At 37.4% G+C, this 71919-nt stretch overlaps 5 protein-coding genes across 9 annotated transcripts in view; 3 read left to right on the top strand and 2 right to left on the bottom strand.

Moving 5' to 3' along the window:
• Positions 1 to 10696: 10696 nt before the first annotated feature.
• On the top strand, positions 10697 to 14443 carry LOC135650419 (uncharacterized). The gene is made up of 9 exons (XM_065169738.1): positions 10697 to 10810; positions 10910 to 11029; positions 11140 to 11207; positions 11650 to 11758; positions 11873 to 11941; positions 12056 to 12113; positions 13607 to 13842; positions 14012 to 14063; positions 14151 to 14443. The coding sequence occupies exons 1-9, from the start codon at positions 10808 to 10810 to the stop codon at positions 14216 to 14218; spliced, it is 783 nt and encodes a 260-aa protein (XP_065025810.1). The 5' UTR covers positions 10697 to 10807; the 3' UTR covers positions 14219 to 14443.
• Positions 14444 to 17327: 2884 nt separating this feature from the next.
• LOC103974337 (uncharacterized) lies at positions 17328 to 19988 on the bottom strand. Of its 2 annotated transcripts, none has more exons than XM_018821802.2 (3): positions 19798 to 19988; positions 19617 to 19705; positions 17328 to 17615 (listed from the first exon to the last, which is right to left on the bottom strand). In XM_018821802.2, exons 1-3 carry the CDS (start codon positions 19945 to 19947, stop codon positions 17429 to 17431), a joined length of 426 nt encoding a protein of 141 aa, XP_018677347.2. In that variant the 5' UTR covers positions 19948 to 19988; the 3' UTR covers positions 17328 to 17428. The 2 variants fall into 2 exon arrangements, with proteins under 2 accessions (XP_018677347.2, XP_009387417.2); XM_009389142.3 differs by having other exon boundaries at positions 17328 to 17560; positions 19782 to 19978.
• Positions 19989 to 20476: 488 nt separating this feature from the next.
• On the top strand, positions 20477 to 25634 carry LOC135650406 (large ribosomal subunit protein uL3-like). 2 transcript variants are annotated; one of them, XM_065169706.1, is made up of 6 exons: positions 20477 to 20580; positions 20987 to 21091; positions 21450 to 21560; positions 23233 to 23537; positions 24559 to 24968; positions 25141 to 25634. In XM_065169706.1, the coding sequence occupies exons 2-6, from the start codon at positions 21007 to 21009 to the stop codon at positions 25397 to 25399; spliced, it is 1170 nt and encodes a 389-aa protein (XP_065025778.1). In that variant the 5' UTR covers positions 20477 to 20580; positions 20987 to 21006; the 3' UTR covers positions 25400 to 25634. The 2 variants fall into 2 exon arrangements, with proteins under 2 accessions (XP_065025778.1, XP_065025785.1); XM_065169713.1 differs by having other exon boundaries at positions 20569 to 20633.
• A 971-nt stretch (positions 25635 to 26605) lies between these two features.
• On the bottom strand, positions 26606 to 48916 carry LOC103974335 (phosphatidylinositol-3-phosphatase SAC1). Of its 2 annotated transcripts, none has more exons than XM_009389139.3 (16): positions 48657 to 48915; positions 48358 to 48562; positions 48101 to 48266; positions 47404 to 47626; positions 37553 to 37629; positions 36238 to 36425; positions 35863 to 35960; positions 34822 to 34955; positions 34612 to 34746; positions 32899 to 33268; positions 32627 to 32748; positions 32347 to 32463; positions 31982 to 32194; positions 29445 to 29636; positions 27793 to 27904; positions 26606 to 27126 (listed from the first exon to the last, which is right to left on the bottom strand). In XM_009389139.3, the coding sequence occupies exons 1-16, from the start codon at positions 48780 to 48782 to the stop codon at positions 26878 to 26880; spliced, it is 2727 nt and encodes a 908-aa protein (XP_009387414.2). In that variant the 5' UTR covers positions 48783 to 48915; the 3' UTR covers positions 26606 to 26877. The 2 variants fall into 2 exon arrangements, with proteins under 2 accessions (XP_009387414.2, XP_065025764.1); XM_065169692.1 differs by having other exon boundaries at positions 26955 to 27136; positions 48657 to 48916.
• Positions 48917 to 71789: 22873 nt separating this feature from the next.
• The window catches only part of LOC135581074 (F-box protein SKP2A-like), a 4677-nt gene continuing 4547 nt past the window's right edge, over positions 71790 to 71919 (top strand). Inside the window, exon 1 of one of the 2 annotated variants that reach the window (XM_065169674.1) lies at positions 71790 to 71919. This exon is cut by the window's right edge and continues 30 nt beyond it. The gene's annotated coding sequence lies outside the window, so the exon portion shown is untranslated. The other variant, XM_065169679.1, reaches the window with a different exon arrangement.

The following is a 71919-nucleotide window of genomic DNA, read 5'->3' as shown; positions in this document are numbered from 1 at the left end:
CACTCCCTCGATGTTGGTTGTTATGTCTCCAATGAAGGTCCATGGTGGGTCCGTCCAATCTATGCTTTTTGCAATCCCGATCCTACTGCTTCCCCTTCACACTCTATGACATCCTCGTCCTCTAGCTCTTGCCTCTTCACCTTCGAGTCCACAACAATGTCTCAAGCGATGAAGCCCACATATCCTCGACAAACGACCACAAAGTAGTGAAATGGGATGGTTGAGGAGAGGGTAGAGGTCGTCTTGGATGCAGAGCGAACAATGGTGTGTGAAAGTGACAGACCGCGTGGTTGGCCCACACCAGGAAACAACCATGGCCCTATCACTATGGGTGGCCCTCACGGTCGCATTGTTGTTCGCCATCAAGCTTTGAAAGCAAGATACAACAACGGAAAGGGGCAATTCAGTAGCACTCCAATGTTTGCAGGTGTGCTCCGAAGTGCTCGCAAAGCTAATCGTAGATCACTTAGCACGAAACTTGAGTCACCAATACAATTGTCGAGTGACGTCGATGCACATACAAAGTGTCAGCATCTATGTCATCCTCTTTTTTCTTTCTTTTTGTCTCAACTCTTGTCGTCGCTCTCTCTCCTTATCCATAACAGTCACTCATGACTCTCAACAATACCGTCATCCGTCATCACCGAAAATATAATTATGACATTGAAATTATATTTTTATCTATTATTTTCATGCTTTCATTTATAAAAACCGACGATACTACCCAAATAAAATCAAATATTTTATTTTTATAATATAAAAATTTTAATATAAATATTTTAAATCTGAAAATCAAAATGTTAAAGAATGTGTAAGTACATGACAAGATGCTGAAAGTTGCTTGTTGTATGACTCTAAGTTTACCCGATAAAAGCTATAGAATGTGATCATCACAACACCACTATTCGATGCTGCATCTCTCTGCCATAAAGACTCGGCCAGAGCTCGAGATTGACTTCACTTCTTCTTGGTCCTACGAAGAGAAGCCAAATGGGTAAGAGACTATATGCTTGAAATCTTTGGATGGCAGCAATAATGACTGTTAGAGCTGCCCTAAGAAATTTATCAAAAGGTAATTTGACGATAATAAAATAGAAAAATAAAAAAGATAAGAACATCATATTTACGTGGTTCGATCAATTGACCTATATCCACGGACGAAGGAAGAGCAAATCACTACTATAAAAGGGATAATTACAAATACCTCAGGAAAATATTCCTAGACCATAAAACACCTAAAACTACTAAACAAGAAAAGTCCAAAGCAAGCCCAAGCCCTTATTTATAGTTGTAATAGGAGATAACAAGCTTGATTTTCCCGATGTGGGACTATGTGGGACTTGCCAAACTAACAAATCTCCACCTTGGTATGTCCCAACATTGACAAGTAACAAAACTTACTCCACCTTCTTCACAAAAGTCCCAACGGACAATCACCAATAATGAACACCAACCAAGTCCAAGAATTGCTTGAACTTGTAAACTGGAAGAGGCTTCATAAGCATATCAGTTGGATTGTCCTTCGTATGAATTTTCTGAACAAAGACCTTTCCCTTAGTAATGATATCCCGAATAAAATGAAACTTCACATCGATATGTTTCGCCCTCTCATGATACATCTGGTCTTTAGTCAAATAAATAGCACTTTGACTATTATAGTTAAATGTAGTAACACCTTGATGTAGACATAATTTGTCGAATAAACTTCTTAACCATAAAACTTCTTTGAACGCCTCTATCACTACCATATATTCTGCCTTTGTAGTAGATAAAGCCACAACAAGTTATAAGGAAGCTTTCCAACTAACTGCACAACCGCCAATGCAAAAAACATAGCCTATCAAAGATCTTTGTTTATTAAGATCCGCAGCATGATCAGAGTCGACGAAACCAACCAAAGTGTCACGATTTTTTCCAAACTCCAAACAAGCATCTGAAGTCCCTTGCAAGTATATGAGAATCCACTTCACAGCCTGCCAAAGTGTTTTACCCGGGAGAGACATATATCTGTTAACCACATTGATTGCTTGTGAAATATCTGGACGAGTACAAACCATTGCATACATAATACTGTCGATGGCACTGGAATATGAAACTTGCACCATATATTCTTCCTCTTCAACTGACTGTGGTGACTAAGCAATAGATAGCCGAAAATGGCTAGCAAGAGGAGCACTCACTAGCTTAGCATTTTTCATGCCAAACCTCTCCAAGACTTTCTCGATGTAATTTTTCTAGGTCAGAAATAATTTTCCAACTCCTCGTTCTCTTTTGATCTCCATGCCAATAATTTTCTTAGCTGCTCCCAAATCTTTCATTTCAAATTCACTACTCAGATGCATTTTTAAAATGTGAATTTCTGACAAATTCTTAGCTGTAATAAACATGTCATCAACATAAAAGCAATAAATATACAAAAAAGCCATCAGTTAACTTTCAGAAGTAGACACAACTATCATACATGCTCCTCGTGTAACCATGACCCAACATAAAAGAATCAAACCTCTTATACCACTATCTTGGAGACTGCTTCAATCTGTACAAGGATTTCTTTAACAAGCAAACATGGTCTTCCTTATTATCAACTTCAAATCCATGAGGTTGCTCCATGCAAATTTGTTCTTCAAGTTCACCATGTAAGAAAGCTATCTTGACATCAAGTTGCTCCAATTCCAAATCATACATAGCAACTGACTATAGCCTTATGCAACCAATTGTGCTTTATACCTTGCATCTTCAACCCCTGGAATACCTTCCTTCCTTTTGAAGGCCCATTTGTATCCAACAATTTTCTTACTCAAATGTGGCTTCACAAGATCACAAGTTCTATTATGATGGAGAGATTCAATTTCTTAATTCATCGCAATCAACCACTTAGCGAAATTATCACACGAAACTACATCTTAGTAGATAGTAGGCTCACCAACTTCACTTGTTTCTTGTGCAACAAACAAAGCATATGCAATCAAATTTGCATATATTTGTGGTGCTCAAATATCTCTCCGTGGTCTATCCTTGGCTATGGAATATTAGTCTTCCTCTGGATCATCTTCGTCAGTAGATTCGGGACCATCTACTGGTATTCTTTGAGTAGAAGAGTTCGACTGAAAATAATCAGAACTACCAATCTCAAGCTCCACCTGCTTTTGCACACTATCATTTGTACAACTAGTAGATTCCTCTTTGGAAGATAACATAGACAATTCATCAAAAGTAACATCTCTACTAATTATAAATTTTGAGGATTTGGGATCATAATACCATAATTTGTATCCTTTCACCCCAGAAGCATACCCAAGGAAAATGTACTTTTTAGCTCGAGGCTCTAATTTTCCTTCATTTATATGCATGTATGTTGGACATGTTAGGATCAAGAGCACTAAGAGGGGGGGGTGAATTAGTGCAGCGGAAATCTTTCACTATTAAAATCAAAAGCTGCGTTCGTTTGATAAAAACGAATTCGATGTAAAAACCGATTCTAAGATTACTTTAACTTAAGATTAAGCGAGATGACGTTAAAGTAAATCTATGAAGGCAGTTTGCAGTTTATGATAAAAATCAGAATGTAAGTGCAAACTGAAATGCGACGTTCGTACGATAAAACTGATTTACGTCTAAATGCCAATTTTGAGGATACTGAACTTTGAGATACGTTTTATAAATGCGCAGAAGGCAGTTTGCAGTTATGATTAAAATCAAAACGTAAACGTAAACTGAAGTGTAATGATCGTACGAAAAAGTCAATTTACGTCTAAACGCAGATTCGGAAAGTTCTGAACTTAGAAACTCGTTCGTAAAAGCGCAGAAGGCAGTAGCTATTTAGGAGGTTTGCAGTAAAGATAAAATACTCAAAGTAAATGCAAACTGAGATTTAGAGTGGTTCGGTCAATCTTGACCTACTCCACTTTTGGCTTCCTCCACCGACGAGGTCACCGACGTCAACTGGAGGCTTCATTCAATAGGCGAAGGCCAACCACCCTTTTACAGTTTCACTCCTTTTGACGGGCTTAGGAGACAACCCTTACAGAAATTTTCTCTCCTCTCTTTACAACTCAAAACTTTGAAGAACAGATGGAGGAGAACTTTTGGCCTTTACAACAATTTTGAGCTCTAAGAATCACAGAAAAAGATCAAGATTTCGAGTGTAAGTTGTTCTGTTTCAGTGCTAAATGGGTGGGGTATTTATAGGCCCCAACCCAGTTCAAATTTGGAGCTCAAAACTATCAATTCCCGGAATTTCGGGATCAGGCGGTTGCACCTCCTGACTGGGGCGGTTGTACCGCCTGCTAGAGCTCGAAGACTGACCTCAGGCGGTGCTACCTCCTGTCAGGAGAGGTTGCACCGCCCAGTCTCGCTCGGAGACTAAGCCTAGGCGGTGCTGCGTCCTGGCTGGGGCGGTTGCACCACCCAGTCTCCCTGGGAGACTTAGCCCAGGCAGTGCTGCCTCCTGGCTTGGGCGGTTGCACCTCCCATAGCAATCAGGGTCCGAATGGGTAGATCCATTCGACCCAATTTAGGTTTTTCAGGGGCCCAATTGCCCCAAGATTAAGCTAATGGGATCACCTCCCATTTTTAACTTAATCATTGTGCTAACTACGATAAATCCTAAGACAATTTCTGCAGCTTGCTCCGGTGCGTCAATCGCTTCTTCCGGCGAGTTTCCGACGAACTTCCGTCGATTATCCGATGAACCCTCGGTGATGCTCCTGCGGACTTCCGGCAAACTCCTGGACTTGCGACGATCCACTTGGCGAGTTCCGACGAGCTTCTTTTGGCAAGCTTATGGACTTCTCGGATTTGTTCCCGCAGAACCTCCGACGACTGTCCGAACTTCCGTCGAACTCTCGAACTCCCAATGTGATCATTGTCTTGACTCCGGCGCAACTCCTGCTGCATGTCTAACTTTCATCGTAGTTAATCCTGCACACTTATCTCAACACATAGATTAGATAATAAATGACAATTGACTTCATCATCAAAATCCGAGATTCAACAGGACACCCAAAAATTTTTAAATCAGAGTAATCAGTAGGAGTACCTGACTAAACTTCCTCCGGAGTTTCAAAATTAAGTGTTGCAGAAGGAGCGCGGTTGACAACGTAACAGGTCATATTAATCGCCTCTGCCCAAAAGTCATTTGTCAACCCTACATTTGAGATCCTCTCTCCAAGAGTGTTTTGTTCATACGTTTGGCCACACCATTTTGCTAAGGCATCATCCTAATAGTGCAAAGTCGAACAATTCCTTTGTTTTTGCAGAATTCATCAAAGTCACTTTCACAAAATTTCATGCCATTATCTATTCGAAGTCACTTAATCTGTTTATCTGTTTGCTTTTCAATCAAAGCCTTTTATTATTTAAAGATTAGAAAAATATCATTTTTATGCTTCAGAAAATAAACCTAATTTTTTCTGAAATAATTGTCAATGAAAGTCAACATATACTTGGCACCACCCTTAAACTGAACATGAGCTAGACCCCAAAGGTCTGAATGAATATATTCAAGAGTACCTTTCGTTTTGTGAACTGCTAGAGAATTGAAGCTGTCTCTTTTCTGCTTTCCAAAAATATAGTGTTTATAGAAATCCATGCCCCAGTACTTTATTCGCAAAGAAAACCCCTTTTGCTCAATATGCTCAAACCTTTTTTGCTCATATAACCCAAACACATATGTCATAATTTGGTGATGTCAGAATCAAACAATGATGATGACGAGACTGCAACTGAGCTTGTGACAGTAGTTCTTTACAAAATATATAAGCTACCAGACTTACAAGCTTTCATAACAACAAGGGCACTTCTAGAAACTTTCATAACTCTACCTTCAGTTGTATATTTACTGTTGAATCTCGGATTTTGATGATGAAGTCAATTGTCATTTGTTATCTAATCTATATGTTGAGATAAGTGTGCAGGATTAACTACGATGAAAATAAGATATGCAGCAGGAGTTGCACCGGAGTCAAGACAATGATCACGTTGGGAGTTCGAGAGTTCGACGGAAGTTCGGACAGTCGTCGGAGGTTCTGCGGGACCAAATCCGAGAAGTCCATGAGCTTGCCAAAGAAGCTCGTCGGAACTCGCTAAGTGGATCGTCGCAAGTCCAGGAGTTTGTTGGAAGTCCGCAGGAGCATCACCGAGGGTTCATCGGATGATCGACGGAAGTTCGCCGGAAGAAGCGATTGACGCACCGGAGCAAGTTGTAGTAAATGTCTTAGGAAATATCGTAGTTAGCACAATGATTAAGTTGGAAATGGGAGGTGATCCCATTAACTTAATCTTGGGGCAATTGGGCCCCTGAAAAACCCAAATTGGGTCGAATGGATCAACCCATTCAGACCCTGATTTCTGCCAGGCGGTTGAACCGCCCAAGCCAAGCGGTGGCACCACCTGGGCTCAGTCTCCGAGTGAGACTGGGCAGTGCAACCGACCATGACAGGAGGTGGCACCGCTTGGGCTCGGTCTCCGAACTTTGGCTGAGCGGTGCAACCGCCTCAATCAGGCGGTAGCACCGCTTGAGCTCAATCTTCGAGCTCTGGCAGGAGGTGCAACCGCCCCTGATAGGAGGTGGCACTGCCCAGAGGCTCAGTCTTCGAGCTCTGCCAGGCGATGCAACCGCCAGATCCCGGAATTCCGGGAATTGACAATTTATGAGCTCCAAATTCAAACTGAGTTGGGGCCTATAAATACCCCACCCTTTCAGCACTGAAAGGGCAACCAAGAAATCACTGAAATTCTGATTTGACTTTGTGATTTTTAGAGCTCAAAAGTGTTGTATGAGTTGAAAGTTCTTCTTTCTCTTTTCTTCCAAGTTCTAATCTATTAAGAGAGGAAAGGAAATTCTGTAAGGGTTGTCTCCTAAGCCCGTCAAAAGGAGTGAAACTGTAAAAGGGTGGTTGACCTTCGCCTATTGAAGGAAGGCCTCTAGTTGACGTCGGTGACCTCGTCGGTAGAGGAAGCCAAAAGTGGAGTAGGTCAAGATTGACCGAACCACTCTAAATCTTGGTTTGCATTTACTTTGAGCATATTATCTTTACTGCAAACCTCCTCAAAAGCTTACTGCTTTCTGCGCATATACGATTGGGTTTCAAGCTTTGCACTTTCCAAATCGGCGTTTAGACGTAAATCAGTTTTATCGTACGATCATCATATTTCAGTTTGCGCTTACGTTTTGATTTATATCATAACTGCAAACTACCTTTATATCCTTGCTTTAACTGCATCTTGCTTAATCAAGTGATTTATGAATCAGCATTTAGACGTAAATCAGTTTTTTCGTACGAATATCATATTTCAGTTTGTGCCTACTATCTGATTTGAACCATAACTACAAACTGCATTTATATCTTTGCTGCATCTTGCTTAATCAAAAGTTAAAGTGATTTACGAATCGTCTTTCTTACTGAAATCACTTTTATCGAACGAACGTTTTTTTTTAATCGTAGAAGGTTTTCTGCTGCACTAATTCACCCCCCCCCCTCCCCTCTTAGTGCTCTTGATCCTAACATTTACACCCAAGAGCCTTTAGGGTGCCTAAAGAGATGAGATTCTTTTTTAAATCAGGAACATGTCTAACATTAGTGAGCGTCCTCACAATACCATCATGCATTTTAATTCGGATTGTGTCTCTACCAACAACATCATACGCGGCATTATTGCCTATCAAAACAATTCCACTGTTACAAGATTCATATATGGAAAACAAATCTCTATTGGGACACACGTGATAAGAATAACCCGAATCTAAAATCCATTCATTTTTAGACCTCGTCCTGTCATTAGTAGTAAAGAAAATATTTCCAACATTCTCATTAGCTGCTACACTAGCTTTAACGGACTCAGTAGTTTTCTCAACAATTTTTTCCTTTTGCTTTAATTTATTTTTCAATTTAAAGTAATCAACCTTAATGTGCCCCATTTTATGACAATATCTGCACTCCAAATTTCTATGTCTAGATTTAGATCTAGATTTAGATCTACTATTGTCAAATTTCCTTTTATCTGTTCTACCTCTAACAACCAGACCCTCAGCCTGATTCTCTCTACTTTCCCTAGTGATATCCCTGTCTATCTGCTCCTTAGATTTTAGTGTAGATTTAATTTCCTAATACGAAATTATTTCTTTTCCATAAATTATAGTATCACATAAATACTTAAAGGATTGGGGAAGAGAACACAAAAGTAACAGGGCTTTATCCTCGTCATCAACTTTCGCATCTATATTCTCCAAATCCATAACTAAGGAATCAAATTTATCAAGATATAAGAGTATAGATGTACCTTCAGTCATCCGAAGCATATACAAACTCTACTTCAAGTAGAGACGATTCTCCACTATCCTTTTCATATACAAGGCTTTAAGCTTATCCCACATGCTTTTGGCCTATCCATACTCGCAAGATCTTCCTTTGACGTATCATCTGGAATGTTCTCAGCTCCCTGTAATGCCAAATCAACTCCGTTTTGAACCATAATGGCCTCTATCTTAAGCTGCCATATGCCGAAGTTGACATTTCTATCGAATTTCTCGATAATGATCTTTGTTATTGTCATCGTTGCCAAAAGATTCCGAAACTAAGCTCTGATACTAGTTTGTTAGAGCTTGCTCCAAGAAATTTACCAAAGGATAATTTGGCAACCCAATATAAAAGAGACAAGAACACCAGATTTACATAGTTCGATTAATTGACCTACATCCACGGATGAAGGTGGAGTAAATCACTACTATAAAAGGGATAATTACAAATGCCTTAGGAAAATATTCTTAGGCCATAAAACACTTAAAACTACTAAACAAGAAAAGTCCAAAGCAAACAATTAGGTTTTCTTGTGGTGCATCTGGTTTCAAAGCCTAGACCCTTATTTATAGTTACAATAGGAGATAACAAGCTTGATTTTCCTAATATGGGACTATGTGGGACTTGCCAAACTAAGGACGTGGCCCTCTTGCAAGCGTTCGAGGACCAAGTCCTTCAGGAAGGAAGGCTGCAAAGGTGATGGCAGTGAAGTCCACAAGGTCACGACCTTGTCCTACTTCGACTTCAGCGAATCGATATGCTTTACGAGCTCGCCGGTTGCAGCGTCCGACAGCTTGGACGCTCCGGAGGCAGTGATTCACGGACTGAGTTCCGATCGGTTGTTCTTCGAGCCTGCGGGTAGCACAAGCTCGATAGTGGAGGAGACTGACGAGGCTGGGAGTGCTTTGTTCCAGGGCAGTACTGCCATGGCGGTAGATTCTGTGGACCCTTTTATGGACTTCAGGGAATCGATGGAGGAGATGATAAGGGCGCACGGGGTGGAGGACTGGGAATGGCTAGAGGAGATGTTGGTTTGGTACTTAGGATGAACGTAAGGAGGATTCAGGGGGTTATATTGGGAGCTTTCTTAGATTTGCTTCTAAGTCTTACTGTTGTTGCTGCTCCTCGATCTTATTCTTCTTGTGCTTTTGAGATCGAGGATGGGGATGAGTCATGCTAAGCAGTACTGCACCAAATGCCAAGTCTTAATAGCATCCTACGAGCATTCACCTATCAATCAGCTTTAGCACTCAAAAGTATGGCTTTGGTTGTTATCCTCGATGCGATGCTGGGGACGACCCAACTCGATTCGGACATGAGATGAAAGCCGGTCGAGTCGATGACTCGAGACGTCAAGAAGTTGCTGGGGGTGTTTGACCCGTGTTGATATGAGTAGTTGCTTCGTAGAATCATCTCTCCTGAGCTGCCAAATGAATACTCGTAGAAGATCGACCAAAGGATTCCCAACTCGATCCGTCTGATTCCGATGCTCAATTTAGTAACGTGTGGGGATGTGGAACAGAGAGAAAGGTTATTTATCCTAAGAGATCTCTAATTGCTCGTGGTTAGGATGATTGAAGCGATTATCGAGGGACCTGATAATGTGGCCTAACTTTCCTATGAGATAGTACTACTTTCAATTGTCGAGGTGGCATAATTACCAATGAAATAATAGGTGACGAGGCCTAATCACCTCATGGATGGCAGTTCGATTGCAAATGTGATGGGTGATGTGGCATAATCATCTAAGAGGTGGCGGTTGTCACTATTATTGAGATGGCCGATGATACAATAGATACAACTACTTGTATCGATATCCATGATATCAAGGAGGTCAATTTTGTCCTTCAATCGTTTCTCATTTCTAACAAGAAGAATATCACTCAAAATCATTATCAATTCCTCGGGTATTCATATCTAATTATTATGTTAATGATCAATAAAAAAATAATTACTATTAGATTGAGGTAAATTGAGAGTGATAAATTAAAAAAATAGAGAAAAAATAAGCTTCATCCACATATTTATATCTAAAACACTGATCTAATGGTGGTGTGCCAAATCTATTTACCAAAAATTAAGGTTTCGAAATCTTATATAATATATTCTATAAAATATCGATTATTTTATTTTATAAAATTTTTGAAAGTTTTTCGTAACATCGCATATTCGAATCATGCCTTTCCACTTACTTTAAACCGCCCGCGCCACCCACCCCAAAACAAAAAAAAAAAAAAAAGGAAAAAGGTGCCTCAAGTCCAACCTTATACGGTCCAAAACCTAAAGCCCGACATTTTATTGTGTTGGCCTGGCTCGTTCTCACCCAGTTTGTGATCCGAACCGTTAGATATAAATCAGACGATCAGAATTGAATAGAAAACTTTTAAGTTTAGACTGATCCGGAGGATTACCAGATCGGACCTGGTCTTTAACTCATCCCTTCGCCCGCCGATCAAAGCCCTTCTTCCTAGTTAGGGTTTTTGCCGGCTGTTCAATCTACCGCCGCCGCCATGGTGAGTTCTCCTAATACCTCCCATTTAGCCTCACTTGTTCGTTCTCTCCTGTTTCCTTTTTGTGATTCGTCTGTTTGATTTGTGGAATTCTGGGAACAGCCGCAAGGGGATCACATCGAGCTTCACCGGAAGCGTCATGGCTACCGGCTGGACCACTTTGAGCGGAAGCGGAAGAAGGAGGCTCGCGAGGTTCACAAGCGTTCGGCCTATGCCCAAAAGGTTGGACTTCGCTACTGATTGTGAGTTTTAGGGGTTGTTTTTCCCCACTGCATGCCGTGCGATTTGCGAAGGATACCTATTTCTCTGATGTTTTCACAAATTCTGAACAGGCTTTGGGTATCAAAGGAAAAATGTTTGCCAAGAAGCGTTATGCGGAGAAGGCACTGATGAAGAAAACGTAAGCCTCCTTTGCATCCCTTACATATTGTGGACTTCTTTAGCAACATAGGCTCCCTTAGTGGGGTTTTCGTGTACCATCTAAATAGCTTATATTACTTGATATGTGTACCATTCGAGGATGTGACACTCAATCTGGTGCAACTTATTATGTTGGAATTAGGATCCTTATCATACATCGAGCCACTGAAAGAAAATATTATGGGAACGATTTTTTGGCACTGGGATCCTGAACATATTATTCTAACATGATTTTGTAGTTGAGTCCATGTTTGGCAATGCTGATAAGTTTCTTTGTCTGTATAAACATGGAATTTTATCTGGTAACATTTCAGAATTAATAGATTGACAAGAAATTTGCTCTCACGGAGTTTCTAATTTAATTGAGGACTACATCAAGTGAAGTAAAATTTAACAGATTACCTTCTTTTGCTCCTTCCCAGGCTTGCTATGCATGATGAATCATCAAGTAGACGTAAGGTGGATGATAAGGTTCATGATGGAGCTATTCCTGCATATCTTTTGGATCGTGATACCACAACACGGGCAAAGGTTACAATCGTTTAATTTGTCATACCATGCATTATAGTTTTAGTGAAATATATGGTTTTTTGTTTTAAAAATTACATTTTCTTCTTTTCCCTCTGGTGGCATTGGTTTCTTTAGGTACTGAGCAACACTATTAAGCAAAAAAGGAAGGAAAAGGCTGGTAAATGGGAGGTCCCCTTACCAAAGGTGAGCTTGTGTTCATAATATACTTTAACACAAACATTTTGATGACCATGATCTACTATTGGAGATTTTGGTCAATTGACAAAGTTATGAAATGAGTGTTCTTTTCTTATTTAGGTCAGACCTGTGGCTGAAGATGAGATGTTCCGAGTCATCCGATCTGGGAAGCGTAAAAGTAAGTATCTTATTTTAGTTATTGCATTTACTATTGTCAGTAACAAATTTTATATGGAGTTTCAGCTTACTTTAGAATCTAGTCTCTAGACCAATCTGAGTTCGCTCTAGATCAATTAAATGATTTCTTGATATCCTCCTTTCCAAAATTTTGTGTTCCTGCAACTGTGAATGAATCCAATAGGCTTGAGTTAGAGCCCCACTTTCCCTTTATATGTCCAATTGATCATTCGTTTCTGTAGTCTTTATTTTTTTAGTCAAACTTATATCTTCAGAGGGAGGGGGGAGGAGTCAAAGACAGTCTGTGTGTACGTGCATCTAATAGAGGATAGAACAGGGGGCCTGCAACTGCAGATGCATCTAATAGATGGAAGACCTAGAACCCGACTTTGGTTTGCCTTTTTATATTAGTTGGTTCTTGGATTCCTGTGGTAGTTCTCCTGATTAAGTCTAAATACTGTTATTACCTTCTATATTCAATTTGTCATATTGATGGTTGATAGCAATTCTTTGCTTGTATTGTTTGCCTTCATCATGGCATGAAAATATACTCTAATTGCTATTTGATGATCAACTTTTGTTGTGGATCTTGATAGATTTAGAGCTTTATGCCGTTGCTCCTTTGATGCATAAGAGTCCTGCCTTACAGTGTCAAGCAAACTATTTGTTGCAACAACTAAATAATCAGACCACATGCATGAAGATGATGATATACATTTTTCTTTGGAGAGACCATGAAACATATACTGTAGTTTTGTACCTCTTTAAGTCACCAATTTTTCTATAGTATTTATCAAATTTATGAAATTATTATTGATTTTGAATGTCATCTTGCTTAACATCTTAGCAGTCAAAATAATCTAAGCAATTCTGACTGGTCATGGAATTTTTATGTAATGGATTATATTTGAGGAAGGTGTACTGGAAATTGACATGTAAGAATTTGCTTGATGCTTTACTCTGTCAGTTGAGAGAACATAGATTACTGTTTGTCCAAGGATGCTGGAGATGTTCTACACAGGGGTGGCAAACTGAAAAAGGGACCAATTTGGAGTATATAGGTGCTACACAGTGGACAAGGACTTGGAGACCCTAGTTAGACCTGGGAAATGCTCTACATAGCTGATTCCTAATAATTTGGACCAAAGGTTTGTTTGTGTGTTATGTTCCATTTACTTGTAAAGACACATGTTCACAAATCTATAATATATACAGATGTATGCGTACACTTGTGTATATGCATCCAAATATACTTTACATTGTAGCTCTTGAATGGGTCAGAGGTTTCATGTATTTTGTTGTTTGTATCTCTTGAATGAGCATGTACTATAATCCTTTATGTTGCCACTTAAAAATTGTGGTTTTCCAGTTCAATATAACATTCAAATACTGAACTAGATAGTAGATACATTTTTTCGGCTATGTATTCTAACATTTAATACGTGCCTTACCCTATGAGGAAAATGTTTTGACACTTTCTGCTTACCCCAACAGCCAAGCAGTGGAAGAGAATGGTCACAAAAGTCACATTCGTTGGGCAAGGGTTTACAAGAAAACCTCCAAAGTATGAGCGATTCATCCGACCTACAGGCTTGAGATTTACTAAAGCCCATGTGACACACCCAGAACTGAAATGTACTTTTAACCTTGAGATAATCGGGATAAAGAAGAATCCAAATGGTCCTATGTACACTTCTCTTGGTGTTGTGACCAAAGGAACCATTATTGAGGTAAGTGATACTATTGGTGATGATATATTACACATGCTTAGAACTGCATTGTATTTGCTAAGGATTATTACAAATTGAGTTCTGGTTCTTGTCAGAGTGTTTCATTTTAGGCATAGCTTTATAAACTTTCCTCCTGTATACATCGGTTATCTTGATTTTGAAATGGCAGGTTAATGTGAGTGAACTTGGTCTGGTGACACCAGCAGGAAAAGTAGTGTGGGGTAAGAATCTTCTGCACGTGAAGACTTAATATATTTATTTTGGCTTGCCTCACCGCTGAAACTCTTCTCCTTTCCAACTATTTGTAGGAAAATATGCACAAGTCACAAATAACCCGGAGAATGACGGTTGCATAAATGCAGTTCTTCTTGTCTAGTGCCTTTGAGTGACATCTTCCTTCTCTCGCTGGAATACCAATATCGACAAGGTTCCTTAAGATGAATGCTGGGGAGTTACCTTTTGAACTAGTGTAGCTTGCATTTGAATAGATTTAACATATCTTTTGTGCTTAATCTCAATTTTCACCATCTGGTAAAAATAGATGATGTAATAATGAACACAAGTACCACATGATATGCCCATTTTGGTTGTCCCTTTTGAATTCTATATTTGCAATGACATGGACTTGGTAACAGAGTTGATCTGCATAATTTATGTCAAATTGAAGGAAATGCTTGTTCATGCGATGTAATGTCTGGAGCCCACACAACTGTTTGAAGTTGATGAAAGGAATCAACTGATTTGTTTCTTTTTGCTGATTAATAAAAGAATCATCAATCTATGGTTTGGTGGTGATCTTGAATCCTATACAATCTTGGAGCTACGTTTTCATTTTTCTCTGTGCAGTTTACTGTCATGAAGTAGTAGGGTATGAAAGCTGGAACTGGAGGAGAGAGACAAGGGGAGCTCCTCCACACCCTCGAGTGCGGCCTCAGTTTCTCCCTTGCCTTCTCCTTGGTCTTTACTCCGCACTCAACCCGGAGCACCAGGCACAGCTTGCACGCTACTCCCGTCTGCAGCATCTCCTGCAGCAATCCGGGAGTGGCCGAGTGCTTCGCCACCGAGTGCAGTATCCTGACTGCTCTCTCGCTCGCCACCTGCAGTATCTTCTTCGCCACTATGGGGATGCCGGCCGCATGCCCCACCAGCGCAGCTCCCCCCTCGGCACACCTGCAGAGCTGCTCCATCACCACGAGCACCACTTTCGCAGATCCTACGGTCAGGTTCTTCGAGTAGGAGCTCGATGAGGACGTGCACCGCCCTGGCGTTCACCTCCTTGATTCGGTTTCCTCCCCATGGATACGTTCGGTTGAGGAGATGCAATGCTGCGTTGTCGCCTGGTGCGAGATCTTGTCACATTAAAATCTAAATTTTGGTTAACAGTTCTCTCTCTCTCTCTCTCTCTCTCTATGTATTAACTATATGTGTTGTGTGTCGGGGGTACGATAGAAAGATCAAGTAGGGTTGTGTGTGTATATGATAGAAAGATGGGTTTTTTGTTGTCTCCATCATCAATCAAAGAGACACGTGACTGCGTGAGCTGCTAATGCCTTCCAAACACTAAAACTTCCGCACACGATCCGTCCATGCATAAAAGAGGACCGATTCATCACCTCAAACTCAGCTGTGTGTTGCAGGTGGAAGCAAAAAAGGACACACTTATTATCCTTTTTCCCACTTCGGGGCTGCACACGCATGGCTTCCCAGAAGAAGGGTACTCTGCCCACCGCTCACGGGCATCGCCGGTGACTCCCACGCCCCTGCACACGTACGTACCCACTCGGATCAAAACAATGGTCTCTGTCAAACCTCTCCTTGCATTTTTTGTGCTCCAGCAAAGAACAAGGTAGGAGGAGTTCGAAATCACCATATATATGAGACCGAGATAACACAGTAGAACACACACTTGATCTCCATGATACGAGACAAGACCTCGACCTTTGCATGGCTTCCATTAATGCAGCAAGAAAGAGATGGAAGGAGAGGGAGTGAAAGAGAAAACCTTGGAGATGGGAGACGCCTCTCATCCCACCTTTCTTCAAGGCATTGTTCTTCGAGAATGCAAGCCGAGCGAGTTGTGCCGCTTCGAAGGTAATGATGGCGGGATCGGCGTCGCTCTCGGCAAGAACCAGAAGACAACACCTGACCTCTTCGTTGCCGCCGGTCTCCGGTGCAAGGCGTGCATGCTTCTTGAGCCATCGCAACATGACACCAAGAGATGGAAGAGGGGGAGGAGGAGGATTACCGGAACAGATCCTTTAGAAAGCAGTCCCATTTGAGAAAGAGAGAGAGAGAGAGAGAGAGAGAAGAGAGCAGATATATGTTTAAGAGTTGGAGAGACTGCAAAGGGTTGATGGGATATAACAACAGATTACATAGCATTATTAGGAGGAGAGATTTGATAAGGCTAAGAGTATGGGTGATGTACAAGGAATGGAGGATTCTGTCGTGATGTACAAGGTTGAGGGGACACAACTACTAAGATATGGGAAAAGTGTGATGTGATGTGATCTTTCCTTCCCGCTTTCCTCTCCTCCATTTTTGGACCATATTAATGCCTGCTTTTGGATGTAGCAGGAGATGGTATACATGGGTGGTAACTAAGTGTCAGCCACTGTAGTGGTTGTGGAATGATCAAAGCTAGCTGAGCATGGTCAAGCCTAGTGCAGAGTTTTGGAAACTTGTTTTGGATGCCAAGAATCATGATCAAAAAATTCACCTTGTGTATCAATTTCTTCTTCTCTAAATACTTGAGTATGCAAGAACGTATGAGACAATTTAAGGTGAAGCCATTTTGTATGTTCTTCAAGCATATCTCAATTGTATGTAAAAGTCTACGTAGCTTGATGATTGAAGAGCCAAGACTTGTTTCACCAATAGTGAATCATTGAAATAAGACTTTTGATGGAAGTGATGCAAGTAATTAACTGAACGTAAAATTATTTAATTTCGAAATAAATTAAATAAAATAAAAGGAGTTCCAACTCTAGAATCATTTATGAGAAAGCGAGATTACTTTGAGAAACTTTACGCAGGAAATTCTAATAATCAGATGCTCATGCAGAAATCAAAGTCCAAAACTTCACTTTGATGTTGATTTTTACTTACTATAAAACAAACAGGCGGATAAGACTGCAGGCGATTAGAGAGAGTGTTTTTTTTTTTACAAGCTTGTTGGATCTTTTTTTCTTGTTCTTCTTTAGAATGTTGGCTGCAAAAACAGACTTTTGGATGAATGGTTACTGAACAAGGTGGGCAGCAACTAGTTTCACAAAACTAGCAGTGATGGCTTCTTTCCAGGATCATGCAGTGATTTAAAGATCATCAATCGCTTGTGGTATCCAATGCCATCATGCAATAAACAGATACTCGCCCCCAAGAAACTTTGTTAGAACTTGTAAACGAAAAAAGTTGTGGAACAGTATCTGTTTATCGCCCCCAAGCAATAAACTACTCATAAAACTAGATCAAAGGGAACAATGTAGTAAACAAACTTTAATTTATATTAAGTCTCATGAAACTCGAGAAAACAAACAACTCGTGGACAACTTCCAAGTTTTCCACAGTGAGCTCTGGTGCTCCTTACCTACTCACATTTGCATGCCTTGTTAAGGGCTTCAAAAACACTTTGCAGAGTTGCATCTTGCACGAGAACGACCTTGTCTCTGGATTTTGAACCAGATCCAATAGATACTTGCCGTTTTTTCACTCCTAAAAGCTGCATGGTAGATAGTTTTCCCAGCCTTTCAGAAGAGTATATATGTTTCTTCAATCTGCTTTGATCGACTTTTTAAAATTAAGCAGTCATAACAGAGCAATTACAAAGATTAGGTCAGGAAGGGATTCCTTATTTAGATGTTCAACTGAAACAAACTTAAGACAATGGGAAACAGGGTCTGTTAACAATTCTTGGATTTTTGAAGAAAATAACTACAGACCTTGGATGTCATATGTGTTGTCAAATTGGGATCAAAGAATCATTTCCGAACAAATTTTGCTGATATCCAATGAACATTTGAATCTTCAATTTTATATGGCATCAAGAACTGACCAACACAATCCAAAATTTTTCAAAATCCTGCACTTTGGATTTAAGGTTATAGTGGACCTGGAGTTATGCACAAATCCCACCTACTTGGACATCTGTGAGCAGGCAGGTATAGGAGGCAAAAGATGTATGAGCTGAATGAGAAGTGTCAATACAAAAAAAGGTAGAAAGGTGGGAGCCGTTGTGTCCATAATCAATCTGAGAAATATAATCAAGGTAACCAACTTCACATTATGGTGGAACGAGGTTGACGGCATAATGCAACTTTAAGACTTGGCCATCTATAATTTGGAATGATATCAGAAACATCTGAAATTTATAATCAAGTTCCCAAGTGACTGATGGACTGAACACTACTACAACAATTTCAGAGTACCGTTTGATCTGGACAATGCTCATTTTACCAATCAAATTTACGTACTTGATGCCTGAGAAGACAATTAAGAAACAATTTGCTTTTCATGGTGCTAATATAGCCACTGGTATATGTGTTCTTTAGGAGTCAGCAAGGATAGCTCCCATCAAGACATGATAATCTAATTTAGCATATCTTTTTTTCTAATACATTATGAAAACTGTCTGGACTACGGATTAGGTCCATTTCAAGGTCAGAGTTGCATTATACGTTTGGATCTTCAGATCTTATGAAAAATTGATATCGGTATTATAAAAAAAAAAATCAAAAGTTTTGAACCACTTGAAGGCAGTGTTCCTGGCATGAACACATATATTCTGCTCCTCACTGGATACTTAGTTCTCTTCAATTGTTGGTCATCAAGCTAATTAACTTTCATTTAGAGGTGAAGAAGATGAAGATACACAAAATACTCAAGAATTGTGGTAAATAACTGGTTTATTTGGAAAAAAATACCTACAAATTTTATTTGCATTCATTTTGATGGAGCTCTTATGCTCCATGAGGTCTTCCAAAATCAAACTCATGAACAAATTTATATGTATGACTCAATAATTCTATCTCTTTTTTCCTTTTTCAATTAACTAGAAGCCCAAGAACATTCTTAGTTTAACCAATTCTACAATATTATAATCAATATGATCATAATTAATTGTCATCTTGTGTTTTTTTTATTAAGTCTGAAAACATAGTCGGATAATAGACTAGGGTTAAGTGAATTAAGTAAAATATCCAGTGCTTTGAATTGTTATTACTACCTTCTCACCAACATTTGCATTGTTCCATCCCATAACTTCACATATGTGAGGATTATGTTGCACAAGCTTTACCTCTGGCAATTTCCTCTAAATTCCTCAAGCAATGATTCATATCCTTAGGTAATTTTAGCACAAACTTCCTCCTAGCGTAGTTCTTAGAACAGGAAATCAAGCACCAAATTAGACTAGGGTTAAGTGAATTAAGTAAAATATCCAGTGCTTTGAATTGTTATTACTACCTTCTCACCAACATTTGCATTGTTCCATCCCATAACTTCACATATGTGAGGATTATGTTGCACAAGCTTTACCTCTGGCAATTTCCTCTAAATTCCTCAAGCAATGATTCATATCCTTAGGTAATTTTAGCACAAACTTCCTCCTAGCGTAGTTCTTAGAACAGGAAATCAAGCACCAAATTAGCCACCAAAAATCTATTTTTTTAACACACTAGAAACTAATTTTGTAGAACCCAACACGATCTGTTGGTCGAGAAGATTACAGTAAGAAACTACGAGTAGAAAGTGAATAGACGAGACGATCGAGGACTCACCGAGCCGATGTACTCAAGCAGCGCGGCGTTGGCCTCGCCGTCCCTCGCCGGGGCATCGATTTGAACGCCGACAGCCTCGTCGCCCACATCTAAAACCAGAAATATGACTCTTTGCAGGAAAACAAAGCAGATGGAAGGAAAGGGGATCGAAGGGAAGGGGCGGACCGGTGACAGTGGCGACCTTGGAGCCCGGCTTGGCGTGGATGGTAATGGCAACAGTTGACGGAGGAAGGAGGCGGAGGCAGCCTGGGACCTTGGACTCCGCCGATGCGGCGGTGGGAGGGGCGGCGGCGGAGCCCCCCTTCGCTTTCCCACGCTTGGGCGGCGACATCCCGACGTCGGAGCCGGACTTTCTCCTTCTTTCTCTCTTCGGACTTAAAAGAGGCTCACGACTTTTGGTGGGTTAGCGGGTCTAATTTTTTCGGATCCAAATTTATCCAAACCGCTTTATCAAATTCAAATATCGGATCTAATCAAGTTTGGATAGTCTTTGATTGGATTCGAAATTACTAAGAGTTTGGTCAGCGAGTCGAAACTTCTCGGATCCAAATTTGTTAAATTCACTTAAATTAAATTTAGATATTGTTGAATCGGATTTAAGAAATATTGTTCTTCGAGCAGGACTATATATATATATATATATATATATATATATATATATATATATATATATATATATATATATATATATATATATGTGTGTGTGTGTGTGTGTGTGTGTGTGAATCTGGACCGTCCATTGAAGTCATCGTAATCAGTCATCGGTCTACGAGATTTTAGTACGCCAAGATTCGCAACTGGAGATGATGAATTATAGGTGCCGGTCATATTATTTCAGTGAGAGGATAATTTATTCATTCTACGATTAGGCAGCGCCGCACATGCACTTGTCGCATCTTCGGCGGCTATATAAACCCTCGTTAGGGTTTCCGACGCGAATGCGGGGAGGCAATCGCCGTTGGAGGTAACAAGATGCCCATTCTACCTCTCACTCTCTCTGTCTCCCCCTCTTCGATGGTTAGATTATGGCTTCGATTATTTTTTTTCTTGATTCGATTGTTGTTGCACCTCTTAATTCGAGGTCTGGGAACAAACCCTTTCATTAGGGATTGATATTGTAGTTGGATTCTGGTGTTTGCCCTTCAGAAATCTGTTTGTTAGACGCTTCTCTTGGTGATTTCGTTCTTCCCGAGTTGAATGCAATCAGCATCATTTGTTTCTATCAGATGTATGCTTCTACCGTTATGTATTTTTTGGTTCGATCCGTCGATCTTTTGTTACGGGATCCTCTGGTGTGTTCGTGATTTGCTGTATGACTGTTTCGGCTTTCATAGGCAGTGCATAAGCATAAGCCCTGGTCATGTTTTCAGGGGGGAGAGACGTAAGAAGGATGTCTCATCGTAAGTTTGAACACCCAAGGCATGGGTCCCTCGGGTTCCTCCCCAGGAAGAGAGCCTCCCGCCACCGTGGCAAAGGTAAGCTGGATCTTGGTTACATGAATTAAGAATGTTCTGTTTAATCAGTGCCTAATCTAGTTTTCAGATTGCCATGATCGTCATACATTAAGAACTTTTGTAGTATGTTGTTGTTATCTGGAGCTTGGTTGTCGAATGGGAAAATTTGTGCTTCCCTGATCCACTGATTTATGTAAAGAGCACATGCTAGCTTGCAGATTTGGTTATATAGAGTTTGCCCTCCAATATATAATGTTTAAGTTCCTTGTTGAAATTCTTTCCCTTTAGTTCTCTTTCTAATTAAAGATGGTGGAACAATTCTGTTTGCTAACGTACCAGTAATATAGTGATGAGAAATATGTGTGCTTTCTTGGTGCAGTAAAGTCCTTTCCCAAGGATGATCCGACAAAGCATTGCAGGTTAACAGCTTTCCTTGGATACAAGTCTGGAATGACACACATTGTTCGTGAGGTTGACAAACCAGGCTCAAGTAAGTATATATTACCCAAAGTTGGCTATATTGTTTGAAACAATATTCTGTAACACAGATTTGGATGCATCATTATGTTTGTATGCTATTCTGTGCTATTCTGAGATGGTTCTTTTTAGATAATAAGTCTTTTATTTACCACAACTAAATTCATCCAGTCGTTCCAACATAAACATTTCAAACCTAATGTCTCTTGCTTAGTTGCTGAACCTAAGAAAAATAAAATCTTCATATCACTTTTCATAGGGCAGTTTTGGCATCCTGTATTTGTACTTTCATAATTATGAAAAAGATCTGTTTTATTTGTCATTTTGTTTTCTATAAGCATATTTGTGGTCATTTCATAACTATCACTTACAGAACTGAAAATTATAAGTGTTTGGCGAGAACAAAACCAGAAAACAACTATGAGGAAGAGGTTCCTTAACAGTGGGAACAGGCATCTCAGATGTGGCAGGTGGGATTGAGCGGCAGGCTTAGTAAATATCTGAGATCTTTGGACGATCTACTGTGGTTACTTGAACAATTATCTGTTCTTGAGATTGAGTGAAAATTATCTGATTTCTAGAGTTGGGTGATTTTCAAACCTCATGAGTGACCTGGTGAACAATCACCTGACAGGGACGATTTATGTATTTTTTTTAAATATTAGTTGAAAAATTATACTTTCTACTAATAAAAGTTAACGTGGGAAATTGTCTCATTCATATCGTGATGATTATCATGGGAAAAGATCTATGTAGATGACCTCAATACTTGGGACGTTATGTAGTTGCCTCCAATAGATGACTCCAATAGTTGCCCTATGCAAAACATGATGACTCCAACTATTATGATTCGAAAGTTTGTTTTGTGTTCTAAAAGTTCAAAATTTTCATCAGAAACAAGGAACACTAACATGATTACATATTTGTTTTCTTCAATGATGTTTCATTTTTTTACTGAAATACAAAAGACAATGTGCCTCTAGAATTAAGTTTTTCTTATGCACATTGTGACATATGATTTATTATATTGTTCAGTTTTTGATATTACTACAAGTAATTTATGTACTAAACTTTCGACTTTCCAAAACTGATGTTTTGGTTATATTGTCAAACTAGAGAAATGAAATCTATAATCAAACTTAAGGGAAGTGAAATTTAGAGTACACTGCAATTTATTCTTGTACAGGTTAAGTGAAATTTATAATTACACTTGGGAGAAATGAAATTTAGAATAGACTGCAGTTTATTCATACAGAGCTTGGTTCATTGTTTTTGTTTGTCTGCTAGTTCATATATTGCAAATGTAGTGTTCTCACTTTGTGATGAATGTTTGATGTCTTTTTTTGTTTGCTTTGCTATACCTCTTTATCTGTCAACAATGCGGACAAACAAAATCGGCAATGCATTAGCTTTGTTTTAACTAAGAGTTGCATTTGCTTCCTTTACGTTCTCTAATTTATTACATATTTTGCATGTTTTTTCCTTATGATATAAATTAGATTGGAGGGTTTCTTGTTCGTTGTGTCATACTATTCAGTGCTTTAATGTTTTCTGCAATTGGATTTTTTTTACCAATGCCTGCATCTTGCTTTTGTCATAAGTCTTATTGGACTTGTTCATTATATCCTACACTTCTATGCCTTTTCTTAAGCTTTGAGGTTCTTATACTCGATTGTTTCTTGCAGAGCTTCACAAGAAGGAGACATGTGAGGCTGTGACTATCATAGAAACTCCGCCAATGATTGTTGTGGGAGTTGTTGCTTACGTGAAGACTCCACGTGGACTTCGTTCTCTTAACACTGTGTGGGCTCAACATCTGAGTGAGGAAGTGAGGAGGAGATTTTACAAGAGCTGGTACAAGAGCAAGAAGAAGGCTTTTACAAAGTACTCCAAGAAATATGAAAGTGAAGAAGGAAAGAAGGAAATTCAGGTGCAGCTGGAGAAGATGAAGAAATATGCATCTGTTATCCGTGTGCTGGCTCATACACAGGTGCACTTTGATGAGATTGCTCATTTATGACATTATTAGTGCAGTCTTAATATGGCATGTTCATGAGTTGGATCTTCATCATCTGCTGCTGACAAACTTATTCTCAGTATACTGTCACTTGATGTTAACCCTCTTCTCATACCTGAATGTTTTTAGGAATCTACTAGTTTATTTTGTCAGGTTTTTGTGTTTGTTGTATATCTCACTGAGTGTTTGTTATTTTTATTTTTTTTCTTATGTAATAGGCAAATTTGAGCATTGCATCCTTTCTCTTAAAATGTATCTCCATTCAAACAACATGAGATAAGCCTTGAGGATATTGTTGACCCATTTTTAGTTGTGATCTTTGATAAAATCTCAGTTCAGACTAATATTTGGCAGTTTTTAGATCAAGCTATTTTACCTGAAACTCCAGGGTGATCTCAGTACAAGGTATCGCTGCTTTCCTGTGTGATACAACCTAGTATTTTCTACAGTATCATAATTATTTTGCTTTTGATAATTTTGGAGTTTGATTCTGTTGCTAGTATTCTTCAGATTTGTTTACTATCATATTAAGTACGCTAGTTTTCTACTTTTCTTTGATATCGATTTTTCTTAGACATCCCATTGGGTGCATGGTGCCAACCACTCTTTTAAATCTTAATGCACACGTCGTGACCAAAATGAACAAGATACTGAAGAAGATGACTAGCAATGTCTATTCTGTTAACGAGGACAATTTCTTATCATCAACTTGTTAGTAGTATAACAATCTAATTTACTTAGAAAACATATTTAGATGGACCTCTTTATTCTACATAAACAAATGACCAACTAATTTTTGTATGAAAATTATTTAGATTTAATATAGGATTAGCTGAATTTGTTATGAATATTTCTTGCATTATATTTCTTAGCAGGTAAAGGATGCGTTTTGTAGCTCACTGTAACTCTATCTATTTACAAAGCATGTATTCTATGTTGGTTCCATTTATGGAAGTGATCTTACGGTCTTTTGTCACTTGCTGTTTATGCTCAGATAAGGAAGATGAAAGGTCTGAAACAGAAAAAGGCTCACTTGATGGAGATCCAGGTCAATGGAGGGACAGTTGCTCAGAAGGTTGACTATGCTTACAGCTTCTTTGAGAAGCAAATCCCTATTGATGCTGTCTTCCAGAAAGATGAGATGATCGATGTCATTGGTGTGACCAAAGGTAAAGGTTATGAAGGTGTGGTGACTCGTTGGGGTGTCACTCGCCTCCCACGCAAGACACACAGAGGACTCCGCAAGGTTGCCTGTATTGGTGCATGGCACCCAGCCAGAGTCTCCTACACTGTTGCTCGTGCTGGTCAGAATGGATACCACCACCGTACTGAAATGAACAAAAAGATCTATAAAATTGGTAAATCTGGGGATGAGTCACACACTGCTATTACTGAGTTTGACAGGTAATTAATTGCCCACTCTACAGTTGGCTTTCTAACAAAGTTGTCCAAAATAACTTCCTTTAGAATCTTGGTCAAGCATACGGAGAAACTATTAGGGCAGTATCAAACTTGAGATCTGAGTTATTGTCAGGTATCCTGACTGAGTATTTTGGCTTGTTTTTATTTTAAACAGAACCGAGAAGGATATCACGCCAATGGGTGGTTTCCCGCACTATGGTATTGTGAAAGATGACTACCTTATGATCAAGGGTTGCTGTGTTGGGCCAAAGAAGAGGGTTGTTACGCTTAGACAGTCCCTACTGAAGCAGACTTCTCGCGTCGCCCTCGAGGAGATCAAGCTTAAGTTCATTGATACTTCTTCTAAGTTCGGGCATGGACGCTTCCAGACAACCGAGGAGAAGAGCAAGTTCTATGGTAGGATGAAGGCTTAATTGGTGCCTGGTTTTGAGGTTTTTCCGAGTCTTTGTTTGGTTATCTTTTTTTCATCAGATTGGCTACCTGCTAAGTTATTTGTCATATGAGTGAACAGAAGAGGGAAGTTGATGGTAGGTCAAGCTACATTTCATCTTTGATTTTGTTTTGTGGATTAAACTTGGTTGATTTGAATTTTGGACATGAAATAATTTGAGAAATCTGAGCTAATGGGTTGTTGCATTAGGTTGCTAATATCTTTGTGCCTCTTGATCTTAAAGGTGCCTTCCTAGTGATAAAGGTTTGTGTATAGTGATAAGTTTTTGGATTGAATTAGTGTCTGACCTAATGCATGTATGTATGTATGTATGTATGTATGTTTGAGTTGCTAACAAGTTTAGTTGGTTAAGATTTTGATAGTTTATTATTAATTAGTGACCATAAATAATAAGCTTGTTCTAATTCTGCGAAATATAGGACAGGCTTTTGGAACTATTATGGTTATACATCTGTTAAAATATAGAATCAATCCTGGCTGGTTCTAATTCTGTGAAATATAGAATCAGATTGATTTTGTGAAATATAGAATTAAAATTGGATCGGTTCCAAATGATCGCAGATCGAATCGGAGGTTTCTGTTTTGAATCGGAATTTTGTTTTCTTTTAATTTTTTAATTTTTAAATAATATTTAATTTTGTAATTTCCATCAAAGCTTACTACTGTTGATGTCAAAGTTGCTAAAATTTATTTTAATAATACATCCATCGATAAAAGAATTAAAAATTCTAAAAATGTGTAACACTATAATCAAAGATCAATCATGTTTGATCCTCTATTTTTTTTTCTTTTCTTTTTTCTCTCTCTTCCTTTTTTACAAGAATAATCGAAAGCATGTTGAGAACGAAAAATAAATTTAAAATTATCTTTACCAATAATTATTATTATTACGATTAAAAAGCACTAGGTAGATTTATGATTGCAATTAGAGAGCACCGAAGAGTTGCTATATATATATCAATTAGAGAATATTGTTGCAATTTGAGAACCATCTTCTTTTTGTTTTTTTTTTTTCAGAATTTATATTTAATATTTTCAAAATGCCCCTCCGACAAGGAACAAGGATTTATCAAATGACGATTGAATCCACAATCTTTATATCAATGTTGTAGGTATATTGATGTTGTAGTTATTAAGATGAATTCTCTAGATGGAGAAATCTAAAAGATAAAAAAAGACCAACTCATTTTACCACCAACTCATGTATAGCTGCTAGCTATCTCTTAGAGAAGCCCAAGTTTTTATCCCAAGGAAACGGACCGATGCTATACAAAATTTGTCAGAATGCATCGGATCAATACACGAAGCAATCAATCGGTGGTAAGCATCGGAGATACACAAAGCAATCGATTTGTCAGAAGAATGCATCCGATCGATACACAAAGCAATCACTGCAAGGACTTCAAACATAGAACGAATGTGTCTGCCGTGGTAACCATTTCATTTCCTCCATCCCTGCACCTTCTCTTCCCCTATGATCCATCTGGTCAGCTGGCTCGGATCTTCCGCAACGCCCTTGCATGAAGAGACTATTCCGAGGTCCGCCCCGATCTGATCATATTCCTTGAGAGCAGCCACCATTTCGGCTTCGACAAGAGCATCATCGGTGCTGTCCAGCTCCATGCACAAAGCATCCGCATAGTGTTTCTCTTTTTCGGGGTCGTGCTCAAAGGGATCCATAACTGGGCCCTGCAAGAGACTGGGTTCAAGCAAAATTTTGGTGGGGGAGGGGGGCGAGATGGGATTTTATGGAATACTATCTGGAATGAGAAGAAACCAAACAGGTACAAGTATCCTAAGAAATGGTATGGCCCAACATAAGTCAACAGTGCTTATAACCGGTCATCACGTTCTCTGCATTTATATAAATAAGGATTTCACTGGTATTTTGGTGCTGATATCAATCACACCGAATGCCACGTGAAATTAAAAAGGAAGCCAGAAGAGGCTGTAGTTCAGCCCCATACATGCCGCCACATAAACGACACTTGATGTCACTAGTGTGCAATGTGATTGACGAGCCATCAGTGCAACGCTTTGATGTGTGCATGCAGCAGCACTCAGATTATATAGCATGTTGGCTCCAAAATGGCATACTAATCTCCTACAGCATGTAATAAGCAATTTGATGGTTGAAGACATATATAGGGTACCAGTTCTGAGTGCCCCGAGAAAGCAAACAATTATAAATGTGAGAGATTCATGCTTCCAAACTTTCATGCTATTCTCGGAATCTAAAGCAGATCAGATGCTGGTAAATGTGGATATCCTCCTTGCAACTACAGTAGACACAAAGGGCATCTGACAAAACCTTCATTCAATTTTCTATGGGCAGCTAAGAATTAGAATAATTACCTGACATAATTCGGCATAATGCTTGTAGGCCTCACTACTTTCATCTTCATCATAAATTAAGGTCCCACCATACCAATTGTTGTCATCGCCAATTGAAGCCATTGCAAGGTATCTGGAAAGCAAACCATTAGGCCCAAAATCTTGGAATATATTGCTCTCCAATACTGAATCCACAAAGACCAAAGCCTACCAACATGTACTTATATCCAATATGGAAAATTATATATATAGGTAGTAAGTAATCAGTTCCTGATTGCAGACAGGCATATGTCAATTATGTCAACAAACTAATTCATAGAAGAAAATAACCACACAAGAGATGTGTATTAGTCTTAAATACTGGCAAGTTTTAGTTTCCGAAGATATACTAAGGCCTCTCCTTGATTCAGCCTAATTGCAGGAACTACTGGTATAACACAATGCACAACAGTTGCAGCAACCAAGAAGTAATCAGATTTCTGGTTTATTAGGGGAAAAATACTGAAAAGATATTAGCATAGTCCTACACTATACAATAAGACATTTTTGGATCAACGATGACATTATTGCAAAATGTTTCCCTTGAAGAAAATAATTTTTCAATAGAAAAAAATTGTTGTCCAACCATGCCTTGAAAGATCACTTATTAAGTTGTGAAAAAGATAGTGGATATCACCACCTACAACTAATAAAATTGAATTTTAGAACTATCAAAATGTAAATCCTAACAATAAATAACTAGTCTAACATATACTATACTCATTGTAGAATTTTTTTTTGACCCACCAGGCTACCTATTCAAATAAGAACGAAAATCGGCCAAAAAAAAGTTCAATAATAGAAAAGCTATTATCAAATTAGAACAGGCTAAAGTAGAGTTTTCTCATCTCCCATTGACCTTAGAGCTAATGTAGATAGTCAAAACTCAGCTAGACCAAATCCAATTATGTACTGGGAACATGTCAAAATGCTGTGGAACTTGTGATTCCTTCTACTCAGAACAGGAAAACATATCAATCTTTCAAGGAATAAGACTATCATGTAACTGACAAGCAAGATATGGCATGGTGACACCAATATAAATGTCAGACAAGGGAAACTCAGTATAATGTGGCAAAATTAGGTGTGTGCACCTACAGAAATCTGCATGCTTCCATGTCAAACACATACACATTTGGACAAAATGAAAGTCACCTGATTCATGTACAGCTTCAATACGTACCAGATAAATTTCATGCATGATATAACATGATAAGAACATTAATTAAACTATTCATAGACTTACTGCCACTAATTGTCACCAAAGTTCCTACTTTTGCCTGGATCAGTTGTAAGCTAATGATACAAATAAAAAAAAAAGAACACAAGTTTTCTTCTTCTTTCTTGAACTGGTAAACAGATTATAATGCTTGTCACTTGATTCTCATTCACTGTGAAAATATCTTAAATTGATCGCAAGTGTATTAGTTGGAACATATACAGAACCATTAAACATAATATCCGACTTTTTAAAAGCATTGCATATCTGGAGATGAAGCAGAAGCTGCAAACATTGGATCAATTTACTAGACAATTTATGTGCATAGTACATTTGGGTAAAAAACCATTTAGTGCCACAACTAGCACCGTCCAACGGTAATTAGGCTATCAATTTTAATGTGGAAGAGAATTACTTTTTGAAGATATCCTCCTCACATCCATCATCAGCATGAGAAAGCCAATTTAAGCTACCATAACCAGCAGCGCTTAAATCATCTTCAGATCTCTCATTTGCCTTTTCACTTGCAGTGACTTTTGTTGCAGGTATACTTTCTTCATACTTTCTTTGGCCAAACAACCAGTTTGGGGTTTTAAGCTGTATTTCACTGTAATAAGTTGTACAAAAGCAAATTATCAATAGAAATGGTCTTGTTTCACCAAAATGTAATATGATTGAAGAGTCTGGTTAGATGTCTCCATATATTATCTACAACTATGTCTCCATATATTATCTACATCCACACTATATGAACTTTGTCATGTCAAAAAAGGATGTGTTTACAAAGAAACATATAAACCACTTCCAGATGTCAATTACTGTGAAGGAATGTGAATAACATGATGAACTAATGAAAACTCTAGAACTGATTTCCACCATGTTACAGAGAAAAATAAAATAAAATTATTGGAAAAGAGAACTATTTGGGTTGGTCATTGTATTTTGAAAAAAATAAAAATTTAAAGTGCTTCTCATAATTGATGCTGACAATAATTAAATAGGGAATTAAACCTATCGATATTTAAGGGATTACAAGACGAATTTAGCAGCATACCATGTCAATAGTAAAAAAAGAAATTTCATTTTTTTTTATTTTAAGAGGGAAGCAAGGAATGGAGAGTACAATGTTAATGAAGGTCCTAAGCCCATCCCGAGGCAACATCTTCATTTGGTATCTTTTTCTTTTCCCCTTTTTCTGCCAATAGCATGCGTGTGTTGATGCAGCACATGCTGCCAGTGTCAACCGAGCCCAACTATAACTCAATTGTGCTCATAGAAACAGACTCTTACCTAAAGATCACAGTGTCATGAATGACTTGCGGATATGAGGCATCCAACGATAGTGACAAGGGCATGATTACTAAATCTTACAAAGATCAATACATGAATTTGCATGTTGCTTCCAGTAAACTAAATATTTTTGTATGAATAAGAACATTCCATACGCCAAGCATGTGAAAGCAATGAAGATTATTTAGATGACACTAGGTATGCCAATTTCACCTGGACATGCAGGGACCTATGCAAACTGTGCACTTGAGCATAACCCTTAGGTAAAAGCTGTTATGCCTCCATAGAACTATTCATGCAAAAGATAACTTTTCTTTCCAAAATAAAAAGAAAAACTTCTCATTCAACTAAAAGGAGATAGATCAGCAGACCTCCCAAAAGGCACATTCGCAAAATTAGCATCCTAAACACATGGGATGTTAGAAGGCCTTACAACAAGAGCAAGGTTGTGTGCTATGTGATTGTCTTTCCTGGGTATATGAATCCATCCATCCAGTAACAACTACAAAGTTGGCTAAAAGAAAAATATCAGTGCAGAGGTTTCTCAAGTGCCATGGTACAATAGCTTGAGACCGAAAAATGTTGATAGCAGCTAAAGCATCCATCTTGACCAAAAGATTGTTGAAACCTTCCCTCTTAGCTCTTCGTAAGTCATCCCACATGGCCCAACACTGCTTGCAAAGCACTTTTAGCCCAATCAATGTTACAAGCAGCAGCAACTGGACAAAAAGGGGACTCTTTTAAGTTTTCACAGCTAATATTAATGCATCTAATGGGCTAGGAACTTTACCAATAACTTAACCAATACATCCATTTACCATTTCCAATTAACTTTACCTTTTACAGCTGATAAACTCTATCATGTGGCCAAAGGCCCCTCGACTGGACGGAAAGAAAAACAATGCTTGCTCTCAGGTTTTGCTAGAGACATGCAGACTGACCTCCATCTCACTACAAAGTACAAACCATCTATGTCAACCATGACAAAGACTGCCTTCTGACCAAGTAATATTTCACTTCTTTCTCTTATTTTTCTCACTCCTATGATAGGAGTCCTATCATCTTTCCATGTATTTTCCTTTTCCATGTTGGTGCCACTGGTATACCCTGCCATGTCAAGTATTGACAAATCTTGAAAAGCGGTTGGTATGGAATGTATGACCATGATTGATATCCTTCCAATAATTTAACATGATATTTTTCTCTAGTTTCAAAATTCTTGATGATTTTCCCCATTTCCAATTAAAAATGAACCAGCATGAATGTGAAAAATCAACATGGATTTTGTTAATCCCTTAGTCAAGAGGGCTAAAAGTTCAGCGGTGTCACAATAAGGAAATAAGCAAGTTGAAATTCAGCACCACTAGAGAGAGAATACTAATCACAAGAAACTATTGGTGAAATTTGAATGAATGATCATTGCCTACATGTGAATTGTAATATCATTTATTAAGAAACATACATAAGAACTTAGAGACAAGAATTAGTTAGTTTATTAAAGGTTTACATTTGCAAAGAATACCATGGGCCATGGAAACATGAAATGGATCGTCCTCAATTATTAACAACTAAAAATAAAATCAAATTTTGCAAACCAAGCGAGTAAATGCTAATAAGAGAAGCAAGTGAATACTATTAAGACTTTCAAGACTAGAAATTTACGCTGCATCTGGTGCCATTCCAGGATTTCCTGCTGCAACACTTGCTTTCATGTCACATTCACTGCAAAGCCTCACATTCTTTATTGAACTACATGTCCTCTCAATTAGCTTATCAAATGACGTCAATTTTATTCGAGAGAAATCTCTTTTGCAAGCAGGTATTGGCGAAAGAGTTGATTGAAGTCCATCCGGAGGCATTATGTCCAGCGATAAACTGTAGAAGATTTGAGCATGTTAGCATAAGAAATTGACATTTATCCATGCCAATGCACTATAATTCGTAGACACTAGAAAGAGGAAAGAACATGACTTATGAATAATAACCATGGTTGTTTATGCTTTAGAATCCAAACTCCATTTCATCACCTTTTGTCAGAATCAGGAACTGCTTCATCACCAATTCTGGCAACATGAAGATAATAATCGGTCTCCAACTCCCAAAGAGCAGGTTTTCCCTCTTGTGGTTGGAAATAACCCAAAAATCTGATATATCAACCAAAAATAAACAGGAATATGGTCAAAACATGATACCAATTTCCGTCTCCATAAGGAATGATGTACCCTTTCCAATGATAGGTGGCTCAAGTGTACCAAGAAAAAAAGATAAACTGGTGAAATCATGATAGAGAGAAAATTCTTAACTTACAAGTTTATGGCATCTTGTTTTTCACCATCTGTGTAAGCATTGCTATAGTAACGTCTAATTGATTTCAAAAACTCACGAGACTGAGTAGTAGCATTCCACCTGCCTTGCCTTTCAGGAAAGACCTAAAAACAAAGTTTGGTTTTGGTCAACTAGGGTAAGAAATCTATGGAAAAGGAAGGAACATTCAATTTAATTGCACATATTACAAATAGAAAGAAAAACCAACAGGAAAAGATGACAGAAATTAACTTTAAGTTATTTCAAAAACCCACAGTGTTGTGTGCTGCAGAGCCTCCATACTGCTGAGCAAGTGCATCGCCCATGCTTTGATACATATCCATAAGAGCTGCAGCAATGCTGCTGTCTGGGTCGATTTTAGGAACATCAGTAAGTCCCATTGCATGTAGTTGGCGGCCCAAGGCTGCCAAGCCATAAGCATACTGTGCAACATTGGTCCGATCCAAGCAATCAATGCAATTAGTACGCAGAACTCCACTTTGAAAACAAGGTCCGTTAACTTGTTGCTTATGGTTTAATTCCTTTTGTTTGTCTTGAGTGACCATTGTGTTTAAAGTTTCAAGACTACTTGCCATCCTTGCAAGGTCCCCAGAACTAGCTCTGAGATCACCAAGAGAGGTATCCCTGTATACAGCACATTAGAAGTTGCTTGTCTAAGCTAAAATTTTAGTACAACAGTTAGTTCAAACAAAAAAAGAATAAACATAAATATATATAAATTTTATCAGGATTAACCTCATGAAAGAATAATTCAATAAACTAATCTATCAATTATTATCAACGCCAACAAGCTAAATAGCTACAAGCAGATGCATGTTGAGAACACAGAGAAAAAGAGCAAAAACTGTAAAGCCTCAACGATCTAGCCACATATACTAAAAATAAGTTACAGAATTATATAGAAAACTTTTCCCATTTCTTTCAAGTTTCTCTCTTGTCCCAGTCTCTGCTCTTTTCTGTCACTAATTAAGCTTAACTCAGACCAAGAAATTTAATTGTAAGAAGCAACCCTGAAAATCTTGAGAAAAACCACAGATTTGTTAGGTAAGACCTGAAATTCTGGTGCCCAGATAACAATTTGACTGAACATCCAATATCAGCTCAATGTAGGCAATAAACAAAACTCGCTATAGCTACGACCATCCATGCAAACACCAATCACCCAAAACGTAAAAGCATAACTCTTAGGCATATACCTAATATAGTTAACTTAATATAAAGAATGATAGAATGAGGAATACTTATATAACACTGAGAACACCACAGGAAAATCCAACATAAAATTAGTCTAACATTAGTGATTTAAAAAGCATTAGGCGCCAAAATTAGTCTGCCCACAGATAATATTGTGCAAATGAATTGAGTCCTTCCACAACCAACCATGCATCAGCACTTGTGATGTGGACTGAAATCACAGCTAACAAGAGGGGTGAATGCATCTCCAAGTTGGATTAGGTGTCGAAACATTTTTGTCTCTCCTATGATAAATTTAAACATCTAACATAAGTAACACATTTGTTACTACCACATATTCATGTTTTAAAATACCTTAATCAACCCAAAAGGTTGTCTACCCCATATTTATAGTTACAGTCACATCTAAGTTATAAAAGGTGCATTTTAAGGTGGTCTTTTAAATTTAATAGAAGTAGGAATGAAAAAATCTAAAATTATGTAATTGTTGGATCAGACTCCCATGGTAGTACCATGAGTAACTGCATGTCCTATATCTCCCAAATCATGTACCAGACAAAGCAAGAATGCAAATCTAAAAGTATCTAACTGTTGGATCGCACTCTTATGGTAGTACCATCGTAAACTGCATGTCCTATTTCTCCAAAATCATGTTCAAGGCAGAGCAAGAATGCTTTGGGATGTCCTTTGTATTAAAAGTTATATTCATGTAATGATTTTGGTTTTAAACAATAATTCAAAATCACATTCTACAAGTCAAGTTCACAGCATACCTTCCAGTGCTTGTTCTACTAAGCTGGGTCGATTTCTTTTTCAAGACAGTTGGTTTTCCACTGTAATAAAAGCCAGTCAAATCAAGTGCTTCACCGGCCACAGCACCTAAAACAGCAAGCACATTTGCAGACTTGCTACAAAATAAAAAAGAAAATAATTAGATATCTTGATAGTTTCAACTCAACATATTAAAAACACATACAGATAACCTTTTTGCAAATTTATGAAAATCCCAATGAATAAACTTCAACTGGCTTTCTTCTGGAAGAATTTGGTTAAGATATCCAACTGCATTAGCAAATTCACGTCGTAACATCATTTCCCTAGGCCTTTTCTCGAACGTCTGCATGATTCAGCAGACAAGTCAACTAAAATGATGAATAATCATACATAAGTAAAGATATACAACACAATAGACTGTTCAAAATGTAGAGTACAATTGCTTATTAAACAAGTCAATGCATGGCATAAAAAACTAACCATCATCATATTTAAACACATGAATCAAATCCAAGAAGACCTCTAACATATACATGCTTAAAGTTTTGCAATTTGTGGGACTTTCTCATTCATAAATTCTTTCTAATCATCATTCAAAAACGACAACTATTCCATTCATATAATTCTCCGAGATCCTGACAATTGTATACAAGGTTGCCTGAAAAGGACCTCCTTTAACTTCCATCAAAATTAAGAATCCCCTTGTTGATTCTTCATGACATTTGTACCTAGAGTTGCAATTCAACTAATCTTACGGTTATACAAAAATGTCAACCTCAAGAATATGATATTAATTGAAAACCATCTGCATATTCAACTTCTTAACATTGAATATAGATACTGATATCTGCAAGTTCCTTCTATTAAGAAGACATGAGAGAATCAATCATAAAATTTGCCAAATTAATTTTTAATAATTGAAACTTTTGCCCAAAGTTCAAAGGAATAGTGGTATATTTTAACCTTTTGAAGTCCATTAACCATCTTCACCATTGCCAAAATCTAGAACATTCATGACAACATACAAAGATCTTACCTAAAAGAATTCAAGACATCAAAATTAACTGATTTTTAATAATTAACTTAAAATGTTGATACTTACAGTATCCAGCATCAAATTGGAAGAGTTCCAAAGTATCATTATCTAACATGTGTCTGGTATGGTATTTGAAGGTCATGTCCCGTAGCAGCTAAATTATATCCTTACCAATAATAAGCAAGAAACTGACAATGAAAGATCTACCAATCACCTTAATGAGATTAAGAACAATAATTGGATTCCCATATCGCTTTGCCAGATCTTCAAAATGCAGTTTAGTTGATTGGTATGTAGGATCATATCTCTGTACTGAAATCAAGAAACAAAAAGAGATCAAGATTTCTATTTCCTGAAGCAACTTACAAGAAAAAGAGAAATGTGAATGCTCCAAAGAAAGAAGAAATGAAATATCCTAATCAACTTATATAGCATCAGAGAGTGTATGTGAAGATATCCTCACAATAGAATTTAGCATTCTTGTTTTTCTTTTCTTCTTCAGCATTTTACCTCATACAGAAATGCCATGTCGTGTCAGTATATTCTCCACAATTGTAGTAACACACAGCTTATAAAATTTCAGACTTACAGACAATATCAGGTTTAGGACTAAATCTTGAAGCCTCCTGGGACCAAAAGAGGGGAATTGAACCTCGCATCTGCACAACAGAACTCATTTTCCCACTGCATGATCCAGCTTCTTCATCAAGGACTATTTGTTCAGTCTCAACATCATTAGCAACTCTACCGCAATCATTTACCCCTCTTTTCAAATACCTTCATACAACATCATTAAAGGTAAACAACAAAGAGAAGAAGGATAGATAACAATAGCTATGTGACTTCCAAATACGCAATGGAATCATAGGGTATTACACCAGTTAAGTTTATATAAATGGATACACAAGTGCAAAAATAATCCGGTAATTGAAACATGTTTCAAAAATTAATCATCAAATTCAAGAATTGCCTAGTAGTGGCAAGGCTGACCATATAAAGACATGCATCTTCAGTGAGGATCTAGAACTCATACCTCATTTTTGAGGCAAACAGATTTAGACCATGCAAAGTTCAGTACTATCAGTGAACAAAATGTCTCAATTGACATTATTCAGATTTCTGAAGTGAACAACTGGATTGGAAAGTTGTAAAGCCTGATCCGAATGAAGAGTTTAACATTAATCGTCAAATTTCTTCCCGAACTCTATGGATGGCTCTCAAAAAATGTAACAAAAGAAAAATATTCATATAACTTTTTCTACTTAAAAGATAACACCGTATTTGAAGTATTTATACATTCAAAATGTTTGTCGTACATCCCTCAGAAACCAGTGTTATCATAAGAAGATAAGATAACTGAATAATTTACAAAAGAACATCAACAAATAATATACATTTTTTAGAAATGGGAAGAATTATAGGCCCTAGCTTAAAGAACTATTCCAAGAGGTTAGTTAAAAAGCATAGTTGAAGCATTAGCATAGGGGTAGCAAACTGGAAACAGGTGAAGATGTAACTAGCCATCTCATTTCATTAAGACTAGGCACCAAGTAGCACCAACTTACTACTTCAAATCATCATTTATTTCCATCCTCTCAGACATCACCAAAGATAAAGTGAAGATTAACAAAATGACTTAATTTTTTTGCATTAATTACAGGAAATTAGTTGGGCACGAATGAAAAGACAGACTAGCTTCTATCCAATAGAAAAGACAGACTATTTTCTGAAAGATGAACTTGTACTTACCAAAAGAGAATAGACTTGTCAACGAGCATTCAATATAAAGTATAAGCCAATAGTTCTTTATAATTTTTTTATAACATTTTGAGTTATTAAGAAAACAGCCACAAAAGAACCAATAAATGACTGTACTACACCAAAATTAGCTTATACTAACATACCGTGTCCCTGCAAAATGACGAGATCGTCTGGAAATGAGAATGACACTAAATTCTCGTCCAAAAATCGAAAGCCTGACCTGCAATTGACAAAGAACATTATCTAATGGAAGTAATTCAAAACTGAACATCCCAGGATAAACAACATGAAATTCCATGAATATTAACAAAAGTAATTTCAGTTTATGGTGTGGAGAAACCATAACACAAGTAATTTTAGCAAGGTTCGTAATTTTGTATCGTACCGATGTATCGAGCTTTGCTCGGTATGGTACGGTACGTGTGTATATATATATATATATATATATATATGTATATATATATATATATATAATAAAAAAAAAAGGAGGCATACTATAACAGATAAAACTATAAATGGGGTGTTTGATGTAATGCTCATGTATGTCCGTATCTTTCGGTTTTGTTCATGCTTTGCACAGTATGTAAAAGGCTGGCAGTAGGTTTAGCAGTCCTATTTTCTTTGGTTTTGGTGGATGTCCTAGGCTTACAAACAAATGTTGTGTCATGTGGGCACTTGTGGGGATTTCAGCTTGTAGTGGACCATTTTGGATCCTTTGTTGTGCAAACGTTTAAAGCTTGTGAAGTATGTTTATAATTTGCATTGACTATGAAGTGTTTATTGGAATGATTGTTTGTGGATCCCAAGTGAGACGTTTTCTCTAACTCGTTTTCTCTTTTGTAGGTCCTAAGGCACCATAGAAGGTTTCGGGGAGACTGACCTTTGCGAACGAACATTTCAAACGTAGTGGGATAAGCAAAACCAGCTAAGTGTGTCGCACGACTTAGGCAAAACCAGCTAAGTGTGTGACATATGGTATCGTAGTGGGATAAGCACACATAGAAACACTTGACATGCAAACGTGAGGGACCTAGCGGAGCTGCGTGGAGGGTAGTCAGCACGCGTGACCATTTGGGGGAAACAGGCATGGAAATATAGGGAAAAGGTGTCGCTCAAAGGAGCAGGCATCTGAGATTAACATTCAGAGGAATGGCCAACCCTTCGCGCAAGAGGCACCATAAGGATAAGCAAGCTGGGAAGAATGCATAGCACACAAAGGTTGAGACGGCTGAGTTTGAGCTACGACTCGACGTTGACAACTATACTTGATGGTGCTTAAGGCAAGCGAGGCGCTTGGTAAAGGATGAGACCATGTAAAGTGGAATGAGTTGTTCAGCGACCGAAAGAGTTATGCAAAGCTCACAATGGTGAGGGGAATTGCTACCTCGAAGAATTTGGTACTCATACAAGGACTTGTATGCGGATGATGGAATGTTCGTGGCCATCCCAAGTGGACCGAAACTCGACACCATTGTCACGGACTTAGCTAGTTTTGCCTAAGTCGTGCGGCACCCTTGTGTGTCCGTCCGCAAAGGTCAGCCTCTCCAAAGCCTCCCATGTCCCTTAGGACTCACAAAAGAGAGAACGGGTTAGAGAAAACACCTCATTCGGGATCTACAAGCAAACATTTCTGAAAACACTTCATAGACAATGCAAATTACAAACAGACTGTACAAGCTCTGAACAGTTGCACAACAAAGGGTCAAAATGGTCCATTACAAACCAATAATCTCTCACAAGTGTCCACATAACACAATCTTTATTTGCAAACCTAAAGCTGCCACTAAACCCGATTAAAATGAGACTATTAAGCCTTCGGCCGTCCCTCTACATGCTGTGCAAAGCATGAACATACCAAAAGACACGAACATACATAAGCATTACATCAAACATCCTGTTTCGAAGTTTGTCCGTGACATTCTCCCCCACTTATTCCTTCGACGTCCTCGTCGAAGCTTTTTTGAACACTACAACTCCTCGCCTTTGCTGAGTCTTCAATCTTCTGCTCCAACTGCAATGTGCCTCTTGGTTCCCAGCTGCTCTCCGCTGTTGTTTTTGAGTAGTCGAACCTTTGATCCGCCATGCTGCTTCAACTCACCAATGACTTTGACTCTGGTGTGGGGTTGGCTGAGTTATGTTGATCCTTGTTGATTCCTGCGGATCCTCCAGATGAAGGAAAAGACCATCCTTACTATGTGTCAGTCTCTCAGATCCCTCATGCTGCTTGAACTGGGTAGATGCTTGTTGGAGCTTTAACGAGCATCGCCTCACAAACTTTCAAAGTTTTTGGTCCGTCCTCCACAAAATTTGTTCATCGACTCTTCTTTCACTTAGTTGTCACTTCCAAGTATATTCGCATCACTTCCGCTTTCGATTGGCATTCTGTTGGAAAATAAGACGGATACTCTACTCTCAGTAGCACTGATCCCCAATGGTGAGGATTTGACAACTATTGTTTTCTAATATCTTCGAAGGGTTTTTGAACCTGTGCAGAGCTCCTTTGCTGGATAGATAAGAGAATTATGGTACTCAGTTTCGCCCATTCTCTTAAGGGTTGAGAAGACAAAGGTTACTTGACTTCGCCCGACTCCTCGAGGTTGTACTCCATGCATCGAGCTGGTTACTGGCCTTCGCCTGCTCTTTGCTCACACTTCTGGAGCACTTGAAGTGTTTGTACTCCTTGCGTTGAGTTAGTTACTGTGATTCACCTTCTCAATGCCATCGAACTTCTGGAATGCAGGAAGTTTTTACCCTAACTTGGAGTAATTCTCCAATAGATTTGGTCGCCTCTGGGATTGTACCATCTTCTCTATCAACCCTGCTGCCTACTCCACTGAGTAGCAAAGGTACAATACCGCGTACTGCCTGCTTCATTCCTTGGTCGTGCACTCTTGCATAACTCGAAGTCCTTCACTTTCAGCTATCTTGATGAGAAGCTCGTTGACACCGGTCTTACGAAGTTCCTTGGCCTCTACCCTTCAGCCTTGTCTCGATACTCGGAGTTTGCCTCTGCATGCTCCACCTCCTCGACCCCTTTCACGACCAAGCGCTCTCCCTCCATGAGAGCAAGGGATCAATGACCTTCACGGAAGTCCCGCCTCTGTGGTACCATGGCGCTGCTATGCCCATGGCCCTACTATCCATCGCCTCGCATCTGAATCCCTTTTCTTCATGATCAGTAGATATGTCTCTGTGGCACTCCTCCGAGTCCACCTCCATTCTAACTTATGCTTGATTTTGGGTAGCTAAGTCCCTTTGGACTCGTCGTCGCTTCCTCGCCCCTTTCGACCCCCTGCTTCAACACCTTGTGTTCTCCAAGCAGCTCCCTTTGGTCGATGGAAAGACAGACTGCAACTCCCATGCATGGCCTCTGCCATCACGTTGTAGGATTTGCACCGATTTTGTTCTCCTTAGCTTCCTTGGTAGCAACGTTCGCTTACTCGACCTTGTCCTCTGACTTGGCGGGCTCCCTTAAGCGAATATAGGCTCTGGAGCAGTCCAACTCTCCAGCTGCTTCGATCATACCTCTGCATGATCAAGTCCCTCCCATGGGATTCACTGATACTTGCATTCGTACTTTTCCTTTGGTGAAACACAGCCCCTATATGCTGATGACCAAGGCTTTCATCTGATGCAAAATTCGATGCACGCACGGAAGACCCGCCTCTGCGGTACCATGGCCTTCACTCTTTGAATCCATAGCCCTTCTTGCCGGCGTGTTGTTTACTGAAGTGGAGCTTCCAGTAGCTCCCGATCATACCTCCGTATGATCTAGTCCCTCACGGGACTATGTCGTGTGTATCGCATTGTCACGAACTGTTCCACCACGATCCGCTGCACCATGTCGCCTCCTGGTGACATCTTCATTGCATTCTGATCCTTGTGGGATGAACTCGAATTGTGATCCCTCTATGTGTGGCCTTTGCCAATACATCGCAGGGTCTCTTCCACCTTCGATTTTGTTCGCTCCTTTGGCAATCGACCTTCATCCACCCACTCTTGGGTCACACCTAGATGAAGCACCGCTCTAGGATAGTCCGTCACCTAGTAGCTCCCGAAGTCCCCCGACTTCACTGCAATTAGTGCACCATTGTTTGGATCCTGGGCCTCTGCCCCTACCAGCACAATCTTCGCTACGCACCGCTTCCTTCATGGCAACTTGAATGGCAACACTGTGGCATATTCTTCAAGAGTACCCACCTCCGCGTCCTCTTGCCCCTTGTTAAGGCCTTCTGCACCCAACTTCGCCTTTGCAAGTTGAGTCGCCTTAGTTCCTCCATCAAATGCTTCTCCGAGATAAGGTGCATGTGCCCAGAAGCTCCCTTCATCTTTGGCACCATGCAAGATGAGTCCACTCCGTCAGAATGAAGGACCCATGGAACAACATGATCCTGCTCTTGCCTCTACAAGAGTTCATGTCCTTGACCTCTATCCAAGGAAAGCACTGTGCCTCTACTCAATGTTCCATCTTCTATGCTGGCTCCCTTCATGCAGCTTGGGTACTTTGCCAAGTTAAACCCAAGTTGCTCCGCTCCTCGTTTTTGCATTGAGTTGATGGTGGCCCTCGCGCCCACCATTCCACGGGTCAGCCCTCCCTTGAGTCCGATCTCCATATCGACTCTATGTGTGCCTTCATTTGTGTTGCTTTGGGTCGCTCCCCCACTTGATCTCACAATGCATCCACCAATGTATTATCTCAAGCGAGATCATGCGATGACTCCTCACCGCTTGCTCGGTCCATTGAGCTTCGTGGAGTTGTTATTTGTTGAGGTACTCCTCCTCAACATGTGCGGTCTGTCCCACATGATTCTCCCTTTGGAGAGCCGGGACTTATCCCTCTTGGATAATTGTCCCGTTGGAGTAACATCTCTCTTCGTTTCAGAGACCACCATCCCCTTGGACTACTCCGATTTGCTGAACAAACTGTGCATTGTTCTGCCTCCTGCAAACGCACTTGCTAGATTGCGACTCCATGTCAATATAGCCCCCGCTGCACCACTCAAGGCCTAGCAACATGTTGAACTCGTTGCACACTTTAGCCTCCTACGGACATATCCTTCACATGCCGAAGAGAAAGTTTCAATGCTCCATGGCGCCGAGTTTCAGTTGTCTTGGGATGGCCGCGAATATTCCATCGTCCGCATACAAGCCCATGCATGAGTATCGAATTCTTCGAGTTAGCAAATTCCCCTCACCTTTGTGAGCTTTGCACAACTCTTTCGATCGCTGAGCAACTCATTCCACCTTGCATGGTCTCATCCTTTACCAAGCGCCTCGCTTGCCTTGAGCACCATCAAGTATAGTTATCAACGTCGAGCCGTAACTCGAACTCAGCCATCCCAACCTTTGTGCGCTCCGCATTCTTCCAAGCTTGCCTATTCTCGTGGTGCCTCTTGCGCGAAGGGTTGGTCATTCCTCTGAATGTCAATCTCAGATGCCCACTCCTCTGAGTGACTCCTTTTCCCTACATCTCCATGCCTGTTTTCCCCCAAACGGTCGCGCGTGTGCTGACTGCCCTCAACACAGCCCTGCTAGGCCCCCCACGTTTGCATGCTAAGTGTTTCTATGAGTGCTTGTCCCGCTCTGATACCATCTGTCACGGACTTAGCTGGTTTTGCCTAAGTCGTGCGACACCCTTGCGTGTCCGTCCGCAAAGGTCAACCTCCCCAAAGCCTCCCATGTCCCTTAGGACCCACAAAAAAGAGAACGGGTTAGAGAAAACACCTCATTCAGGATCCTCAAGCAAGCATTTCCGAAAACACTTCATAGACAATGCAAATTACAAACAAACTGTACAAGCTCTGAACAGTTGCACAACAAAGGGTCAAAATGGTCCATTACAGACCGATAATCTCTCACAAGTGTCCACATGACACAACATTTATTTACAAACCTAAAGCTGCCACCAAACCTAACTAAAATAGGACTATTAAGCCTTCGATCGTCCCTCTACATGCTGTGCAAAGCATGAACATACCAAAAGGCACGGACATACATAAGCATTATATCAAACATCCTGTTTCGAAGTTTGTCCGTTTCACCATGGAGCATTGGAACTTTCTCTTCGGCATGAGAATGATACACCCGTATGAACCTGAAGTGTGCAGGGAGTTCAGCATGTTGCTAGGCCTTGAGGGGTGCAGCAGGGGCTGTATTAGCGAGGAATCTCAATCTAGCAAGTGCATTTGCGGGGGCAAAACAATGCACAGTTTGTTCAGTAAGGCGAAGTAGTCCAAGGGGATGGTGGTCTCCAAAACTTCCAGAGGGAAGGATGTGAAGAGAGAAATTGCTCCAATAGGACAGATACCTTAGAGGGATAAGTCCCGACTCTCCAAAGAGAGAATCATGTGCAACGAACCGTACATGTTGAGGAGGAGTACCTCAAAACAATAACTCCACAAAGCTCAACGGACCGAGTGAGCGACGAGGAGTCGTCGCATGATCTCGCTTGAGATAATGCATTGGGGGATCCATTGCGAGATCAAGCAAGGGAGTGACCCAAGGTAACACAAATAAAGGCACACTTAGAGTCGATATAGAGATCGTACTCAACGAAGGGCTGACCCGTAGAATGATGGGCGCGAGGGCCACCATCAACTCAATGCAAATTAAAGAGCGGAGCAACTTGGGTGTAATTTGGTGAAGTACCCAAGCCGCATGAAGGGAGTCAGCATAGAAGATGGAACATGGAGTAGAGGCATGAAGCTTTCCTTGGACAGAGGTCAAGGATATGAACTCTTGTAGAGGCAAGAGCAGGATCATGTTGTTCCATAGGTCCCTCATTCTGATGGAGCAGATTCATCCTGCATAGTGCCAAAGACGAAGGGAGCTTCAAGGCACATGCACCTTATCTCGGAGAAGAATCTGATGGAGGAACTAGGGTGACTCAACTTGTGAATGCGAAGTTGGGTTCAGAAAGCCTTGGCATGGGGCAAGAGGACATAGAGGCGAATACTCTTAAAGAATATGCCACAGTGCTGCCATTCAAGTTGTTATAAAGGAAGTAGTGTGCAACGGAGATTGTGCTGGGGAGCCCAGAGGCTTAGGATCCAGACAATGGTGCACCATTTTCAGCGAAGTCGGTGGACTTCGAGAACTACTAGGCGACGGACTATCCTAGAGCGGTGCTTCGTTTGGGTGTGACCCGAGAGCGGGTGGACGAAGGTCGTTTGTCAAAAGAGCAAACACAATTCAAGGTGAAAAAAGCCCTACGATATATTAGTAGAGGCCACATATGGAGGGATCATAATCCGAGTTCATCCCACAATGATCATAATGCAATGGAGATGTCACCAAGAGACAACATGGTGTAGCGGATCGTGGTGGAATAGTTCGTGGCAAGGCAAACACACGAAACTAGTCCCGCAAGGGACTAGATCATACAGAGGTATGATCAGGAGCTACTAGGAGCTCCATTTCGGTAAATAACACGACGACAAGAAAGGCTATGGATTCAAGAAGTGATGCCATGGTATCGCAAAGGCGGGTCTTCTGTGCATGCATCGAATTTTGCATCGAATAAAAGCCTCGATCATCAGTATATGGGGGCTGTGTACCATCGAAAAAGAATTTCGAATACAAATACCAATGAGTCCCATGGGAGGGGACTTGATCATGCAGAGGTATGATCGAAGCGATTAGAGAGTTGGATTGCTCTAGAGCTCATATTCGGTTAAGGGAGCCCGGCAAGTCAGAGGACAAGACCAAGTAAGTGAACGTTGCTACCAAGGAAGCTAAGGAGAACAAAATCAGTGCAAATCTTGCAACATGATGATGGAGGTCATGCATAAGAGTTGCAGTCTGTCTTTCCATCGATCAAGGGGAATTGCTCGAAGAACACAAAGGTGTTGAAGCAAGAGGTCGAAAGGGGCGAGGAAGCGATGACAGGTTCAAAGGGACTTAGCTACCCAAAAACCAGTGAGTCCCATGAGGGGGACTTGATCATGTAAAGGTATGATCGGAATGGTTGGAGAGTTCGACTGCTCTAGAGCTCATATTCACTTAAGGGAGCCTGACAAGTTAGAGGACAAGGTCGAGTAAACGAACGTTGCTACCAAGGAAGATAAGGAGAACAAAATCGATGCAAATCCTACAACATAATGGCGGAGGCCATGCATAGATATTCAAGTGGAAGGAAAAGGAACAATTGCTATGAACACCAAATCTAATAAAAAAATCATTGATGATGTGATGTTTATTCCTAGTTTAAAACAAAATCTCATTAGTATAAAACTAATAAGAAAAGAATATTATGTTATTTTATTATGAAAAGTGCTTGATTTATGATAAGAAAATTAAAAAATTGATAGCAACTATGAGGATGCCAAAAAATAAAGTGTTTTCCTTATTATTTTTGGATTTCTCCTTACATGCTACTATTACTGATGAATCAACATTATGGCATAAAAACTATGATCATCTGAATTTTTGTGAGTTTATACAAACTATCTCACATGAGGAACCTTTCAAAATTAAAACTGATAAAAAGATGCCTCAAAACAAAGCCAAAGTTGATGAGAGCGGTGAGGAGCCACAATTAAAGAAGCCAAATATTTCGAATTCTGTTCCATCAACCATTATAAAGGCTGCCCAAAAAGAGAGCACCAGCAATGATGAAGATGAGGATGACAACTCTCAAGAAGTTCTTATGATGAACATTTAAAAGGACGACAAGCTAAGAAGTCTCAAGCATCAAAAGACAATAGTGGTTCTAATGAGTCTTTTAAGAAAAGTGAAGACAAGGAACCACTGAAAACCCCAAAGAAGGTTAAAGATGCAAAAATGGTGAATGCAACTCCAAAGAGTGAAAAACAAACTGCTATAAAGTTTGAAATAAAAGGGCCCAAAACTCCTGCTACAAGTCAAACGAAGACAACTTTAAGTTACAATTATTTTAAATTAAGGGGATGTCATAAGATTAGTTCAAATAGTTAGGATTAGATAAAATAAAAGATAACAATTTAGATTTAAATAAATAGATGAGAGTAAAAGATTTATTGGATATGGTAGATTTTTTTTTTGTTTAAAAATATTTGTACTGTATCTTTTTGCTAATGTAAATAGGTGCTCTTGGATCATTCCAAAGCACTGCAGATTGGAAGTACTCCTAGTCTCTTCTACTATTCTCTTCCTCATCTCTTTGAAGTTCTGCAGAAAAGCTAATAAGTGTGGTATCAGAGCCAACAGGAATTATGTTAATCAGACCATATTGGTCAAATTATGAAAGTCGAGTTAGGAAGAATGTAATTTTATGTGAATGAAGCTGGGCCTCTGTTCAAGGGTAAGATTACTCCCCTACAACATGAGTGATTAGAGTTGGAGTTACATACTTAATCTTTTGATAAATAGAGCTAAGGGTGTATACATTAACCCTCACAAAACTATAAAAGAGAATAAACAAGAATAGAGAATTCAGAAAGTCAGGATAATGTTTACCAAACTATATATATGCATTAGGTGAAATGCGCTCAGAAAAAGAGTGTATGGGGAAGTTATGCACATTGTAGGCAAAAATGCGCTCAGAAAAAGACCAACTTCAGGGAGCACTAGCTGAAAATGTTCATTCTGAATCAAAGGCTACTAAAACATATAAACCCCTGATTCCTTGTACTCAGGATACCATACAGTGAAGATAGAAAATATGGAGATTTGATCTTGCAAAAGCAGCAGTAAAAACTCAGAAATTTGGCAAAAAAATGAAAAGAAAAATAACTGTGCTGGTTACTTGAAGAAAATCATTGGAGGTGATGAGCAAGCATCATTTGAAGTTATTAGTCTGCCCATTTAGTAACGAACAAGTACCATATCCGGTCGGACTAAGTTGCCAAGTTTGTTATTGATTCACTTTATAGAAAAAACAAAAAATAAACAGAAAATTAAGCAGAATGATTTGGTTAGAACTTAGAAACTTAACATGTGAAAACAAAAACACTATATGGAAAGATGCAGTCCAAACTATCAAATGGAAGATGCAAATCAAAAGTGCCTATTTTACCTGCTTAAAGTGTCCATGGATCAAAGCAATTGTCCAACGTGTATTATTACACCTTGATCGAATTGTTTGTGTCAAATATGCATTCCAGACAAACATATTTTCGTAAGGCATTTTCTCCCTGTCCGTGGCAACGACATTCTTCTGCAAGCTTTGCATAAGAGGATATGTGTAACTATAGAAGAAATCTTTTGTGAGATCAACACTTGACAAAAGCTTTTTGTACCTGAATCAGAATTTAAGCTTCAGAGAAGAAATTGAAATAAAAATTTGTACATACAAACAAAGATGAAAGTAACTAGTAGAAGCATAATTTCTTAGCTGTACTGGAATTTGACAAGCAATAAGAACAGGATAATATTCAGTTTAATAATTGCCTGCATACAAGTCTTAGTTATGTCCTCATATGGATAATCTTTCAGTGGGCAATTCACCATGACATACAGGTCAAATTTTGTTGTCAACCAACGTGAAGAGTGATCATATTTGTTAGGTGGGGAAGAATAACAGATTAACTTTTAAATATGCAGTAAGATTATGCAGGCTTAGTGAAAGGCCTTGCTAAAGATGATTTTATAAGCTAGTGTCACCAATACATAGCGCATTCTCTGTAAGTTGATTGAATGAGTCAAGACTACTAAGAATAAAAGTTGCTTATTTTGTCATGCAAGATCAAGAAAGCAAGAAGTAAAAAAATAACCGAAGCTCTGTTTTTGAGTGGGCGACATCAGACTGAATCGAAGAATGTGGCACAGTGATCAGCTGGCTCTCATCAATGCAATAAATCGCATGTCCGCATATACATCCAATCTGTCGACGCTTCGTGACCAGAATCAGATAATACGACTCCAAAAACTTAATGCAGCCTAACCAGAATAGAATGAAAAAATGAGCCAAAAATACAAGATACCATTCTTAGAAAAAAGAATCAAACGCATAAAAGACCGAGCACGGGACCTGCAATTCCGTAGACCTTGCCGACAAAGCTGAGGCCCCCAGTGGCGCGATTTCCCTCGTCGATCCTCTGGAGGAGGCTCTTGACCTCCTTCGGCGAGTACACGACGGGGTCCTCGCTGATGTTAAGTTCGGACGGCTCGGAGCGGTCGATCTTAAGCACCCGGAAGAACCGCTTGTCCCGATCGCTTCCGATTAGGTAAAATCTCTGCCGAATTCATCGATGAAGCAAGAATTTGACCAAAGATTGATCCGAGTGAAGAAATAAAGAAGGAGCGTGGCGGAAGGAGGGGGATGTTTACGGCTCGGGTCTCGTAAAGGCGGAACTTCTCGAGGGAGCAGGAGTTGGGATCGAAGTCCTGGTCAGAAGCAGCAGGCGGCGGAGAAAGAGAAGCAGCAAGAGGCGGCGTGGGCGGCCTCTTCGCCATCTGGGAGCGGTCGGTGGCAGAACGGAAGGCGGGGCCGTGGCGGTTGGGCTTTCTAGGGCATTTATAGGCTTCGCCCGGAAAAGAACGACGGAGCCAACAGGAGGGGCAGTCGACGAATTGGGTCGCGGTGGGCTTGGCAAGGGATCCCCTCCAACTTTTGGTGATCCGTGATTTGGGCGTGTCTACATCAAACGAACGGTTACGACGTCACAACAAGAAGGTTCTCGTTAGAAACGTTGTTAGAGAGGATCACTAACCCGTCATCCAAACGCTGAAGACGGCGGAGCACATTGGAGCACGATCATAACGGGTGTTACAATGATATAACGGGCGCATTTGTGGACATTATAAGCATGCGTAACGGTTATGTAGACATTATTGTTGCATAGACGTCCCGTTATGGTAGAAAGGAATCAAAACTAATAACAATGACTTCATATTGCACTCAGAATTGGTGAAATGATATTGTTGGGGATTGATATAAGATTCATTTGTGGTGGATCTAACCTCCTCATCTATCACTTATTCTTTGTATAAAAAAATCTTTGACGATTTTTTTAAAAAAATATTAATATTTTAGGTATTTTTCAATCGATACTTCTTATTTTATTTTTTTCCTAAATAATATATTTAATTTAAAAATATTACAATGTTTTTGGCATGTTATAAGCTTTTAGTCATCACAATAAAAATACTGTAAATAATCTAAATAGACTTATAATATTAACTAAGATAACTATAATATTAAAAATATGATATTGTAATGATCTAGTCAAATAGGCAAGATATGATATCACTTATAATATTTTTAATAATAATTATATTATTTTTAATACATCAATAAAACACTGTAAATGTTATAAACAAGCTAGATGATAACATTATAATGGTTGAAAACGAGTAAAAAAATAAGCGAAAAATTTTGACAAAAAAAACTTGATGGGTATTTTGGGTATTTTAAAATTAAGAGTGTTGTTTCAAAAAAAATCAAAGATGTGGTATTTTTAAGAAATACTTAAAATATGAGGATTTTCTAGAGAAATAATTCAAAAATCTTTTATGATATATATATATATATAGACACACACACCAAACTCAATTCGATGTTAATATCATTTACAAAATATTAGAAAATAATTGGTGAAAGTAATAAGTGATCTTTCAGATATTTAAAATGTCTATTTAAAACAAATATTGGATAAAATTATGTGAAATTATAATTTGGGGGGGAAATTATGTCATTTCCAAACTTTATTAGGATATATTATAAGCCTATCTGTCAAAACATGTTCTGCTGTTTTTTTTTTCTTTTTTAACTCGGTGTTTCAAAAGCAGTTCCTTTCTCCGAACCAAAGCATTCTACGCATGTTTTATTAAGCTTAACGTACAAGTGTTTGATTGAAACAAGCGATATGAGAATAATGGTGTTAGAAGGATTGTCCATATTTAAATATCATATGGTTAATATTTTAGTATTATATTATCTATAACTTAGTATCATGTTATCAATATCTCAGTATCATATGGTTGATTGATTAACATTTTGATATCATGTGATCGATATTTTGGTAACGTATGACTACATCTCACCTCTGCGTGGCTAACATAATTTTACTTTACCTGATGTTATGATCGTACTCGCAACTGTATCATATCATTTAAATTCAGTATAGTACAATTATACCAAACATTGAAAGAGATCAGTAACTATTTCCAAAATTAATTCACAATATACAATGCAATAGTCCAAAATCTCACCTAAAAAGGACTCTTTATACTTTGTTTGTTTCAATCGAAATTGGCATTAAGAGGGGTGAATTAGTACTTAACGAAAACTTTGATCGATTCAACATAATCTTATTCTATATGAAAACCAATAAAGATAAATGGTAAAGATGAGAGCACATCAGATTTATAATGGTTCGGTCATCGTGACCTACGTCCACTCTCGATTTCTCTTCCGTCGAGGCCATCGACGTTTACGAACAGTCTTCCTTCAATAGGTGAATACTAACTATCCTTTTATAATTCTTTTTCTTTTTTATAGGTTTAGGAGACAACCTTTACAAGTCTCATACTTCTCTTAGAATGATCACAAATCTTAAGGAGGAGGAGGAGGAGGAGGTCACTTAATATTTTTTCAAGACTTTTACAACTTAAAATCTCAAGACTTTTATTCACTTTTCATGCTCTTTCATGTAGGAAAGAGTGAGGTATTTATAGGCCTCAAATAGCTTCAAAATTAAAGCCAAAAAGTATCTCATCCTAAGTTTTTTAGGCTCAAATGGTTTCAAAATTGGAGCAAAAAAGTATCTCATTTTAGGGTTTTCTTATAAGCCTCAAATGACTTCAAAATTGGAGCCAAAAAGTATCTCATCATAGGTTGTCAAGCAATAGTTGTCAAGCACTATTGCTTGACAACTAGTGATACTACCAATAGTCTTAGCAGTATGACTACCTAACAATGCCTCAAAAATTGGGCTTTAGTGGTACCATCGCTTGTCAAGCAATGTCATCGCTTGACATCATTAACTACTAGCAATACACTGTCCAGTCTAGACGATACCACCTCCCAAACAATACTTGGGAGGCCAAGCCTTAGGCGGTGCCACCGCTTGGGCCAACTAAGGGTCACTGAATAAGCCTTCCTCTTGGCCCAAACCAGCCCCAACTCAGTTCCAATTGGCCCCTAATTGAGTTAGTAGGGTTATACCCAAACCTAACTTAAATTAAGACCAAACTACGATGATAAGGACTTAAACAATTACAAGATAATAAATCTAAGTTATCCGACTTATCATTTGTTCATCCAAACTCCTAGCAAACTTCCTGTACATCGTCCGAACCTTCAGCTTTTCGTCCGATCCATCGGTAAGTTGACTCTCGCAACTTCCGATCTTGAAACAACATCTTATTATTCTGACTCAATGCACGTTTTTTGACTCTGGCCTAATGTCTGATTTTTCTTACTTCAATCGTTTTATCTTTTCTAATCGAAGTTAGTCCTGTATCACTTTTCTTAAATAGCATATTATAACGTAAACTCATTAATTGATTTCATCATCAAAATTCGGGATTCAATAATTTTTCCTTTTTTGATGATGATAACCAATTGATGATGGAGTTTAAACTAAACTCCCTCTATCTATATGTCATATCGAAGGAAACTTTGAATTCAAAAAATGATAACTTCAGAAATCAAATTGAAATAATTATAATCATTTTCTTTACAAAATTCATCATTTCACACTTCATATGCATAATATTACATACATCATATGCATCATCATAATATCATTACTTATATTATATGCATATAATTACATGCATAGTTCCAAATCATAAATATTTTAAATCATCATGGAATAGTATATATAATTCCAAAATATTACAAATCATCTTCATGTATAATTTCAAAAATATAATGTCATCAAGTATGATTTCAAAGCATTTACATTTTCAAAATATTTATCATTTCTTCATCATTATTTTCAACTCATTTATCATTACTTTTTACTTATCCCCCTCTGTCATCAACAAAAAAGAAAAAAAATATATTTAATAATTTTTTAAAAAATATATAAGCTATTAATTTAGCAAGTTTTACATCACTTTAGAACATACAAGCTAGTAAATATTAGGGATGTGAAAGTTAGCAATATTTACTTCTACTTGAAATGTGCAAGCAGAAAGAATTTAATGGTGCAAAAATTTTAATTATCACATGAATATGAGATTTCATGTTATGAATCTGAAATGTCATGAATCATCTTGACAAGTCTTTTTTTTTTTGTAAAAAGTGAAAAGACACTAAGTCATGAAAACTCAAGAGAATCATAGAAAATCAATGGTGCAAAAATTTTAACTATCACGTGAATGAAAGAGAGATAAGTCATGAATCTAAAAGTCCATGAATCAAAGCTCTATTTTTATAAATTAAAAGATGAAGGATGATAGAAAACGATCATGATTTAAAATGAAAACTCAAGTTACGAAAAACTAAGAAATCAAGATAACGATAAGAAACATTCATGCATTTGTAAGATTTAATATGTCTATATCTCTCCTAATAAAATCAAATTGATCCTCAATGAATGGTTTTATAAAAATATTTGCTTATTGATACTTTAAATCAATAAATTCTAAAGATATATCATGATTATTAATATGATCTCTAATAAAATAATATCTAATATCAATATATTTAGGAGTACTGAATGAGATTCTTTGTTAAACATATTGTACTAGTATTATCACATTTTATAGAAATATTTTTCAAGTAAAGTCCATAGCCTTCTAAAGTATTTTTCATCTAAATAATTTGTGCACAATATGTACATCTTGCTACATATTCGGTTATAGATAATGCAATAAAATTATGTTTCTTAAAAGATTAAGAAACAAGTGCATGACCTAAAAGTTGAAATATTCCTAATGTGCTTTTTCTATATATTCTATATCTAGCAAAATCAGCATCAACATAAGCAATTAATTCATAATTTTTTGATTTTTGATATAATCATCATAAATTAGGAATTTCTTTTAAATATCTGAAAATCCTCTTAAGAGCTTTTCTGTGAGATTACTTCGGATTAGATTAAAATCTAGCACATAGTCTAATACTAAACATAATATTAGGTCTACTTGCTGAAGTATAGTAAATTACCTATCATAACCCTATAAGTCTTTTGATCAAAACATTCTCCATCAATGTCCATATCTAATTTTGTAGAGATGCTCATTGGTGTATTAATTGCCTTAGCACTATCCATATTAAATCCATATTAAATCATTTTAATAGATCTAAAGCATACTTAGTTTGACTAATAAAAGTTTCATCACTAAATTGTTTGACTTGTAATTATAAGAAAAAAATTAATTCCCTCATTAATCTTATTTTGAATTCTTGGCTTATACTTTTGGCAAAAGACTTACATAAAGACTCATTTGAAGAACCAAAAATGATATCATCAATATAAATTTAAATAATAATAAAATTATTTTTAAAATATTTAATAAACAATGTGGTATCTATCTTATATTTTAAAAAATCATTCTTAATAAGAAATAAACTAAGTCTCTCGTACCAAGCCCTTAGGGCTTGTTTGAATCTATAAAGAGTCTTAGATAACTTAAACACATGATTTATAAAATTAGCATTATCAAATCCGGATAATTGTTCAATATAAACTTCTTCGAAAATAAAGCCATTAAGAAATTACTTTTGACATCCATTTGAAATAACGTAAAATTATTACAACACAAGGAGAATCTTTATGGCTTCAAGTCTAGCCAAAAAGCAAATGTTTCTTCATAATCAATACCTTCTTCTCGGTTAAAATCATTGGACACTAATCTAGTCTTGTTTCTAATTACGATACCAAGTTCATCTTGTTTGTTTCTAAAGACCCATTTAGTATCAATTACTAAATACTCACTAGGTCTAAGAATAAGCTTCCACACATTATTTCTCTCAAATTGACTTAACTTCTTTGGTATTATAATAACCCATGAATATTCTTTTAGAGCTTCGTCAATGCATTTTGGTTCAATTTGAGATAAAAATATCGAGTTAGCATAAAAATTTTTAAATGAAGAACGAGTTTGAACACCTTTTGATATATCTCCAATGATTAGCTCCTTAAGATGAGCATCTATATACTTCCAATCCTTAGGCAAGGATTCTTTGGAAAAAGATGCATCCAAGTTACTTGGGGGAGAAGAGTTTTTATTCAAATTTAAAGCATCAAAATTAAAATTATTTTTCTTAAATTCGAAAAGCTCATTAAAAATAACATGAATGGATTCTTCAATAACTAAGGTTATTTATTAAATATATGAAAAGTTTTAGAAATAAAAAAATAATAAAGAAATAATACCTTCATCGGATTTTATATCAAAATTTCTTAAGATATCTTTTTCATTTAAAATAAAATATTTACAACAGAAAACTTTAAAATATGAAATATTGGGTCTTTTGTTGTTCCATAATTTATAGGGAGTTTTGGAAAGTAATGGTTTTATGAGAACCCTGTTCATGACATTGTATTTCATGTTAACGACTTCGACTAAAAAATATTTAGGTAGACTATGTTTGTTCAACATGGTTATTATCATCTCTTGTAAGCTCCTATTTTTTCTCTCAACTACTCTATTTTGTTGTAAATTTCTTAGAGTAGAGAAATTATGGTTATACTCATTTGACTCACAAAAATTTTAAAAATCATAGTTTTAAAACTCACCACCATGATCATTATGAATAGATGAAATCATAAAACCCTTTTCATTTTGAACAAGTTTATAAAATTTAAAAAAATATTTAAAACAATCACTTTTGTGTGCCAAGAAGTATGTCCAAGTATATCTATTATAGTCATCAACAATTACAAAAGTATATTTACTATCTCCTAAACTTGTTATATCAATTGGTCCAAATAAATCTATATCGATTAATTGTAGTGGTCTAGAGGTGTTTATTTGATTCTTTAATTTAAAACTACTTTTTATTTGTTTTCCTAGTTGACATGCACCATAAACTTTGTCTTTAACAAATTTGATGCTAGGCATTCCTTTTATGAGTACTCTAGTTGAGATTTGAGAGATTAGTTTCATGCTAGCATGACCTAGTCTCCTATGTCAAAGTCATGCATCATCGTTTAAAGCCGAAAAACACATTTCATCATAAAAATCATCAATATCAATAGTATACACATTGTTATTTTTTAAGACAATCATAGATTTATTTTCATGTGATATTTTAATTATACAAGCATTAGATTCAAATTTTATAATTATCCTTTATCATACAATTGACTAATGCTTAGTGGATTATGTTTTAAACCATCTACTAATAACATATTTTCAATAAAAAGGTTTAACTTATTACCTATGATTCCTTTACCAATAATTTTTCTTTTGTTGTTGTTTTTGAATGTGACATATCATTTGTCTTGGCTAGGGAGCTTAGAGAAGTGTGTTGGATCTTAGCTAGTGAGCTTAGAGAAGTGTGTTAGATCTTCAATCATATGTCTTGAGCATCTGCTATCAAGGTACCATCTCTTGCTCATAGCTTTCAATTGTAAACATATCTATAATAAAGAGGGTTTTCTTTTAGGTACACATTTAACCTTGAGTCCCTCATTAATAGATCTACCTATCTTAACTATTGACATTAAGTTATTAATGGTTCATTTAGGAACCTAAACTAATTTATGTAGACTATATTTTTTAAATAAACATCTATAAGCATAATATCTAAATCTACCACAAAAATTATATTTATTTCCGGGAGAAACATGTAATGCAGGTCCTTTAATGAAGATAGTTGGTTTTTATTAAGTATTACTCACAAAGCTAATTTCTTTCTTTCTACGAACATAACCCTTATTAGCAAGGATCATGTTTAAAGATTTGTTACCTATTTTATTTTTTTTTAAGTGTTTCTTGTAGTAAAATATTTTCTTTCTTAAATGAATCAAACTCTTTACCCTTAATGCAAAGAGTTAACATGCTATTATCATGCTCAATTTTAAAATTTTTAAATTTACTAGAGAGAGAAGCATGATTATTTTTTAACAACTTATATTTTTTACTAACTAGCTTACATTCATTATATAAATCATTAAAAGCATTAAGTAAATCATCATAAGCTAAATGAGATTCAATTAAGTCACTTACCTCGTCATTAAGCATCATTAGAGCGTAATTTGTAACTTCGTCTTTATTAGTTTATTCCTCGTCTTCAGATACATTTGAATCATCTCAAGTTGCTTTGAGCGTCTTTTTTTCTTTGGTAGCTTCTTTTTCACTTGGGAACATTCATTTTTGAAGTGTCATCGGCTTTCTACATTCATAATATATCATTGTATCCTTTTTGGGTTCATTAGTATTCTTAGTATCTTATTTTATCATAGTGTCCAAGTTGCTTTGAGCATCTTTTTTTTCTTTGGTAGCTTCTTCTTCACTTTGGGGCATTCATTTTTTAAGTGTCCTCGGCTTCTTGCATTCATAACATATCACTGTGTCCTTTTTGGGTTTATTTTTATTCTTAGTATTTTATTTTGTTTTATTCCATTTTATTTTTTAAAAATTTTCTTATAATGAGTGCCAAGTCATTATCATCATCATCATCATCATCACTTGAGTTTTCTCTCAAGTGGTCTTATTTGGTTCTAAATGTTATAACCTTCATGTTCTTTGGAAGGTTGTTCTCATATTCATCATGTGCCATAAATGTCATTTCATAAGTCATTAAAGATCCAATAAGTTCTTCAAGCAGAAAGTTGTTCAAGTTCTTTGCTTATTGTATTATCGTTACTTTAAGATCATAACTTTTTGGAATGGATCTTAATATTTTGCTAACAAGTTCAAAATTAGAAAAACTTTTACCAAGTGCTTTCAAATTATCATCATCATCACTTGAGTTTTCTCTCAAATGGTCTTCTTTAGTTCTAAGTGTCATAACCTTCTTATTCTTTGGAAGATTGTTCTCCTGTTCATCATATGTCACAAATGTCATTTCATAGGTCATTAAAGACTCGATAAGTTCTTCAAGTGGAAAGTTATTCAAGTCATTTGCTTCTTGTATTGTCATTACTTTATGATCACAACATTTTGGAATGGATCTTAGTATTTTGTTAACAAGTTCAAAATTAGAAAAAATTTTACTAAGTGCTTTCAAACTATTGATGACATTCGTAAAACGGGTGTACATGTCTCCAATGGTCTCGCTTGATTTTATTCAAAACAACTCATTGCTATATACTAAAAGATTAATTTTTGATTTATTAACCCTACTTGTCCCTTCGTGTGTGACTTCGAGTGTGTGCCAAATATCATGCACAGTTTTACATATAGAAACCTGATTAAATTCATTTTTATCAAGAGCATAAAATAAAGCGCTCATTGTTTTAGCATTCAATGAGAAAAGTCTTCTTCTCCAAATCATTCCATTCGTTCATTAGAAGACTTTTTAAAAATCACTTTTAATAATATTACATAAATTGAAATCCATAGAGAGTAAGAAAATTCTCATTTGAGTTTTTCAATATATGTAGTCTATCCCATTAAACATAGGAGGACGAGTGATAGAAAGACTCTCTTGATTGCCAATAAAAGTCATTTCTCTTAGGTATTAAACTAAACGAGAAAAACTTTAAAATCTCGTTCGATAAAAACCAATTACGAGTGTTCTTGACTTAAAGTAGGTATAAGGTAGAGTGAGTAATAAAATAAGTAAATAATAAAGATAAATAACAAAGATTAGAACATATCAGATTTATAATGGTTTGATTGTCGTGACCTATATCCACTCCCATTTTCTCCTCTGTTGAGGCCATTGGCATTCACTAACGATTTTCCTTCAACAGGCATTCACCAACTTGCTAGTCATATGTGCCTTGCAAGCCAATCACATGAGTGATGACACATGTGATATGATACACATTCTTTTTTCTTATTATATTTTGATATTTTATTACTCAATATTACTTGTTATATATATGTATATATATTGTAATGTCGATAGATCTGTGAAATGAGAATCAGATCATGATGAGATCACGATAATAAGACTGATTTACCTTTAAACACAAACCTTAAATAATCCTAGTCATAGATTACTCGAGAGGAACATCGAGATAACTGGATATACTAGTATATTTTATACTTGTCTATATGATGGAGGCAGTTAGTCTCATATCTACTCATGTGGGGATACTATGGCTACAATATAGGTGCTCACCTAATTGATTCGCTCACAAAATATTGGATGGTCAATAATACCTCATTATTAGACAGTGATTTTGTTGTCCCAATAGTGTACTTGATCCTTAGACTTGAGACACTAATGATGCTATGTATGAGTATTTCATTCTTTGATACCAAACTTATAGGCCTAGAAGTTCTAGATCTAACACAACCAATCATCGGGAGTGGTAGCCAAGTTTATGAGGATTATTGAGTGTCAATAAATGATCATCCACTCTAGGTATCATGAGAGGAATATATCATGTATTCTTGCTCAGACAAATCTCTAGCCAGGGTCATTCGGATTGAGAGAGAAAGAGTTCTCCAAGAGAATCCAATTAGAGTAAGACTCAAGTAGAAATTGTATAGGTCTGACAGTTCCATGTTCGGTATATGATCTCTGGGATATTAGATGGATGAGGGACTATAGATACACAGTAACTAAGGATAAATAAGTCCAATCGATTGGATTTTCCTATATCGTTTGGGGACTACGGCGTAGTGGCCTAGTACGTCTATAGTTGATGAGTGGAGTGAATTATTATAGAGATAATAATTCACTGAGCCAGAATGAGTTCTGATAGGTATGACTCATAGCTAGCTTGATATTGGGCTTAGAGGATCATATAGATATGGTAGACATTACGACGAGTAGAGGTTCAGATATCAGATATCCACTAGAGCCCCTATCTTATTCGATATTCAATAAGCCCATGAATTATTGAATCCTATGGATGAGATCCAATGAGAGCTAATGAGAGATTATTGGACAGAGATCCACTAATATAAGAGGCGTGGGTAATTGGATAGAAATCTAGTACCTAATAAGGTAAGATCTATTAAGGTTAAGTTGACAAGGGACCTTTATAAATAGGAAGGAATCAAAGGCTCATAGGCTAGAGGTTTCTTGATTGCACCTCTTATTTTCCTCTCTCCTTCTCCTCCTTAGATAGTAGGTGTGGAGATTTGGGTAATGATTTGAGGAGTATCGTCATAGCCCTACTCTATAGATCATCGCTAGAGAGGAGGACGCTTGACCTCCTTCATCATCTCCTACAGATCTATAAGGATTCTAGGATATATGATATCCCTAGGTAACAAAATTATCTCATGCGTGGTTTTTAGTTTCACGGATTTTGAGTACCAATCTTTGCATGATGATGAATACCTTTTTGAAAAATTTGGGGTTTTTGTTTTCTGTTCTTTTATTACGCATGTGATGTCGCTCCTAGATTTCCCTATACAACTATCCTCTTACAATTCTTTCTCCTTTTCATAGGTTTAGGAGATAACATTTACAAGCCTCACACTTCTCTTAGAATGATCACAAATCTTAAGGAGGAGGAGGAAGACATTTAGCATTTTTTTCAAGACTTTTACAATTAAAAATGTTAAGACTTTTTGTTCACATTTCATATTTTTTTCATGCATAAAAAGTGAGATATTTATATGTCCACTTCAAACATGGAGCAAAAAAGTATCTCATCCTAGGTTTCTGAGGTATTAGTAATTCCACTGACAATACTGGGTGGTACCATCGCTTGCACCTTTGATAACTAGTGGTACTACCGCTAGTTTGAGCGGTATAACCATATGACAAAGCCTTGGAGACTGGGCTCTAGTAGTACCATCGCCTGACAACATTAACTATAGGCAGTACCATCGCTTAGACAATGCTTGGGAGGCTGAGTCTTAGGTGGTGCCACCACTTGGGCCAACTAAGGGTCATTGAATGAGCCTTCCTTTTAGCCCAAAATAGCTCAAACTCAAGCCCAATTGGCCCATAATTGAGTTAGTAGAATATACCCAAACGTAACTCAAATTGAGACCTAAGATAAGAACTTAGTAAATCTAAGTTGTTTGGCTTATCATTTGTTTATCCGAACTCCCGACGAATTTTCAGCAAACTTCTGACGCATCGTTCGATCCATCGACAAGTTGACTCCTGCAATTTTTGATCTTGGCACAACATCCGATTCTTTTGGCTTAATACCCGTTTTCTGACTCCGGCCCAACGTCTGATTCTTTTTACTTCAATCGTTTTGCTTTTTCTGATCGAAATTAATTCTGCATCACTTTTTTCTCAAATAACACATTAGATCATAAATTCATTAATTAATTTAATAATCAAAATTTGAGATTCAACATCTTTAAGAGTATTTATTCTTTAATATATTCGACTCTTAAAAATTTAACTTCAATGAATACTATTTAATCAAAAATTAATTTAAGCTTCACAAGAATTTTATAGAATAATAGATGTGCAATTTTTGTAAGGTTTGAGGCACTAAGACAAACTGTGAAGTAAGATATGACTTCGGCTCCGAATCAATATCTCGAATAATTCCTCTCCCTATTAATAAATGTAGAGTAAAGTTCGTGATGCACCAATTTGCACATTGGATTGCATGGATTACATGCTCCAACTCCCCTAATCATTGCCAACCACCAAATATGACTGTGTCTTCATCCACATAGCTTTCAGCTAACAATTAATTAATTTATAAGGAGGTGGATGCCATCAATTGGTGTTCATTTCAACATCAGCTTGGAATGGAAAACTAGCTGAAGGATTGCCAACATCCATTGGCGTTCATTTCAACATCGGCTTGCTAAATGGTGGACTTCGCATGTGTGTTTTAGCTCATCGCCCCATGAGATCTACCGAGTGCACCAAATAGATCATATCGCATGCATTATTGGAGAACCTTGCAGGCCCCGCTCCCCCGCTCATTTCGGCGATTGATGAGTTGCTCAGACCTCACAGCACATTACAATAGCATTAGGTAGGCCTAACTCCATGCCGATTCCATTGTCAACCCCTCACCTTCCTATAAGATCACACCGTTGTGGATGAAGCAATGAAAGAGAAAAAGATGGACGAGTTCAGCTTCCCCACCGTCGTGACGGAACACGAGCTCATCCCCGACCTCCCGTTCCCCAGCCTTGCCGCCACCTCCCTCTGGTTCCACTCCCCCGAGGCAGACAGCAGCCAGCTCCGTCGAAGCTTCTCCGAGGGCGGCGCCCACATCGCCACCACATGCCGAAGAGCCCTCCGGCCGAGCTCCCCCGCGGTGCTCAGCGACTACGGCTGCAGCGGCGAAGAGGAGAGGATGGACATGCTCTGGGAGGACTTCAACGAGGAGTTCTATCGCGCCGGGGACCCGCGGGGCGCGGCGGGGAGGAGATCGATGGGCATGGACGTACTGGCCGCTGAAGGAGGCTTGCTGGCCAAGAAGGAGCTGCGGCTGGAGGTGTCGAAGAGCCGCCCCCTGCGCCGGAAACCTGCCTTTGTGGTGATGCTAAGGATGCTGAAGAAGATGTTCATCGCGCAGAAGACTCACTCTGATGGCAGAAAGCCGAAGCAACAAAAGTAGGAGAGTTGAGTTCCTTCGATGCAGCAGCTGATTTATTTGCAAGACGACGCTACAAACAACGTTAAGAGGGATGGAGGTCGATTTCAAGTTTCAGTAGAAAAAAAGCCTATGTATATATATATATATATATATATATATATATATATATATATATATATATATATATAAAACAAATTTTAATGAATACGATACTTCAAAGCATTGGATGATATTTTTGAAGCATTTGCTACCAAATGCTTTCTTTTTGAATGATAAATTATTTTTAATTAATTATTTTCCAACAAAATATATAGTAACGGCAAGGAAGGGTTTCAAACACTTCGAATGCGTTACGGGAGTGGGGTTCGGGGATCGACGCCATCTCGCCACACCCCTTTTCGCCGCTGCCTCTTCTGGGCCAATTCGCTCCAACCCTACCCCCTCGACGTCATCTCCGCCGATTTCCACTCCCTCACCTTCGTTCGCCCTCGAAGAGCTGGTAAGAGCCCTTCCCTCACTCGCTCTCTAAATCAAAAGCCTCACTGGGCCTATGATCGATAATTCCGTTTCTAATCTTATTACATTCACTCGATTCCTGTCGTTCTTTCTCAAGCTATGTTGCACGCACCCGTGTGGCTCTGTTCTGATCTCAAATACCACTACATGATTAACTAGCAATGATCTACCTTTTAAGACATATGTAGAAGATTCTTTTAGTTTCTTCTTTTCATGGATACTGCGGCTCTGTTGCTCTTTTATTTGCTGGAGTGTTTATTGATCTTGACATACAAAGAAAGGGTTATGTAGCTAGTATATGCTATGAGTGCATATATCAATATATGTTTAGCTCGCCCTTGATTGTTTTCACGACATGCGCTGCATGTTTTCCTAATAACATATACAAAGTTGTAAGCTACGTAAGCTAAAGATCGCAGAATTCTGCTTTCTTGAGTTTCTGTCTCACAAAAAACCTTAATTTCATGCTAAATAATTTTTGAGTTAGAAGATTTTTGTGCAATTCTTTCAGTGATTCATCACGTCATTTTGTTCTTATGAAAGATTTTCCAGTAATCTTCATTCAACGAATGAGTAAAACCTCATATCTGTATATTTATATTAGGGAGATTACATTGAATTTGGTGGCTCATGGTCTGAATTTGTTGATTACCTCGGATCATCTGTGTCTTCCAGTCAACAAAATGTAGGCTTTGGTGAGACTTTATATTCTTTCCTAGACATCCTTATGCATGTTCCACATCAAGCTGTGTTGCTTTACTACAAAAATTCCATTGCAAATCTCAATAAAGTTTGCTATCTAACTGATAAGTATAATTTTCATGCAGCATGTTGAGGAAATTTTGATGGCCTCTGTAAAAGTTAAATATAGGTCAACTGTAATTAGCATATTGCCTCGTTCAAGTAGATTTAGGCATTTATTTTTTCTCCATAAATTAGTTCTCTCATTCTGTGGTATGAGAATTCGAACCTTCAACTTAGAGGGAATAAAGTACACCACCAATACACTAATTGGTTAGGTTGCAACAATGTACCCCTTGACGTATGTGAGTTTGGTAGAAGATTGAGTTTATTGACTTACTAGCCTCTTAAATTCATGGATAATTCGACAGTTCTGATCCTTTTTCAAATCACATCTTTGTCAAGCCTCGTATTAGTAGATAATACACTTGAGGAGCGATAGACGTTAAGAGAGTAATGGCTCCCATACTGATGATTAAGTTAGTTTGTAAGGCATAGATGATTAAGTTCTCGGTACTAATTAGATCGACAGATGCCAAATTCTTATCCATAAGATCGTGTCTACAGCTTCGTTCACTAGTTAAGCTGTGGCCATCTTTTAGATGGTTGGAATATGCTTATAACTCATCGACAATTAGTGTTGTTGAAAGGAGACTTAAGTGAAGTTAAACCAAGTAGTTAATGGATAAAATTCGTATTAAACCAAATTCTCGATGGATCAAATTAAACACTGATGGTGAAGGGTGGATTGTCAGGATGTAGATCAGTCGAGGGGAGCAGCTTTAAGAATAAACTCGTGGTTATCTAGGGAAGAATTAGACAAGCTGCAACAATGGGCATCGAACATCTTATATTTCAAGTAAGCAATAAGACTTTGATCAGTGGAGGAGGATCCTCCATGGCACCTTATCAATATCTTTCGAAATTTATTTTTATTATATAAAAAATTCATGAGAATAGAATTTTATCATGGGGAACTGGTCAACCACATATGCACAATCATGTAGGTTGGATCGAATGTGGAATGTCAATTGATCATCCGATCTGCATTCATTGTTATGTTCCAATTGGAACCGTTATTATTAAATATTTAATAATATAATTGTTCTCATTATGATTCATAATTCATTATCATGAATTTCTTCATTTATTATGATTTAAATGATTTCAGTTTTTTATTCTTTATACATGAAACCGTTATTATTAAATTGAATATTTAATATCATTAAAGTTCTTAATTATGGTCCAAATGTTATAAATTTGAATTAATTATTGAACGTTATGATTTGATGATAATAAATGTTCTTGATGGGAGAATATCTATATATATGTTTATTCTTGGTCCAGTAACAATATATTTTCTCAATGAGAAAATTGCATAATATATAAGAGTTTCAATATCATTACAAAGTAGAACTAAGTCCCATTTTCTCTACATGATCTTTGAATTTCAGAGGTGGCATGCCTTTAGTCAAAGGATTAGTAATCATCAATTCAGTGCTTATATGCTCAATGACCACTTTCTTTTCCTTTACACGTTCTCTTATGGCTAAATACTTAATGTCGATGTGTTTACTTCGACTTCCACTTTTATTGTTTTTAGCCATAAAGACAACAGCTGAATTGTCACAGAAAATTCTTAATGGCTTAGAAATAGAATCCATGATTCTAAGCCCAAAAATGAAACTTTTAATCCATACATCATGTGAAGTAGCCTCAAAACAGGAGACAAACTCAGCTTCCATGGTAGAAGTAGCAGTCAAGGTCTGCTTAGCGCTTCTCCAAGAAATAGCTCCATCGGCCATCATAAAAATATATCATGATATTGATTTACGAGAATCAACACAATCGGCGAAGTCTGAATCTGAGTAACCAATCACATCCAGATTGTCTGTATGTCTATATATAAGCATGTAATCTTTGGTTCCTTGTAGATACCTCATCACTTTCTTTATAGCCCTCTAGTGGTCCATACCTAGATTACTCTGATATCGACCTAGCATCCCCACAATAAATGCAATATCAGGTTTAGTATAGACCTGAGCATACATAAGGCTTCCTACGACAGAAGCATATGTGATGTTTTTCATTGATTCCCTTTCAAATGTGTTCTTTGGGCATTGGTTCAAATTGAACCTATCACCTTTCACAATGGGAGCAACACTCGGTGAACAATCCTTCATTCGAAATCTTTCTAAAAGTTTATCAATATAGGTTTCTTGTGATAGACCTAAAATGCCTCGAGGTCTATCTCTATGGATCTTAATGCCAATGACATAAGATGCTTCACCCATATCCTTCATGTCAAAATTTTTAGAAATGAATTGTTTCACCTCATGCAGCAAACCCTTATCGTTGGTTGCAAGCAAAATATCATCTACGTATAAAACAAGGAAACATATTTTCCTCCCACTAACCTTCTGGTATATGCATTGATCCATGGGATTTTCAACAAATCCGAATGAAGAAATCACTTCATGAAATTTAAAATACCATTGGCGGGAGGCTTGTTTTAAGCCGTATATAGACTTCCTAAGCTTGCAAACCAAGTGTTCACCAACACTAGAGGAGAAACCATTATGTTGTTTCATATAAACCTCTTCCTCTAGATCTCCATTTAGAAATACCATTTTCACATCCATTTGTTGCAATTCAAGGTCAAAATGAGCAACTAATGCCAAAATTATACGTAGAGAATTTTTCTTAGATACAGGAGAAAACGTCTCCGTATAATCGATTCCCTCTTTTGGAGTAAATCCCTTTGCAACAAGTCTTGCCTTGTATCTCTCAATGTTGCATAACGAATCTTTCTTAGTTTTAAAGACCCATTTGCAACCAATAGCCTATGCTTCATTAGGCAACTCTATAAGATCCCAAACTCCATTGCTCATCATGGAATTCATCCCTTCTTTCATGGCATCATGCCACAAATTTGACTCTTTGCAACTCATGGCTTGTGAAAATGTTTCAGAATCATTTTTGGCTCCAATATTATAATCAAATTTTTGTAGATATACAACATAATCACTAGGAATTGCTGATCTTTTATTTCTAGTAGATCTTCTTAATGTTGTACCAATGGTTCCTTGAGGAACTTGTGGTTCAACTAGTTGTTTAGGAGCTTGTTGTAATTCCTGAACTGCTTGATCTATTAGAATACTATCAACAACTTGTGAAATTTCAATGATTGGTTGTTCAGCACTAGTTTGTACTTGAGGAGTGCTATGAACTATAACCAATCTGTCATTTGATGTGGAAGGTTGAGATTCTATATGATCATATGCGGAAACTATGTTCTTGAAATGATCGCTCACACTAATCACATCATCCTCAAGAAATTTAGCATTTCTTGATTCCACAATCCTAGTTGTGTGAGATGGACAATAGAATCTGTAACCTTTGGACTTTTCGGCATATCCAATGAAATACCCACTAACAGTCCTCGGGTCCAATTTCTTCTCTTGTGGATTATATATCCTAACTTCAGACGGACATCCCCAAATGCGCATATGTCGCAAACTCGGTTTCCAATCTTTCCATAGTTCAAATGGTGTCTTTTGGACAGCCTTGGTTGGAACTCGGTTTAATATATACACAGTCGTCTTTAGTGCTTCAGTCCACAAGAACTTAGGAAGACTGGAGTTGCTAAGCATACTCCACACCATGTCTAATAATGTTCGGTTTCTTCTTTCTACAACACCATTCTGGTCTGGGGAACCAAGCATAGTGTATTGGGCAATAATCCCATGTTCTTGAAGAAACCAAGTGCTTGTCTATTTTCAGTATATCTACCATAATATTCTCCACCCCTATCTGATCTCACAATTTTTATTTTCTTACTACATTGGTTCTCAACTTCAGCCTTCAAGACTTTGAAGGCATCCAATGCTTCATTTTTGTTATGAAGCAAATATATATACATATATCGTGAGTAGTCATCTATAAAGGAGATGAAGTATTTTTGACCATGTATGTCCATGTTTGGACAACATATATCAGTATGAATTATCTCTAATAAGTCTAAACTCCTATTAGCACCCTTTTTGGACTTATTGGTCTGCTTTCCCTTTATACAGTCCACACAAGTCTTAAAATTAGTAAAATCAAGAGTACTAAGTTCCCCATCTTTAACTAATCTCTTAATTCTCTCTATGGAGATATGTCCTAATCTCCGATGCCATAATATAGAGGAGTCCTCATTAATATTACACCTCTTAATGCCAGCGTGAACATGCATTGAACTTTGAGTATTATCATTTTGTAATAAAATACGGTAAATACCATCAGACAAAATACCATTCCCAACACAATCAGATTTATGTAATAAACGAAATGATGTGTCTTTAAAATTAAAGGAATACCCAAATGGTACGAGTCTAGAAACAGAAATTAAGTTTCGTGAGAAACTTGGTACATAAAAGGTTCTTTCCAATTTTAAAACAAAACCACTACTTAAAGTTAAAATGCATGTTCCAATTGCTTCCACATGTGAGCCCATCTTATTTCCTGATAAGATGCTTTGCTCACTTTCCACTAGCTTCCTTAGGTTTTGCATACCCTGCAAAGAGTTTGCAATATGGATTATTGATCCAGAGTCAATCCACTATGTGTTAATATTAACATTGACCATATTAGATTCATAACATACATATGAGGTTGGTTTACCTTTCTTTTCAAGCCATTGTTAGAATTTCGTGCATTCCTTCTTCACGTGTCCCTTTCTTTTACAAAAGAAACACCTTGCTTCTTTTTTTATATCAGCTTGGGGTGGTATTTTACCTTTTCCCTACTGATGAGCTTTTTGATTGACTTGATGTTTGTTAGTTTTGTTTTTCCCTTGAGTGGTTACTGCTAATGCATTCTCACCCAATTCCATCACTAGCCTCTCTTCTTCTTGAACACACATGGTCATTAATTCATTGATTGACCATTTGTCCTTATGTGTATTGTATGAAATTTTAAAAGGGCTATATTGAGGTGGAAGGGTGTTCAGAATATAGTGCACCAGGAAGGATTCTAACATATTAACCTCAAGTTTCTTAAGTTGAGCCGCAATATCTCGCATTTGTATTATGTGCTCACGCACACCCTTTAGTTGGTGAGTCTAAGGGATGAAAATTTCATAATAAGGGTACTTGCCAGTGCCTTCTCCGAAGTGACGAATTGTTCATCAATAGCTTTTAGCAAGTCTCGGACATTTTCATGCTGGTCAACAGAACCACGTATGCCAGCAGTCATCTTAGTTTTGATAAACATCACGCTGAGCCGATTGGATCGCTCCCATCGCTCATATAACGTGATCTCAGTTGGAGTGCTGGTATTAATGACTATAGGTTGTTCGTCTTTCCTAATAGCATAATCGATATTCATCCACCCTAAATGGAGAAGAACCCTCTCCTTCCATATCTTATAGTTATCACCATTAAGTTCGGGAATATCACATCGAATATCAGAGAAATTAACAGTTTGAGAAACTGCATAAAATCAAACATGCTTATGTCAAAATTTGAAGCTTAATAGACTAAATTACATGTTTTACCAATGTGAAACATGCCAAAAATATGAATCTCATGACATAAAAATTGTCTCTGGGCTAAATTCTTAATTCAAATAGATTCATATGGTCTTTATGATAAAACTATCAAATTATATTTCAATTCATAATCCGTGGGTAAATTATGAAAGTAATCTGATATTTTATCCCGATTAATTATATTAAATATAATAAAAGATCTTGTGGGATAACAATTATTATACGAAATATAATCAATCACAATTTGATGTCTAATTACTTATGTGATCCTTATTTTAACTTTATATATAATTTTAATTAATTAAAGATGCTGTGGCTAATTCTTAATTAATTAAGATTATATGGATCACTAGACATTTTAAACATAAAAAATTTGCTCATAAAAATAATTTAATATAACTAAATATGCATACATAATATGAGCATTTTACCAACTAAAAAGTTGAAAATGATATTTCCTCATGATTTTCAAGAAGTTTCCAAGAAGAAATCAAAATCAAATCATTTTCATGGCATAAAAATGAAAACTCTTTTGTATCAAGGCAGAGGTCAAAAGGCTCTCCAACTATTGTCACCAAGAATTTCTGTAGAGGTTTCTTCTTGAACTTTGGTATTTCTCGGCTCAGAACTCTCGATGGTGTAGGAAAGCCTTTCGCTTCAAAGAGATGATTGAGCCTAGGGACCAAAATTCTCATATATATAGATGTTCTCCCATCAAGAACATTTATTATCATCAAATCATAACGTTCAAGAATTAATTCAAATTTGTAACGTTTGGACCATAATTAAAAACTTTAATGATATTAAATATTTAATTTAATAATAACGGTTTCATGCATAAAGAATAAAAAACTGAAATCATTTAAATCATAATAAATGAAGAAATTCATGATAATGAATTATGAATCATAATGAGAAATTCATGTGCACATTATTTTGAGAAAATATATCGTTACTGGACCAAGAATAAACATAAGATTTATTCATTAAGTAATATTGCCATATTAAGATTAAGAAACTAAATACATCGTGATACATGGATGATAATACTTGCTCTTAGAGGACTTATCGCTATGATTCGTGTATTTATTTCTTAAGAAAGTTGTTCAAGAAAAATTAATTCAAATTATTAAGATAAACGTATGGACCATGTGAGAGAATGTAACCGTTATTATTAAATATTTAATAATATAACTATTCTCGTTATGATTCATAATTCATTATCATGAATTTCTTCATTTATTATGATTTAAATGATTTTAGTTTTTTATTCTTTATGCATGAAATCGTTATTATTAAATTGAATATTTAATATCATTAAAGTTCTTAATTATGATTTGGTTCAAACGTTACAAATTTGAATTAATTCTTGAACGTTATGATTTGGTGATAATAAATGTTCTTGATGGGAGAACATCTATATATATGAGAATTTTGGTCCCTGGGCTTAATCATCTCTTTGAAGCGAAAGGCTTTCCTACACCATCTAAAGCGAGAGTTCTGAGCCGAGAAGTACAAAGTTCAAGAAGAAACCTCTGCAAAAATTCTTGGTGACAATGACTGGAGGTACGCTATTTTGTTTCCGCATCAGTTTTTATTGTGTTTCTATTATAACGATTTAGAAACACAAGTTGGTTTCAGTTATTTTTTATACGAATGAGCTTGACATTAGTACTTTTTTTTACTTTTTGAAAAAAAAATCGTGGGTGCTTAGGATTTATCTTATTTCAATCGGTTTGTGATACACTTTAATCTAGTTTGAAAGCACCAGTTTGTTTCGGATTTTGTAATTTGATTGGGAGCCTCAATCGTCCCTTTAATTTAGTTGGAGGAATCAGAGCCTAAGCTCGATTAGCCATGCAATGTTGAGTACATTATCTGAAAGAACTTGACAGCTCAAATCAAGATGCTTTCTGCAAGCCAAAGCTTGAGCCTTGCCTTTGGCTGTAATTGAAGCCCCAGGCTGAAGCATGAGATAAAGACCAATCTTTAAACTATGGCAAAAGAATGTTTCTTTATGATCACGTCTTATGTTAAACAGCTTATTAGTTCTGACCAAGCCTTTTAAGACATGCTTGCTGGCCGACCACGTGTCATTTGTGGATTTGATTTTGATTATCTTACGCTAGAAGATTATTAACTGAGAAAAAAAAAAATCCTATATAGTATTCACATTATAGAACATGATTTCAACTTGAAAAAAAAAGATTATTATTGTCCTAATTACTTAGATTAGTCTTATTGTTCTCATACGATTGTATCTAATGAAGGCTAGATGAATTTATTATTATTGAGTTGGACTTAAGAGCATTTTAGAGCATGTGAACTCTCACTAGTCATCTACAAAGATAAACATTTGGAATACTAATGATAAATATATTTTTATGAATATGATCCGGTAAAATTTGAATTCTAAGACTTTTCACTCTGTTGGTACCACCTTAAATTTTTTATCAACGGTCGTTACATCCAAAATTTAAGTCTGTAGATAAGACATGATATTAATTTATATTCTTAATAGATCATCATAATTTTCTACACTCAAATCCACATTTTCTTCACTGGCTAATGCTACATGTATGTCGACATATCTCAATTATTTGATTGTGATGTACATGAAGTCGTCTTTTCGGTTCGCATAAAAACAAAAACATGGTTTCCAATTAGACAAACCAAAGTGGACCCACCATATTATTAGGTTTGTGATTTGTGAGAGACAAAAAATGTGAAATATGAGAGTATAAAAAAATTGTGGAAAAGTATCAAACGAGTCAGTTTACGATATTAAATAAATTGAAATTTGTTTATGACGTTTAGTTTTAGTTTATTGAAGTATTGGACTTCAAAATTAGGTTTTAGTTTGGTTTATTGTTACCCCCGCCGTTTCACAGCCATACGCGTCGCTGTTATCGTGAACGAGGCGTGCTGTTCCAAACGCGCACATAATACGCGTGCCACGCACGCGCAAGACCAAATGTGACACGTGCGTTTCCACTTGTTTCTTCAGTCGTCGCCACGTCGTCGCGTAAGCTGGCGCGTGAGTTCCTTCGGCGTGGCGTTAGCGTTTCCGTCGTCGGTATTCCCGTTCAAAGCAACAAACTCGACGCCTTGTGCTGATGTGCCTCGGGAACTGTGCCAATCCATCCCTCCATTCTCCCTCGTGATCGCTTCCTCTTCCCCTCGTCCGTCCGTCCGTCCGTCCGTGGCGGGGCTTCTCTTCGTCCGGAACGGGAGCTCGGATCCC

This window comes from Musa acuminata, chromosome BXJ1-4 (assembly GCF_036884655.1).
Source record: "Musa acuminata AAA Group cultivar baxijiao chromosome BXJ1-4, Cavendish_Baxijiao_AAA, whole genome shotgun sequence".
In the NCBI taxonomy this organism is placed as follows: domain Eukaryota; kingdom Viridiplantae; phylum Streptophyta; class Magnoliopsida; order Zingiberales; family Musaceae; genus Musa; species Musa acuminata.
This window is presented reverse-complemented; position numbering and strand designations above follow the sequence as displayed.

Excerpts from the sequence above, each read along its gene's own strand:
- LOC103974337 (XM_018821802.2), bottom strand. The coding sequence starts at position 19,947 with ATGTCGCCGCCCAAGCGTGGGAAAGCGAAGGGGGGCTCCGCCGCCGCC. Across the intron at positions 19,706-19,797 it reads ACGCCAAGCCGGGCTCCAAG|ATGTGGGCGACGAGGCTGTC; the intron begins GTCGCCACTGTC and ends TTCTGGTTTTAG. Across the intron at positions 17,616-19,616 it reads TGCTTGAGTACATCGGCTCG|ATTGAAGAAACATATATACT; the intron begins GTGAGTCCTCGA and ends CGATCAAAGCAG.
- LOC135650419 (XM_065169738.1), top strand. Across the intron at positions 11,208-11,649 it reads AAGGCACTGATGAAGAAAAC|GCTTGCTATGCATGATGAAT; the intron begins GTAAGCCTCCTT and ends GCTCCTTCCCAG. Across the intron at positions 11,759-11,872 it reads ATACCACAACACGGGCAAAG|GTACTGAGCAACACTATTAA; the intron begins GTTACAATCGTT and ends TGGTTTCTTTAG.
- LOC135650406 (XM_065169706.1), top strand. The coding sequence starts at position 21,007 with ATGTCTCATCGTAAGTTTGAACACCCAAGGCATGGGTCCCTCGGGTTC. Across the intron at positions 21,561-23,232 it reads GGTTGACAAACCAGGCTCAA|AGCTTCACAAGAAGGAGACA; the intron begins GTAAGTATATAT and ends TGTTTCTTGCAG. Across the intron at positions 24,969-25,140 it reads GCTATTACTGAGTTTGACAG|AACCGAGAAGGATATCACGC; the intron begins GTAATTAATTGC and ends TATTTTAAACAG.
- LOC103974335 (XM_009389139.3), bottom strand. The coding sequence starts at position 48,782 with ATGGCGAAGAGGCCGCCCACGCCGCCTCTTGCTGCTTCTCTTTCTCCG. Across the intron at positions 29,637-31,981 it reads GGAATGGCACCAGATGCAGC|TGAAATACAGCTTAAAACCC; the intron begins GTAAATTTCTAG and ends AACTTATTACAG. Across the intron at positions 27,127-27,792 it reads ATTATGCCGAATTATGTCAG|GGCCCAGTTATGGATCCCTT; the intron begins GTAATTATTCTA and ends AGTCTCTTGCAG.